We start from the raw sequence: 53,174 nt of genomic DNA, 5'->3' as shown, positions 1-53,174 counted from the left end.
GCCACCCACTAGCTCTCAGACCTGAAACAAGGGAAATCATCAGTGGCGGACTATTCCATCCAGTTCCGCACCCTGGCGGCCGCATGCCAGTGGAACGAGGCGGCGCAATGGGATGTTCAGAAAGAGATCTACCTCCTCGAGCTGCCCCCAACGCTCAATGGTCTAATCGACCTGGCCCTTCGGGTAGATGCTCAGATTAACCGCCTGAGTAGACAAGTCAGTCCTACACGTCATCCCATCTCTCCGGAAAGGGGCCACTCGAGTCAAGAGAACATGGTCGGTCCCGTCGACGATCACAAACCCATGCAGGTGGGTAGAGCTTGGCTTTCCTGGAGGGAGAGAGAGGTCCCAAGGACTATGCTTGTATTGCGGTGGCTCTGAGCATTCCATCCATTCCTGCCCAGTAAAAAGAGCCAGCCTGGTAGTAAGTTTGAGGCTACTATTGGGCGGGATCTCCGCTGGGAAGTCCTCAACCACATCATTGACTCTCCTTCCGATGAAACTGTGGTGGGAGAATCACACTCACGACTGTCACGCCCTTCTGGACTCTGGGGCCGAAGGTCATTTCATGGGCTCTCTCCTTGCACGTCACCTGAACTTTCCAGTCCTTCCTGTGTCTCATCCCATCCATGTCACTGCACTCAGTGGCCAGGAACTGCCACACATCACCCACTACACTGAACCCATCACTCTGCTCACCTCAGGCAACCACATTGAAACCATATCCTTTTACCTCATGGACTCCCCTGTAGCTCCCATTGTTTTAGGTCACCCCTGGTTTAACATAATCCATGAGTGTATTGGGGTTCCAACACTGTCACATTGTGGAGTGAAAGTTGTCATGAGTCTTGTCTGGTTTCTACTTGTCCTGTTGTGCCTGTTTCTGTCTTTCTGTCTATCAAACGTGCCCGCAGAGTACTTGGACCTAAAGGAGGTGTTCAGTAAATCCTGTGCTACTTCTCTTCCTCTGCATCGTCCCTACGACTGTGCGATAGATTTAGTGCCAGGTAAGTCTCCGCCTAAAGGCAATCTTTACTCTCTTTCTATTGCTGAGAGGGAGGCCATGGAGAAATAAATTTCTGATTCCTTGGCATCGAGGTTCATCCGCCCTTCCTCTTCTCCAGCGGGGGCGGGATTCTTTTTTGTGGGTAAGAAGGATGGTTCTTTGCGACCTTGTATTGACTACAGAGAGCTGAACAACATCACGATAAAAAACACCTAACCGTTACCGCTGATTTCTTCAGCTTTCGAGAGATTACAGGGAGCATCCGTATTCACAAAATTGGATTTACGTAACGCTTATCACTTTGGTCCGCATCAGGAAGAGGGATGAATGGAAAACCGCCTTTAACACCCCTAGAGGGCACTTTGAATACTTGGTGATGCCGTTCGGGCTCTCCAACTCGCCAGGGGTTTACCAAACACTCGTTAATGATGTGTTAAGAGACATTGTGAGGGACCAAGCAGTCAAGGGCAAAGAACACAGGATTTCCAAACAAAAAAGAATTTATTAAATGCCAAACAAAGTTACAAATTAAATAACTTGGAAAACTGAATGAAAATAAAGTCAGGTCTGGGCCCATAAAAAAAATGTAAACTAAAGAGAATCAAAACTGAACAATAATCAAACAAACAAACAAGACAAGGAAAAACATGGCCTTCCCAATGCCACACATCGGGAAACTTATATACACAAAGGACTAGTCCATTAAACACACCAAGAACAAACACCAATTAAGTCCAATTAGAATAAATACTATAATTCATTCACAAAAAATAAAGACATGGGTCATAAACAAATTAATTATAAACACAAACAATTAAAACAAAAACAAACAAATAAAACAAACAAATAAACAACCCTACATCCACCCAGCTAATCTGCACCATGGGCTCAACCACTGGAACAAAATGGCGGCCACTGGCGCCAGCCGGTCCTTTATTAGAATGGACCTCCACTGAAGTGCAGCGCTTTGCCCAGACAGTGTCAAACCTCCACCTTCCACACATAGGTAACTTAAACTCAAAAGAAATAACTGTTAACACAATATACCACTCATAACTAGAAAGTGTGCACCCAAACTAGTCATGTATGGTAGAAGTGTAAATTAGAAATAAAGTGGTGAAAATGAAATTTGTAATTATGAAATACACTAAAAGGACAACCAAAATAGCATGTAAACAAATGAAAGAAAAAGATGCATGTCTGTGTGTGTGTGTGGTTTAGTTACCGCCTTGCTGTGTGGCCACGTTGTCGGCCATCACAGACATGGTAGATCAGTTTATATATGTTTACCTGGATGACATACTGATTTTTTCTTCATCTGTCCAGGAACACGTTGAACACATCAGACGAGTGCTCCAGAGATTACTCGAGAATGGGTTTTTTGTCAAGGCGGAGAAATGTGTATTCCATGCACAGTCTGTTCCCTTCGTAGGGTATGTCGTCTCATCCAAGGGAATATGTATGGATCCTGACAAGGTTAAGGCTGTGATAGATTGGCCATCTCCAGATTCCCGTAAGGCCTTACAGCAGTTTCTGGGGTTCGCCAATTTTCTATCAACATTTCATTCGCAATTTCAGCCAACTAGTCTCACCTCTGATGGCCTTGACCTCCCCCAGTACTCTGTTCAGGTGGTCAGATGCAGCTGAAACTGCATTTACCAACCTCAAGAGCCGCTTTATTTCGGCTCCCATCCTTGTAGCCCCTGATCCCACATGGCAGTTCGTGGTGAAGGTCGATGCATCAGAGGTGAGGGTAGGAGCAGTTCTTTCCCAACGTGCTGCCTCGATCCCTGCGCGTTTTTCTCCCATCGGTTATCTCCTGCCGAACACAATTATGACATTGGTAACAAAGAATTATTGGCCATCAAATTAGCTTTAGAGGAGTGGCATCACTGGTTGGAAGGTTCAGGGGTACCTTTCATTGTTTGGACTGATAATAAGAATATAGAGTATATTAGAACTGCCAAAAGACTCAATTCCAGGCAGGCTCGGTGAGCACTTTTTATTTGGCCGTTTAGGTCATACCACCCGGGTTCAAAAAATGTCAAACCCGATTCTTTGTGACGTCTTTTTGATCCCTCCGCCCGCCCAGTGACTCCCGAATGTATTTTACCGGAGAAAATAGTCTTCTCAGCACTCGTATGGGAGGTCGAGTCGAAGGTCAAGATGGCCTTAGAAGGGGTAACGCCTCCGCCTGGTTGCCACCGAATCGTTTATTTGTCCCAGAAGAGTTACCGTCCGAAGTCATTCAGTGGGGTCACTGCTCTAATGTTGCTTGTCATCCAGGGATAAGCCGAACCAATGGGTTAGTTAAACAATGATTCTGGTGGCCACTTATGGCTCGTGACGCCAGTGGTAAGTCATCTAACCGGCCTCCTGATGGGCTCCTTCAAACGCTGTCTGTCCCTTCGAGACCCAGGTCACATATCGCACTAGATTTTGTTACTGCTCTCCCACCCTCTAATGGCATAATGGTCGTTTTTGACCCTAGTGGACCGGTTCTCGAAGACGGCACATTTCATTCCCTTGCCCAAATTACAGACAGCCAAGGAGACAGTGTTCACTGTCCTAGATCACGTCTTTCGGCTACATGGCCTCCCGGTAGATGTGGTTTCTGACAGGGGATCCCAATTCATATCCAAATTTTGGAAAGAATTTTGTAAGTTGCTAGGAATGTCAGCTAGCCTGTCTTCGGGTTATCATCCCCAGAGTAAACGGCAGTCTGAGCGAGCCAACCAGGATTTAGAGAGGATGTTGCGATGTTTGGTCTCCAAGAATCCTTCTTCCTGGAGCCAACAACTCTCTATGGTGGAGTACGCTCACAATTCATTACCAGTGTCAGCCACGGGCCTCTCTCCGTTTCAGTGCAGCTTAGGTTACCAGCCACCAGTTTTTCCTAGTCTGGAATCTGAAGTCGTGGTCCCCTCCGCTCACACATTTGTCCAGAGGTGCCACCGCACCTGGACCACAGCCCGCGAGACTCTGCTCCGGGTGAGGGAGCGCACTAAGGCCAAGGCCGATCGCCTCCGGTCAAAGCCTCCCGTTTATGTCGTGGATCAAGAAGTGTGGCTTTCTACTAACAATATTCCTCTCTGTTCCTTCTCTAACAAATTAGCTCCCAAATTCATTGGCCCATTTATTATCACCAAAATCATTAGTCCGGTGACAGTCCACCTCAAACTACCTCCAGCGTACAGGAGGATACATCCTGCTTTTCATGTGTCCAAAATTAAACCCGTGTTTTATTCACGTATTAATCCGCCTACCCCGGTTCCCCCGCCGCCGCGTCTCGTAGATGGGGAACCGACCTATTCAGAGGGGATGAGGATTCCAGTACCTGGTGGACTGGGAGGGTTATGGTCCGGAGGAGAGGAGTTGGGTACCTGCTAGGGACATACTGGATCACTCCCTTATTGATGAGATTCTGTTACGAACCCATTTAGCTAAATTTAAAGATGGGTACGCAACATAAGAAAGCCCAGGTGTCAGAGTTAAAAACAAAATGTAAACAGATTTATTTTCTGATTCGAACAACAGGTTTATACTACGATCAGCTTGACTTCAGTCAGTGATGACAAAACCAACAAAATATATATATATAGCCCTGTCAGATTACCTTCTCTTATAAATATATACAAAACTACCCTACCTCCTCGAAGAAAAGGAAAATACGTGAGTCTTCTGCAAGCTTCCTGCTGCACTGTTATATCCTGCTCTCAAGTGCAAAAACGAATGAAATCAAAGTCCAGCGTCTCTTTTCCAAAGGCTCTCAAAAATTTGCCAAATAAATTGGAAAAAGAGGAAAACAGAACAGCAAAGCTGTGTAAGTAGTTACCCGTATTTAGACAGTAAACATCTATGCCCAACGAAACAGCAATATCACGCGCCAAGGTCCCAGAGGGAATGAGCTGTTGTCCTGATGTAATGGGCGTCTTTTAATAGCAGGTCCAATCCGCTTCGTCAGCACACAATCAGGGACATCTGCACACAATTATAGACGGTGAAATGGCAGGGGAAAAACACAGCATCAGACAATCCCAGGGGAAACCTCAAGGCCACGTAACAGCCCCATCCTTAAGAAATAAAGTGGCGGGCAAAGACAAAGGATATTATATTATTCCACTTAAGAGATACAGAATTTGCAAAACTAAATGTGCGACTAAATTTAGTTATCCTGAATGGCAGAGACAGCAAGTTATCCAATAAGTCAAGAGACAAATACTAACAGAAATACCCGACACTTTATTCACAATTCAGTGACACTAACCTCGGGATAAAGCATCGGCAACCACATTTTCTCTTCCCCGAATATGTTTAATCTTTAATGTTGTAGCTTTGAAGAACAAGGCTCCAACGCATTAAACGTTGGTTGTTATTGCATTCTATTAAAAAATGTTAACGGATTGTGATCAGTAAATACTGTTACAGTAGCTGCGCCCCCCACATATACTTTAAAGTGTTGTAGCGCCAGCACCAGTGCAAGCGCTTCTTTTTCGATGGTTGAGTAAGCATGTTGATAATGGTTGAACTTGCGCGAAAAGAAAGCCACCGGATGATCTAAACCATCACTACCCTGCTGAGACAAAACCGCCCCAGCACCTACATCACTTGCATCCACAGTGACAGAGAAAGGCAGGCTGAAATTTGGAGCTAGCAACACCGGCGCAGTAGTAAAAAGTGCCTTATCAGAGTCAAACGCAGCCTGGCAGGTATCCGTCCATGTGAAGTTGCGCTTTGTGCTCAGCTGATCAGTAAGTGGGGCAGCTACTGTCGAAATTTTTTTGCAAAAGGACCTATAGTAGCCAACCATTCCTAAAAAACAAAGCAAATCCCTTCGGGAGGCTGGGGATGGAAAATTCAAAATAGCCTTGACCTTTGAATGGACAGGGCGAACCTGCCCACGTCCAACTACTTTTCCAAGGTAAATGATTGAGGCCTGGCCAAACATGCACTTCGCCAGATTGACCGTTAAGTTAGCACTTGCCAAGCGGTCGAAAACATCAGACAAATGTTTTAAGTGTTCCCGCCAGGTGGCGCTATACACAATTAAGTCATCTAAATAGGCCTCGCAATTGGAAAGTCCATCAAGAACATTGTTCACTCAGCGCTGGAACGTGGCGGCAGAGTTACGAAGGCCGAAGGGCATATGTGCATATTGTAAGAAGTGGTCTGGCGTAACGAAGGCAGAGATCTCTTTAGCCCGCTCCGTTAAAGGAACTTGCCAGTAGCCTTTCAACAGGTCTAGCTTACTAACATGATTGGCGAGACCAAGGCGATCAACACAATCATCCATGCGTGGTAAGGGGAAACTTTCAGGCTTAGTCACTGCATTAACTTGCCTGAAGTCAGTACAATACCTGAACGTACCGTCTGACTTAGGGACCAATAGGCACGGGGAACTCCATGGACTGGAGATGGGTTCAGCAATATTATTCTCCAGCATGTATTTGACCTCTAGCTAAAGAACCTGACGCTTCAGTGGATTTGCCCTACACGGGTGTTGTTTAATCGGCTTAGAACAGTCAACTTCAATATTGTGTACAATGGCAGTTGTACCATGGGAAACGTCAGTAAACAAGCTTTCATGTGATTTAATTAGTGCAACCAGCTCGGCACTTTCAGATTCAGAAAGGTGAGATAGAAACAAAGGCAAATCTTTAAGAATCACTGAATTTTTAAGTCTCCCTTCAATCACCTCCATAGAGGGGCCAGGAACATCCAAAGGGAAATCAGAAACAACGGAGACTAGGGGTTGAGGATGAGTGGCAACTCCAGTACTAGGCTGAATGGACAGCGCCAGTTTCATTTTGCCGCCTTGAGCAGCGTCACAGAGGCCATATTAGGAGTAGAATGCGGTTGTGGCTGTCGTATTCGGTAGGGTTTTAACATGTTAGCATGACACAGCTTGGACTTTTTCCTGTGATCAGGGGTGGCAATTATGTAGTTTAAATCGCCTACTGTACGTTCCACACAATATGGACTGGCATAGCGTGCTTGTAAAGCAGAACACAGCACAGGCAATAAAACCATTACCAGATCACCTGGTCTGAACAGACGAGAGAAGGCTTTTCGGTCGTACCTTTTTTTCATTCTCCTCTGAGACATCCCAAGATTCTCCTTAGCTAGTTGGCAAGCTCGTTGAAGCCTAAAACGAATTTTGGACACATAATCAGCTAGGTCGTGGTAATTCTTAGCTTCGGTCAACCAGGCCTCCTTTAACACCTTCAAAGGACCACGTACAGTGTGACTGAAAACAAGCTCCGCCGGGCTAAATCCTAAGCTCTCCTGGACCACTTCATGTATAGCAAAGAGAGCCAGCAGAACCCTCTCATCCCAGTTACGCACGAACTCAAGGCAGTAAGTTTGCAACATGGTTTTGAGGGTTTGGTGAAACCTTTCGAGCGCCCCTTGGGACTGAGGATGATAACAACTCGAGGTGACATGTATGATTGAGAGCTGTTGCATGACCTGCTTAAACACCTTAGATAGAAAATTTGTGCCTTGATCAGTCTGAACTACTTTTGGGAGGCCGAACGTGGAAAAGAAATTTAGCAGGGCCTTTATGATAACAAGAGCTGTTATTTTTCGCAACGGAACAGCCTCCGGAAAGCGCGTTAAGCTACACATTATGGTGAGCAGATACTGGTTCCCAGACTTCGTGCGAGGTAAGGGGCCCACGCAGTCCAGTATTACCCTTTCAAAAGGTTCTGAAGAGACTGGGATTGGCTGTAAGGGAGCCGGCGGGATAATTTTGATCGGCGGGATAAGTTTCCCCACAACTTGGCACAGATGGCACGTTTTACAGTATCTTGCAATGTCCCACTTTACTCCCGGCCAATAAAAATGCTGCATAACCCGGTCCGCGGTTTTATTGACACCCAAATGCCCGGCGAAATGATGATCATGTGCTTAATTCAATTCAATTCAAGTTTATTTGTATAGCGCTTTTTACAACACAAATCGTTACAAAGCAACTTTACAGAAAATTATGTTTCTACAATATTTAGTAGTAGCTAGTAGTTTGTGCACATTTGACAGGATTTTAGAAAAAATAAAAATAATAATACAAGACGTAGTCAGCTAGACGATGAACTATCAATATTATTAATTAAGTTATTATATGATTCAGTCACACATTTAGCAATAATTGTTAGTTCTGGTTGTTGATTCAGGGTTAGCATCATCTGAGGTCCTCTGAGGGTCAGCATCATCTCTTCTCAGGTGTTCTGGATCCAGACTGGAGCTTGTGTAAATCCTAGTTACGTGGCGAAACATAGAAACAAAATACAGACATCATTAGCATAGCTGCTGATCCAACAAAGTAAAATTAAGCCAAAACCTCTTCCCTATAAGCGGCTGGGACGACAATTTGACTGACAACATGCCAAACATCTTTCGCTGGAGCTGTTAAAGGCCACCACTTGCGCATTAAAACACCATCCTGCAAAAAATAACCATTTGGAGTAAATTGAATATCCTTTTCGGACATAACCTCCGAGAACAATGACGTAAGGGAAGGATCATTCTTTTGCTCCTGGATAAGTTGCTTGCGACTCAGAGATGATTTACTTACGGCTAAGGGAGAAATGCAAGCCAGCTTTATATGGCCGGGCGGCGAAGGATGGGCAATAAAAGTATCACCAAGGTCAACGTCCTCTTTTCCATTGTCGAGTTTCGCACGCTGTGCCATCGCGCGGGTAACTATACTAGATGAAAAAACTTCAGGATACTCTGTGGATAAACAATCAACACCTTAAGACACAGGTGACACCCCCGGGCATGGGAAACTTTTCCACCACCCAGGTCATTTCCAAGCAACATCGAGACCCCTTCCACTGGAAGAGGGGGCGAACGCCCATGATTACATTACCAGTAACTAAACTGGATGAAAGGGACAACTTTTGTAAATGTACGTTTACAAACCCCATTTCGAATCCTCTAACGAGAACAGTGTCTCCTGTATACGAACCGTCGCTGAAAGGCAAAATCTCTTCCAACAGAAAACTTTGAGAAGCACAAGTGTCGCGTAATATTTTAATATGCACCCGGTCGTTGGGCTCTCCAGGTAATGCGACCGTGCCATCCGTAATAAACGGTGCAAACGACGGGCTACTATTTACTTGGTCCCCAACCAATTTAGACTTATTAATATCCTTGGGGAAATCGTCAACGCACAGGGCAGACTCAGGCTTTATAGTACGAGCGGGAGAAGTTTGATTTCTTCGCTTTAACTTATAACAGTCAGCCAATACATGTCCACGTTTCTTGCAATAGACACAAGTCAGAGGACTGGATCTAAATGGTGACGCATGTTTATCGAAGCTTGGTAGCGGAAAATGGGCTGAGTTAAAAACAAAATGTAAACAGATTTATTTTCTGCTTTGAACAACAGGTTTATACAACGATCAGCTTGACTTCAGTCAGTGATGACAAAACCAACAAAATATATATATATATATATATATATATATATATATATATATATATATATATATATAACGAATGAGATCAAAGTCCAGTGTCTCTTTTCCCAAGTCTCTCAAAAATTTGCCAAAAAATTGGAAAAAGATGAAAACAGAACAGCAAAGCTGTGTAAGTAGTTGCCCCGTATTTAGACAGTAAACATCTATGCCCAACAAAACAGCAATGTCATGCGCCAAGGTCCCAGAGGGAATGAGCTGTTGTCCTGATGTAATGGGCGTCTTTTAATAGCAGGTCCAATCCGCTTCGTCAGCACACAATCAGGGAAACCTGCACACAATTATAGACGGTGAAATGGCAGGGGAAAAACACAGCATCAGACAATCACATGGGAAACCTCAAGGCCATGTAACAATTACAATCAGCAGGTAGGCCCTTCTGGGAACTCCAGGAGGCGTTCTTAGAGAGGGGTGGGGTGGTACTGGGGTTTTGCACTTTGTGGGTGAAGTCTTTGTGTTACTCGTCAGCACTGATTAGTTTGTGGGCGTCTCTGTTAATTGTCATCAGCAACAGCTGTCACTCATTACTCATCCCTATACAATGGCTTATCTAACGTCTTGTGTTCGTGAGAGCGTTTTTTCCTGTTTGTAACCCGTGCCTTGCTTTCTTATGTGTTTCTGCGTTGGATGTCCGTGTCTTCCCCCGGAACCCCGTCCACTCTTCGCAACCACCATCAAGCAACACTACTTACCTTCGGCTCACTTCCCCGCAGTTCCTGTGCCACCCTCTCCTACTGCCAGCTCACCTCCGCCTTCCCGTATTCATCACTTCCCTCCACCATCTTTGACAGTACCTTCATCCCAGTGTTATTTGTGTTCCAGTTTTGTATTGTCTGCCTTCTCTCATTAAACATTTTTAAACTCGCACTTGCTTCCAGCTCTTCCTTCACCCAGTCATCACACATTCCATGTCATATTAGGAGACATTGCGTAACATATTTGCAGTAAACAAGATTTTTTTTAACTTTGCAACAGGTATGGAATTTACACTGTTAAATTTATAGATGTACTTTTGAGTAGAATTTGCACAAACTGTTCATTGTCACATTTTAAGTGATTACCTGATGAAAATGAGTTTAAGTGTTGTGATATCATAAGCTGACTTGACTTCCTGTTCTGTCTCCCCCTCCTCCCTTTCTGTACTGAAACCTCATGGAAGAACAATAAGGGGGATCTCTATCAGAATAAATGTTGCTGGCTATACATTAAGTTAGGCTTCGGGTACCACGGGTTACATAATAACAATACGATTTAAATAATTAAGCCAGACCTATTAGACTGATGTTTACAGGTTCCTGTTGTTAATTATAAGATACATACACATACACACAAAACCGTTTTATCTCAAATTTTATTTTTAAAACCCAGAAGGCACAGAATTGTTGATCTCAGGTTCTCACATTTGGTTTTGATGGATTTTTACATCAATCAAAAGACAGACAGAAACAGAAAGATTTTGCAAGTAACAAACTTAAGGGTGACCGAGCGTAATCACACCCAGGTAGGTGACACAATTTTGGTTAGGCCACCAATCAATTTGTATGTTTATTTCAGTTGTTACAGGAAGTGTTATATTCACAGATAACAACACATGTACCTAATTTTAAATGTACAAAGGAAGACCACAACAGAGAATAACTGTTATATCTTTAGATTTTATTTCATGGGTCTTGAGGCCCATGGATACATTGTTTCTGTAAAGTGCTTTGAAAACACTTCTTAAAACACGTTTTTTTTGTGTGTTGCATAGCTAAGTTGAGCTTGTATCAAAACCTTATGAACTATATATGGCTATTAAACCAACCAAAAGCAACCCTAAATAATGGATCTGAATAACAGCACTGTTTTTAAGCTGCTAAAAGCTGAATTTTGTCTTATATTTGATCAAGTCTATTTACACATATTTCCATGATATATAATCTTCCTTATCAGTCAAAACAAACAGTGTCAGCAACTCTCTTATAAAGCCTGAAAATGAAATCTTCTATAAGTGATTCAGAATAAAAGAGATTGCATGTGAAAAGATGCAGATACATTTCATATCAATAGAAATATGTTGTAATACATAATATGAAATACATGTGAAACAAAAACAAAATAAACGAAAGCCAAAAAAAAAAAAAAAGAAAAAAAAAAAAAGCTCATCTCAACTGAAAAATACAAATCTGGATCAGAGACTGTTATTATAAAACTTCTTGCATCGAAATTATACAAAAAAAATCAAAATATTCTAGTTAAAAGTAAAGTTAGATTGGATACAGTACAATCCATCTCTAATGAAAAAGATGTAAATTATCAACAAGGGATGAGTAAGACACCAGATGAAGACTCCCTCAGGGAACCAGTATAAATAATATGATTTGGTTTGTGCTTATTCAGCTGGTTCTCCTGTGTCTCCTTTAGTTTTGGGTTCCTGCCACCATTCAGCCAGGAAAGACTCCTCGTAGTCGCCGATTCCCTCAAACTCTTCATCAGGAGGACTTGACAGAGCTGATGCTGCTTCTTCTGAACTAACAGTGTCCTGTTAAAAACACACGGTTCATAAGCACATGTTAATTTTATTATTCCAATGAATAGAACAATAGGACATGCTCAAAACATGTCTGCCTATTGACCATTTTAAAAGCTACTGTATTAGCCAGTTTAAGGACATTTCCAGCTAGTTGTCCCACCCATTCAAACCATTGGTGAGAGGCGTCACACAGTGATATTGTGGTAATTTATTTAATCATGCAATTAAAAAAATAAAAAAATAAATTCAGAACCATGTTGTTCAGTGGTTGGTTGCTCTTTCAGGCCCAGAACTAACCTGCTTTTAAAAATTGAAATGTTTAAAAAAACAGCTCAACCTGGAGATTGTTAAAGTTTGCAAACGTTTCCTGGTTGGTCTAATATTTCTTCCCAGTGACAGAACAATCACCAAATCATCTGGTGAAAATGCTGTCAAATGCAGAAATGTTAATCCATGCATTTTTGACCTCAAGGTTAGATTATTGTAATGCTTTATTGGGTGGTTGTTCTGCACGCTTAGTAAACAAACTACAGCTAGTCCAAAATGCAGCAGCTAGAGTTCTTACTAGAACCAGGATGTATGACCATATTAGCCCGGTCCTGTCTACACTGCACTGGCTCCCTATCAAACATCGTATAGATTTTAAAATATTGCTTATTACTTATAAAGCCCTGAATGGTTTAGCACCTCAGTATTTGAATGAGCTCCTGTTACATTATAATCCTCCACGTCCGCCACGTTCTCTAAACTCATTTTAATACCTAAAATATAAAATCAGCTGCGGGCAGCAGATCCTTTTCCTATTTGGCGCTAAACTCTGGAATAACCTACCTAACATTGTTCGGGAGGCAGACACACTCTTACAGTTTAAATCTAGATTAAAGACCCATCTCTTTAACCTGGCTTACACATAACACACTAAAACATTTCTAATATTCAAATCTGTTAAAGGATTTTTAGGCTGCATTAATTAGGTAAACCGGAACCGGGAACACTTCCCATAACACCCGATGTACTTACTACATCATTAGAAGAATGGCATCTACGCTAATATTAGTCTGTTTCTCTCTTGTTGTTGGGGGGTAAGTTGTCCTCTGACCAGACAAACCAGCTTTATTTTTTAATTTTTTTTGTGATTATCCTGTTTTTGTAAAAAAAAATTTAAATAAAATCAAGGCAAGACATATGTAATACTGCAGCCTCAAAGAGTCAATAGAACTGCATGTTTAACTCTGCGAAAAAAATAAAAAAAATAAGAGACCACTCTGCTAATCTGTATTAGTTGCTTTCTTATTTTGAACATAGAATATATTTTGAAGATTGGTGGTAATCAAACAGTTGGTGGTTGCCATTAACTTTCATAGTAGGAATAAAAACATACTATGAAAGTCAATGGCAACCACCAACTATTACCATCACTCTTCAAAATATTTTCTATGTTCAACATAAGAAAGCAACTAATACAGGTTTGGAACGACATGAGGGTAAGTAAATGATGACAGAACTTTCATTTTTGGATGAACTATCCCTTTAACTCAGCATTTCTACATGTATGGCAGCCTTTCCATTCCAGTGTCTGTTGAATTCTAACACAGGCACACCTTATTCTGCTTAATGAAATACAGATTGGCCAATTTTATAATTTTGTTCGGTGTATGTATAGTCTGCCCCATGTTTCCTTGTCGAGTCTTAAACGTTATTCCCCGTTGAGCTACTTGTGTGTTCCTACCTGCCTTGTACTCCTCGTTTCCTGGATCGTTAAAGACTGTGGTTGTGAAATTCTACGTCTTCTCAATCCTTTTTTTTTTTTTGACCAGTTGTCCTTATTTTGCAAATAAATGCTCTAAAAAACAATATGCTAATTTGGAATTTGGGAGAAATGTTGTCAGTAATTTATAGAATAATACAAAAATGTTAATTTTACTCAAACACATACCTATAAATACTAAGATCAGAAAAACTGATAATTTTACAGTGGTCTCTTTTTTCTCCAGAGAGCTGTAAGTGGGCCTTGGGCTACCAGGCTGACTGGCTTAACTCTAGTTAATGCACTGATGTTAACAAATGGATATGTGTTGCAAGCTCACAGAAATAAGGAAAAACACTATTAATTAGATATGCTCAATGTGAAAACTATAACTACTTCTTTTGACCTGCTCTGCCCTTAAAAGACAATTCAGGCCATGTGTGTGTGAGAGAGAGATAGAGAGAGAGAGAGAGAGAGAGAGAGAGAGAGAGAGAGAGAGAGAGAGAGAGAGAGAGAGAGAGAGAGAGAGTATATCATTGTTTGGCTGGCTTGGAAAAGTCAATCCAAGCTCAACCTAAAACACACAACTTAGTTTACCATTCAAGAAATATAGTTAACTTAGGGTTTTAGGGTTATTTTATAGGTTTACCTCGTCATCTGTCTGTAAATAATTCTGTGCGAACTCCAGAAGTTCCCTCAGTTTGGTGGTTTGATTGAAATATCTAAGAGCTTCCTGTGTGAATACAGACAGAAATGTTAAAACAGTAGGTGTAAAAAAAACAAACAAGCAAAGCCAGAACGTTTACAAATATATGTCCATTATCAGGCCACATCAGAGTGACTGAGCAATTCAGTGAAAACAAAGAAGAGACACCTTTATCAATAGTTTCTGTCGTGAGGAGGTGTGTGTGTGCATTTGTAGAGGATGGCATGTGTGGAGTTTGAGTTAAAAGAAGCCAAGCATGGAACCAAATCCATGCAACAAATAAACTCAGCCATTAAATAAAATAAAATCTCATAGCAAGAACTAACAAATCTGGGTCAGTCCATGAGGATGAGAAGCACTGTTGTACTTAAAGCACTTGGTAACCCGCACCAGATACTCTCTGCTACTTTTGATATTGACATAATAAAAGCAGTTGAATGTGAAAGGATGTTTTTATTTGCAAAACAGTAAAGTATAAAAAAATGGATTATGATTATGATAATTTGTAAACTACATAATATGCAAAATGTAAATGAATAACAAATGTTTTGTCTTTTATATTTCAAAACCATGTGTTTTATAAAGCTCATTTCTCATTTAGATATATTATACAATGCTTGCTGTTAATTAATCTAGATAATCCAAAATAATTATTTCTGCTAAAAATCAGTTAAAGAGATATAAAAAGGATTTTTAAGCTTAATTGACATCAGTCGCTGATTTTTGCAATTAATTATCACTTTTTTTCTCTATTTTATTTATATTTTGTGATTCTTTCTTTTTGTTTTTCTCAATGAATATATTGTTTGAATATATGTAACATGGGTTTGATTCCATTGTCAAGAGAAACAACTACAAAAAATGTATATGCCACTTCAGTACTGTTATGGGGCAATTGTTGAGCATTAGAAGCATTACCCTTACTACATGTTTGTCATTTTGGTACGTTCATGATATGCGTGTGTGTGTGTGTGTGTGTGTGTGTGTGTGTGTGTGTGTGTGTGTGTGCTTACTGGTCTTGGTTGGAAATGCTCGTCCTGCAGTCCCCACTGTTGTCTGTGGAATCTGTAGTAGGCCATGTTCTGCTGCATCACTTGATCATTTGCATCAAACAGCATATAGCTTGCTGCACACAATGCTGCATTCTGCACATCATTTACTAGAAGGACAAATTAATAAAAGTCATTTATAAAGCAACCTGTCCTCCAACCAATACACTCGTATAGGTCGTTTGTCCAAATCCCTGAAATACGACCCATCAGAGTGTAAACTAAAATTGCACCACTATGGGCAAAAGGTCGTTTTCATATTAATGTTTTGTACTCTTTTATCTGCACTCTGGTTTGCGTTTTGTGTAGCTCAGTTGGTAGATTATTGCGTTATACCTTGATATGTAATCATGCTATCATGGGTTTGAACCCAGAGAACGGACGTGCATTTAAAATGTACAGTATATGCTAAATCATAATTTAGCATGATTTCTGTGAGGGTTAGGATTAGGGGTGGGGTTAGGTGTGGTCAGTCGAACGAAAAAGCCACCTAATAAAATCTGTACGAATTACTGTGAGATTGGTGTAAAAAGTCCACATATTGCATTTAAATAAACATGCGTTTTGATTGGTTATGACGTTATATGACATTTCATTACGACAGACGCAACACGATACTGCCATTATTTTTACGCCCGCTAGAGGGCACTTAACTTTAAAATGTAAATATAGGTCGTAATAAGGTGCTTGCACAAACGATCTATATGGTCGTTTTTTGTTGGAGGACAGGCTCCTATGAATGGATTACATTTACACATATTATAACTATTTTAGAAGCAGTAAAATCTAAAGAGTACATGTCACTTTAACACCAAATTCACATGTGCCCGAGCCACATCTAAAATGGATCTCAGTTCACCACCTGAAATGGTTTAGTGATCAGTTTGCTGTTCAATCAGTGAAAATGCATGAAGTGGTCGAGATCAACAAGTCTGTTACACTGTAAATATCTTGCAAACATGTTATTCTATCAGTTTTGAATAATTCACAGTTCAACAGTGTATCATGCCAATACCTCTAGATGTTTATAAGAACTAGTGTTTAATAAAAGTGTTTACAAGAACTGCATACTGGGAGACTTGAGTATGTCTCCTACAATAATAATGTTTTACAATACACCATTCCCCATTATACCAACATTTACTAATTGATATGACACATGAGCAGATTGTAGTATTTCTGGTGTCTAATGCTGAAAGAAGACGATAAACATTTTTTGCTGTGTGTGTGTGTGTTTATGATACTTACATTTGTAATAAGCAAACTGCATGTAGTGGTACATGGTGGCAACAAATTTCTCCACAAAAAAACCACCAACATTTGGAATCAAATTTTCCTCACATTTTACTTTGCACTTAATTACTTCAAAATAGTAATCTGGGGGAGAAAAAAAGAAAGACGATATTGCATTTATATGTCAGATCATCGATGGACTTCCCATGTATACCAAGCAATCTGCTTTTGAACCAGGCTTATTTAAGTTAGGATGGATTTCTAATATTCAAAGCTATATTTGAAGCAAATCTGAGAATGCATCATGATATCACTGACCGGCTAAGGTGGGGTAGAAGTCTTTAAACTCCTGCACATCGTATGACCCCTCACAGGACATCAAACACGTGTTGAATGTTTTAAAATACTCAGCAGCCGCCAGCTCCATGTCTCGTGTACTGCTGCTAAAATCTCCCGAATTATACAGCTTTACAGCCTTCAGGAATAAAGCCTAAGAGACAGATTGATATGAATCCATAATAAGTTATTTCACACTCCGTTATAAACACAATGAGAGAGAATACATACCTCATAGGGCTTCTCCTCATGGTCTACGAGGTACTCCTCCGTGTCAAACAGGCTTTTATAGTAGTTGAGACTCCGTGTTAGAAGGGAGTCCTCAGGGTTTCGCTGTAGATACGTGTGTGCTGCCGAAACCGCTCTCTCCAACTCATTCATCTAGACGCACATAACATAAGATAACACAGTGTCTAGATTGTTTTGTTTAAATATGGTTTTGCAGTTTCTCATTTCACTGATTTTCTTATATCTCATGTAGGTATTAGCTTTGTATTCAGGTCTCTTCGAAAGTTTTGTATAATTACAAAATGTAAAAATTTTATTATTGTTGTAATTTCTGAAACTATCGTTTAAATAACATTATACATTTCAGAATATCAAGAATTAATGGATAACATTTTTCTTCAATGCCCAGCATTGTGTATGCAGAGCATTTTCTAAATACACTACAAAGGATTATATAAGTGTAACTTTTCTAGTATAAGATCAATACTCTCTTTTTAAATGTAACACTGGTGTACCATCTTTTAAGGTTGTTGCATGACCTTGTTTTCCTGCTTGAGTCTCCTGATTCACACACTTGTGTCATGATATCTCATTATCATCTTCACACACTCTGATCAGACCTTTCTCCAAAACTAAAGACTCCATGGTCTTACATTTGTCTCCTTCAAAGCTTTTGAAGAGATCTCAACAACATCACACAATGTGCTCAGATTCTTCTCCTTAGCTGGAGACTCTTTTACTGCCCCTAGTGTTCATTACACCTAGAAACTGCAGCAAATCATATTTTTTGAGTTTTGCAGACATGTAGACAAAGGCATTTGCAATGAGCCTGTGTAGCAGGTTTGTCTCTTCTAAAGTTCATCACACTCTGCTCCTAAAGAATCTGGGGGTTTATATTTGTCTCTTTTAAGGCTTTAGAACAGATCTAAACAACTTTACAAAGTACGCACCAAGTCAAGTACTTGAAAGGCACAAAACAAAGTAAAAAAAGAAGCCTTAAATTCAGAGTTTAAGCATATATTAAAATTTAATTTATGCAAAAATACGGTTAACTTTAATCTTATTGACACACTATATCATAATAGAACCGTACAGTTTATGTGCATAGGGCACATCATTTGTTGGAAATAGTAATCTACCCAGTGCCTTTATCAAAACCTGACTTACAGGAACAGTAACCCTGGAGCGTTCTTTGCTGAAAGGCAAAATAAATGGCTTATGACTCAATCCAATCCAAAACAAATTTGATTATCAATATATATTATTTGGTAGAAATGTTTGAGCTAATATAGATACAAGTTGTTGAAATCCCTTAAATTTATAGCGATCCAAAGCCTTTAGCTAAGGAGATAATCTGAGCTTAGTGTGTGATGTTGCTGAGATCTCTTCTGAAGTGAGAAAAAGTGAGATATTCACTATTTACAGAGAAAACCCTGTGTGTGATGCTGCTGACATGTCTTCTGAAATGTTTGAGCAGACCATGTTGAGAGTTTTGCAGGAGACAAGGCTAAGAAGCAGGAGAATCAAGCAAAAGTCTCAATATGATGTTAAAGTAAACTAGAAACAGGCATTTTTGAGATGTTAAAGAGATCAACATTTTCAGCTTTTTCTTTCCTCGGTGATGTTCTTGTTAGGTCTTTATCATCAGTCAAGAACCTGAATGTGCTACTTGATCGTTTCATTTGAAAAATGTAAAATTTTGTAACATTTGTAAAATTTTCCCCATTTAAAGATTATCTCTAAATTGCATGTTTTTAGTATAGAATGCAGACATGTTAATGCATTTATTATCTCTTTACACATTTGTTGATGACACATGTCCTTAGTATTTGCATCTGTGTAGTGACACCAAAGATCTCTTGCTGAAATCACCATGCATGGTGAAAAGCGACGTTTATGTTGCCCTTGTGTTTTGATTAGCTACACATTATTAGGCGCTGCATGCTGGTATTTAATATTTATTACTGCTTTATAACTTAATTTCTAAACCAATAAATGGTGTTCCATATTCAACTGAAATCTATTGCAAATCTGAAAAAAAAATATTTGGGTTTCTTATTTAATTATTTGCTTTTATTTTAAATTATTATAGCAATAATAATAATAATAATAATAATAATAATAATAATAATAAAAACTGCAAATATTGCCCACCGTTCTATAACCTTTAACCCGATTTGCCTCAGATTTCTGTCTTTTTAATTAGCATTATTTTTCTCGCCAGTGGTTGTGAATCCTCATCCAATCCATTCTAAATCTTATGAACGATCACTACATTCAGGACAGTGACCAACTGAATTTATTTATTATTATTATTATTGTTTGCGTTAAGCAGTTTTAGGACATTACACCTTTAAAGCGCGTGTCTTGTCATTATGAAGCGCATCATGCGTGGACGTGGCATGTGTGCCGCTGACTGGACCAATGAAACGCAACGCACCGATTGAGACACAATCAAAAATACATTATTGCTGATAGAGTTAATATAAACATGTTGCTAGGCTGTGGTTGTTACAAGTGATTAAGACAGTTGGGAAATTATGTACAGTAGTCCATTCGTCGTTTATTATCATTTTTCAGTGGACAGTTACTTTGTATGCATAGCCTAGTATACTGTGAAGCAACACCTAAACGCGTTCTGGCTCATTGCAAATACACAAACGGTATCTCTTACCTGGAAATAGATGTACTGAAGGTAACGGTACGGTATCCTCTGTTCGAAAGCACCCAAAGTCTCTCTCTTAGGATACGATTTAGAAAACACGGGAAAGTTTGTTTTGCACCTTTTGAGGCATGCCGCTCGCATTATGATGTGGCCCATGATCTGGAGGGTCGTTTCCGTGTTGTTCTCCTCGTAGTCCCGGCCCACGGAGCTGCAGTTGTGGCTGCAGTGCGCTTCGCTGTCCTTGAGCAGCCGATGCAGGCGCAGGCTCAGCTCCAGATATTCAGCGCTCTGCTTCCAGTCCTGAGCCGTGTACATCTCTAACGCGTAGCCGTACGCAGACTCCAGCGGCATGAGCTCGTTCGCTGGAAAGCTTTTGAAGCTGTACTTCTCATACTGAGCCTGAACAGTACAGAAGAGATATGCAGAACTGAAAAACACGACTAAACATATTCCTGCTTGGGCCATGCTTCTGTCCCTCACTGTAAACGCAGATCCCCGTGTGATAACGGAGAGTGAAGATTCATGTCAGACTGCACGTAGGAAATCTGTGGTCCTTCGGGGTTAAAGGAGTTTTGCGGTGATGGAAACTCTGCATGCCTCCCAAAATCTGATCTGGACTGCTTCTCTGGGTCTAAACGTCCGTCACTTTTAAGTAGGCCTAGTCTTTGCACTGAGAAATACCTAAAGTTGGAAACGTTTGACAGATTATTGTTGCTTTAAATATGAATAAAACACTTCATTTGGTCCCTTAATTACCCCCACAGTAATGCACTTAACTGATATTGGATCATTAACTTTTAAAAGGCTAATGGTCCGATTTGAGCTTTCAGTCGGTGACCTACAATTCATAAATGTTTTAGAGATGTTTTGTATGTCTTGAAATCGGAATAAGCCGTAGCCCTAAATCAACCAAACAACATAACCAGCTTTCTGAATAAATCATAGTTTATTTTATTATTATTTTTATTATTTAAACGCAGAATTCTGAAATATCGGGTTAAAGTTGTATAAAAAAACATGCAATTTAGTTATTATTCCTTATAATGACCGGAACATTTTGTTAAATATTTGTCTTGTTTTGTATTGTTGAATAGCCTACTGTTGAACTTGCGGAGTGCGTGGCGGATCGGACTTTAGGACCGCGCGGTGGATGCTGCTTCTTGACACGCAGTACAGTAGGCGAACAGAGCCTACGTGAACAGCAACAATTCTTTCAAGTTATGTTCCGCATGTTTGTACATAATTTCACGGATTTCAGGATAACAAATGCATAGTGATTATTTTATAACTAAGTATCGTTTTTCACGGCTTTTGTTTCTCTTGCAGAATACATGATATTTATCTTATTTTAAATGGCGATAACAGCAGCTCTCACTGTTCTCCTCACCCTCTTACACGTTGCATGTGGTCAGCTGGAAGATGTGATTATTGATCGATACTTCATACCAACACACTGCTCGAGAGAGGTTCAGATCGGAGATTATGTTCGGTATGAATATACCGGCAGATTCATGGACGGACGGAAGTTTGACTCCAGGTGAGGGAACTCATACTTTAATGTGCAGCGGACCTCTGAACATGTTATCTTCTTCTTTTTCTGCAAGGCATCAATTTCAACAACAGCCTACAAATTGCAGGATATCGATTTCAAGACACTGGACAGACTTTATGCTTTTACGGGTGGTCTAACTAAAATTGCAGTAGCCTACAATGCCATTGTGATATATATAGAGAGAAAAAAAAAGATAAAATAAAGTATTGTTGTGGAGGTTTTTTTTAGTTAAATCCCATAGAGAGACCAAATTAACTATGTTAAGGGAGAGCCACGCACTTCTCATCTGCAGCTGTTGATCCTCCTGCTCTGGCATGATCTTATTCCTAAACTACCCATGCAAATACACCATTAGATAAAACATTCACAAGTTAAATAGTTGACAACATTTATTGCAAAAAGAAAGAAGAAGGTGGGCTGGTTTTTACATCTGCTATGGTACACAACTAATTGCAGGGCAGGTTTTAGAGACACAATCTTATAGTTTTTCTCTGCTGCTTTGGTGTATTTCTCCGAACTCAAACTCAAACTCAAAACTACTCAAGCATCATGTTACCATTTTCAGTTGTTCGGATCTTAAAAGTGGTTTTCATTCATTTCATATAAAACAAATCATGTGAAACATTTTCTCAAAACACTGAGATTTGGTTTTGGGTGACTGGATTTCTCTAAGTCTGACCTGAGATCTTACGGGGAGAAGAATTTATTGAAGATAGCAGTTTTTCAGCAGCAATGTTGGCATGTTTGTCTTTAAAATATCTTTATCTTTATAAGAAGCTTCTCCCAAAGTTGTGTCTGTGAGACAGACCTTTATACCTGAAGACAAAAGGGCTAGAAACACTAGTTACGATCCTGCAATCTACAAGAAGTTCCTGAGAAATGCCATTCTTTTGTCATTTTAACTGAATGGACCATTTGCTTCACACCATTACAGACAGTTTCTGTATATTGTATCTGAGGCATGGTCACTTTGTACATGCATCTCACATTATCTTTCACTGTGCACAGAAATCCCAAATGTTTTCATTATAATTCAGCAAACAAAAATGTTTATATAGTGGGAAAAAAACAACAACAACAACAATTACAGATATTTTTTTTTTCTCTCCACAAATTATATCTACCAATGTCCCATTTGTCCCAACACAACAAACAGAACTATGTAAGTTGTCTTAGTATCAAATGAACATGGTATCCCAGATAGCAAGCATCCATTGAAATAATGTTTCAGTAATCAGTGGCATTTAATTAACACATTCAATAAATCAATGTTACAATGTGTTGTTGGTTCAACATCATGCTCACACTCTTAGAAAACGAAACACACCAACTACAACTGACTTAAAGGCACACAGCCTGAAATTAACACCAAATAAAAGACATTAAGGCCTGGTTTCACAGACAGGGCTTAGCTTAAGCCAGGACTAGGTCTTACTGAACAATGGCACTGACATAATTTAAGATATGTCAGAGCAAGATATTTTCAGTTGAGACAGCTCAAACATGCATTCTAGTCTGGGACTAGCCTTAAACCTTGTCTGTGAACCCGGAGGTACATCTAATAAGATCTCATCAGAGGAGGATTAAACAACTCCACAAACAGCATTACCAGCTTCATTCTTTACTAACCACATTGACTTTATTTCTCTCAGGCACCTACTAAAGCTTTAAGAATGAACAGAAGTTTAGGATGTTGATGATTTATTGAGTTTCATTTGAGGATGTGGATGAGGCAGTGTTTGCTTTAGTTGAAGATGTCTGTCTCAAAGAGATGTCTGTCTAAAAGGTGGTGGAGTGGGCGGATGAACAGGTAGAGATGAGCAGAGAGAAGGATGTGACAAAATGAGGAAAAGAGATGACTGCTTTAATAATGTATTTACCACAATGTATCTGAACTGAAGCAGTTCTGGAAGGAAGAGTGGGCCAATGCTCCACCACAGCTCTGTAAAATATCGCTAGTTATCAAAAGCTTTTGTTTGCAGTTTTTGATGCTAAAGGTGGCATAAGCAGATTTAAACCAAGTTTAACGGATCAGATTGTTTTACACATGGGTGATTGTGTTATGTGTGTTTACTCAGGTTTCATTTGTTTTATTTTGTAATTTGTTTAGATATACACAACAGCAGAAGAAATCAAGAATGGCACATTTTGACTGATTCATCTCGGAGCCACCCCCTGTGCATGTCCCATGCCCCAAATATGTATAAAATATATGCTTGTAATTTCTTAAAAAAAAAAAAAGATTAGAATAAAGTATATTTCTCTTTTTCTGTCTCCTCCCTTTCTCCCTCAGCCTGGATAAGGGGTTTCCTTTCGTAGGGCAGGTGGGTGTGGAGTCTAAGGTCATTCCAGGTTTGGATAAAGGAGTTCAGGGCATGTGTGTAAACGAGAGAAGAAAGATCACCATACCTCCTCATCTTGCATACGGAGTCTTGGGAGCTGGTAACACTGTCCTTTTCCCCTAATAAATATAAACGCATCTTCTAATATGAGACAGATGGCACAAAATGTAATATATCTTAATGCGTTCACAGTTGTCCTAATATGGATTTTTGTTCATTAACATTCATACCAAATGTACTGGGAACCCTCTCTGACACATAGGCATGTGGGAGATGTTTCACATCATTATATGTTGAGACAGAGTTAAACTGAAATTGAAATTAATTAACATATAGAACACATAAAAAATATGATTTTATGGTAAATAATTTAATGTCTTAAAATTAATAAATTCTTTAAAAATTCTGCCAGATTATAAAGCTAACACAGATCCAAATCTGCCTAAAATGCATTTTTCGAAGTTCAGTATTACCTCCGCAAACGTCTATAGCAATATATTAGAAATATTAGCAATAATGTCCGTCTAAAGGCATACACAAGAAAGATAATGTTGCAAATTGTAGTGTCATCTCCATGTCGTAGAGGAATGGTGTTTCGATTCACGAGCAAAATCTCTTTGTTTGGCCTTCCAAAACTTTATGAAATTAGGAATCAGAAGTTAAGATTTATTTATAACACTGATCATTAATAAATAAGTTACACCCATTAAACATTATACTGCAAACATTTGCTTATGTACAGCACATTGTGCCATTATACATTGTATTTGTAAAGTAAAAGAGTTACAGAATAAAAACTTACTACTGTGAAAAGGTTTCCTGCTAATTTTGCTCGCAAAGTTGCTTCCAAATATTCTGATTAATTGTCCACATTTACAGAATCTGACTCAGTCTAAAACTGATAAACCAATGGCATTATTAACTCTTTGTGTCTACAAGTGCTTTAGAAACTTTTTATTATGGTAAAGGGTGCTACATTTCCGAAGTCTTTTGAGGAACAGCTTATAGCTATAGTAAACTTGGTTCATAACTGATTACTTTTGTAACTGGACAGTTATTGTGCTGCACTGAAACAACATTAATCTAAACTAAACACTTACACTATTACAGTATCTTTTGTAGAGCTTCTCCACAGCTGAAATTAAATTAGTTCATACACTCTTAAGAAAAGAAAAGGTTACAAACAGCACCAGAAAAGGCTCTTCGGCTTGTAACAATAGCAGAACCCCTTTTTAGTGCTAAATAGAACCCTTTTTATAGGGTTCCATAAAGAACCATACATTTTTAATTATTCATTTCATTAATATTAGTATATTAACCTATTTATATCACTCTTAATATTATTTGTATATATTATTTATTAATATTGTTTTTTACTCTGTCTGCCTGGTATTACAATAATCTGCAGTGTCTGTTAGGGTTTTACATAAAAACAAAATTTTTATGACATGTATTTCTACCAAAAATGACAGTGCTCAACAACAGATATTAGCAGAATACATTAATAAATGACAATTAACATCGAACATATTAAATACGTAAGTTTTTTGTTTGATTGAGTGGCTGTTTCTCTCTGCAGATGATGAGGTTGTAGGATGTGACAGCATCGGAAATACACAATTGAGTTCAGTTACAATGTGTCTCCTTCCATTTGTTTTTGTAAAAAATTTATAAATAAATAAATAAATAAAAGAGGACCATAAATTTAATATTTTTGTTACTTCCTTAGTGCTGAAGTGGAGAAAGGTATCCTTAACTGAACAGTGCTGGTCACACTTACATGTTCTCTTAAACTGAAAAGAGAAAAAGACATGATTTGTAAGATACAATTTGAAAGTTAAAAATTATAATAATTTTAGGAAATAAATAATTTACCTGCTGAGAGTGTGTCGACAGTCTGTGTAGATTGTACAGACACTATTTAAACTGAGCTGAACTGAATGATGACATCACTGAATTCAATGATGAACTGCCTTTAACTATCATTTTGCATTAGTGACACTGTTTTCCAAATGAATGTTGTTCAGTTGCTTTGACACAATGTATTTTGTTTAAAGCGCTATATAAATAAAGGTGATTTGACTTGAATTGACTTGTAATTGGATAGCTGAACTTCAGAAAATCAATAGGCCTAATGAGCCATCTTTTTTTAGAGTGGAGCCTCTGTTAGTAATGAATACATAATTATTAATAAATTCTAACAGTATTGATTATAAATTCAATGGCTGTTACTTACTTAGTGAAGAAGATGAGTATCGTCAGCCAGAGCTGCTCACACTTACACTGATCAAAAAAGATGAAACTTTAAAGTTAAATTTGTATTTAAATTTAAGAAAGAAACAACTTCCGTGCAATGAATTGGGAAAATTATTTTAAGGCTGCAAAGTAATAAACTAAAAGTTATTATTATAGAACATTCTGTTAATTTACGTTGTTTAAAATTAACTACCCTGAAACATTATGGTAACGTTGTTTTATGGTTACAGAAAAATTCAACCTAAAAAGAATATTAAGAATAATCATTTTGTTTCACTGGGTGACTGTCTAAATTCTTAAATGTCTTGTTTTATGATTAATTATAATTGGTACATTGCATGGTTGAAATAATTATGAGTAAAAAAAATGCAGCAGTATTTCATTTATCTTATTCAAAGAAGTCAGTATACTTGCAAACATGAACAGAATCAAACAAGCAAAACACGACAGCAATGGACAATTCATTTAAAGAAACTGATTAAATTTCATATTCATAGGAAATGAATAAACTCAACGAAAAACATGGAAATGAACTGATAACAGATGGTGATCAGATGATGAACTGACTGTTTCTGTGTTAGAGTTTTGAACTGGGCATGATGGTGTGGCCATCCTCTTTAATAATGTTCTTATAATTTTTTCTTGATTCCACTAATTGATACACTTTAATGAGATTTTAAGAGATTGATATAGTTAGTAGGGTGTATTAACGTTTTTCACAGGAGAAAAGGGGATGTTGGTTTCTATCAGAAGTATCCCATCTGACTCTGCACTGTTGTTTCTCTCTAGGTTTAGTAATCCCACCGGATACAACGCTGGTGTTTGATGTGCTTTTGCTGGATTTGTGGAATAAAGAAGACAAGGTTCAAATCCGTATACTTCACAAACAGCAGAACTGCAAAAGGACAGTGATGCCCAGTGACTTTGTCCGTTATCATTACAATGGATCTTTGTTAGTGGGAAACCTATTTGATTCCAGGTAATCCTAAATAATAACAAAACTGATTTATCGATTTGTCTTTTATGTATTACGTAAAGATCACTTTCCATGGGTACATTTCCTACCATAAATATATCAAAACATATTTTTTGATTAATAATATGCATTCCTAAAAATTGTAACAACTTTAAAGATTATTTTCTCAATATTTAAATTATTTTGCACCCTCAGATTCTAGATATTCAAATAGTTGTATCTCAAACACATATTGTCTGATCCTAATAACCATACATCAATGGAAAGCTCATGTATTCAGCTTTCAGATTATATATACATCTCAATTAAAAAAAAACTGACACTTAAGAAGGTTTTGTGGTCCTGGGTCACTTATTAGATCCGTGCAGTGATGTAGGTCTTACTGTAATATATAGGCCATCTTTCTCATTAATGTTAATCTAACAATAAAAAAGGGAATCACTCACTGCTCTTGATTGAACTGCTTTTGGAGGAAAAGATTTAACATTTCTTGGTGATTTTGCTTTTAAACCCAGAAAACTTTGACTTGCTTGTTCTCAAAACTGAATTTGCTGAACTATTAAATTGGTTTAGCTCAGTAATGTTTTTGCTAAACTGATATCCCTGGCCTGAAGTTGAATCGACTGTGTTAAACTGTGATGATTAAGTGTTCCCTTCCTTTTCTGAGCAGTGCATTTATGGTTTCATAAAACCATGAAACCTTACAAACTTGATTGAAATATTTCTTTAAAGCCAGTGCCACTTGATATTTTGATAAATAATGCAAACACGTTATTACATTTTTAATTTTGGATCAAAATGTCAGGGTACTTTTGGGACTACTGTATATATGAAATTAGAGGTAAATCACATTTATTTCTTAACACATGCACTTTTATTTTCTATTTAAAAAACAACCAAAGTGCAGTACATAAATACTAGCAAATCCGATGCAAAAAAAGAAAATGTTTTAATTATTTTATTTTGCCTGTAAATTCGTATCACAGTTATCTTCGAGACTCAACGTACGACACATATGTGGGGCAGGGCAGTCTCATCAAAGGCATGGAGGAAGGCCTTCTGGGCATGTGTGTCGGGGAGAAGAGATTAATTATCATCCCACCATTTCTGGCTTATGATGACAAAGGATATGGTATAGTTATTAATTACCTTCATATTTATTTCATCTTTTATACAAACCTTATTATACATTTATATTTATTGTAAATTATTATACATTTAAAGCTATAAAACTCAAAGTGTAGTAAAAACGTAAAGTGTGACCAAGTTATGTTTTATGAGATCCTGGATTTCAGAAAATGTGATCAGTTTGAAGCACAGTCTAAAAGAACTTCACCCTTAGGTACTAAGGTCCCTCCATATGCAACTCTGATTTTTGATGTGTTACTGGTGGACGTGTTTAACGTGAAGGATGATGTGAATGTGGAGGTTCAAAAGATCCCGCAGCCGTGCCGGAGAAAGGCAGTGGTGGGAGATTTCATACGCTACCATTATAATGGATCCTTTCAAGATGGCACCGTCTTCGATTCCAGGTCAGTCTGTCATCAGTGTTTTGCAAATCGTTGCCATCATTTATATTTCACAAGACTGCAAACGCATCAAATTTTATATATTTAACTAAGCTCATATATTTTTATACATATCCTCAGTTATTCTCGAAACAGCACTTACAACACATTTATTGGCATGGGCTATGTGATTGCTGGCATGGACAAAGCCCTGCAGGGGGTCTGTGTGGGTGAGTGGAGACGGGTCACTGTGCCTCCTCATCTGGCCTACGGAGAGAGCGGATCAGGTGACTGTCAGAAGGAAATTAGAAGAAGAAAAAAATCACTGGAAGCTTTTAATTTAGATAATGCAACACAGGCATGCTAAAATGTTACTGAATGCATTATTGTGTTTACTTTCAGTTAACCTCTTCAATGATCTGATATAAAATCACAAAACTTTATCATAGTGGGCATAAATATATTTTAAGTGGTTCATGCAGTAGTTTACTGGGTTTAGTCTATTTAACATTATATATGAAAGAGGAACAAGAGGGATGCGGCTAGTTTTCTCATCAGCTCTGTGTTCTCAGGTGAGTTTATCCCAGGATCTGCCGTACTCATCTTTGACCTGCACATCATTGACTTTCACAACCCCAAAGACCAAGTGGACATCAAAGTGACCTACAAACCAGCTGAATGCAGCCTGATAAGTGCTGCAGATGACCTGATTATCTACCGCTACAACTGTTCTCTGCTGGACGGCACACTACTCTACTCTTCGTAAGTGCTTTCCATTTGCATTGTGTGGTTATTAGTTTAACAAGGTGACTACTGATGGTCGAACATGATGTAACTAAGATTCACAAATCGGCATGAAATCTTTTGGTATCACTATCAGTAAGATTATCAATGGATAGGTGTGCAGAACACACTTTAAACAAATAAAAATTGTGATGAAATTGTGGGGCATTGTTAGTATTCTAAGCATTAATAATGAATTATCTGCAGAGATGACTACCCAGAACCCCCACGTGTCACGTTAGGTCAAGGGAAGTTGATCGCCGGTCTGGATGAAGGTTTGCAGGGCATGTGTGTGTTAGAAAGGAGAGAGATCACTGTGCCGCCCCACCTTGCACACGGCACCAATGGAGGTCAGTGAACGCACTTTCAAAATCAACTTCAAAAGCTGCACACATTTTTTTGCAGAAAAATGTATGCTTTCTTTATGCGCTCTGAAAAATCCAGGGAAGCATCACATTTATATCCTACGCTTAGAATTTAAATCCCAGAATGCTTTGCGATGAGCTCAGTACGATGAGGCAAAAGTTAAGTGAAGGCTTTATAATATTCTTGTGCATGTATGTTATAAGTATGCCAACCTTCAAATGCGTGTTTCTTTTGCTATATTATTATTCCTCTGAAGTTTCAAGATGCTACAGTACACATTATGCACAGTTTTATTTCTACTTTTTCCACAGTATTATATAAGGTTCTAACACTTCCTTTAAAAAAAAGTAGCTAGGGTCAGGCAATCCTTAACCCTTATGCAATGTTTGTTTATGGTTTGTTTATGGTTTGTTATTCGACAGTGTTTTCTCTACTTCGTGTTGGCCTTCTGTAGCTAATCATAGCTCCATGTAGCTGTTTTTATTTTATATTTTTTCTCTATAATCTTTCTTACTATCACTGTCTGTTCGTTTGTTTTTTTAATTGTAAAATATAACTTAATTCACACCATATTTCTGATATTACCGATCAATCTTATCAGATTAACTTTGATCGTTCACTCTTCCGTGACTGCAGTACACCTGCAAAGCGTTAGCACTGGTTAGCTTGTCATTAGCGTTTTCTTTTCTCCTCTCCTCTCCTCTCTCACGCTGCAGTTTTCCACAAGTTCATCAAACAACCGCAGTAAGAATATTTCATCAAGCACGGTGAGTAATGGCTTCTCCTACAATTGTTATTTGCACCTCTTGCCACATGTACAGTTTATCTATCTCTGTCGCTGATGAGGGATTCACATGTGATAAATGCAGGGAAACAGTTAGGCTGACAGAGAAGATTTCAGAATTAGAGACACGCATCCAAACTTTAATTGAGGACAGTAAGAATGTTAGGGCTCTAGATACGGCTTTGGATGCGTCTAGCTCAGGGATTCCTGTACATTGTCCGGTTCCAGCAGAGCCCCTGCAGCAGGGCAACTGGGTGACGGTGAGGCAGCGTAGTCGTGGGTCAAAACACCGCTCTTCTGTTCCGATCAAAACATTAAACAGGTTCTCCCCACTCAGTGATGCACCCACTGAGAAACCTGATGAAAGTGCTCTAGTTATTGGTGACTCTATTGTACGGAACGTGAATATAGAGACACCAGCCACCATAGTCAAATGTTTACCGGGAGCCAGAGCGCCTGACATCTTGGCAAATTTAAAAGTGCTGGCTAATGCTAAACGTAAATACAGTAAGATTGTTATTCATGCCGGCGCTAATGATGTTCGACTTCGCCAGTCGGAGATCACTAAAAATAACTTTAAAGAGGTGTGTGAACTTGCAAGCACGATGTCAGACACTGTAATATGCTCTGGTCCCCTGCCTGCTTACCGTGGTGATGAGATGCATAGCAGATTGTCATCACTCAATGGCTGGATGTCTAAGTGGTGCCCACAGAATAACATAGGTTTCATAGACAATTGGACGAGCATTTGGGGCAGACCTGACCTGTTTAAAAGAGATGGTCTTCATCCCTCCTGGGGTGGCGCCACTCTTCTCTCTAGAAATATGGCAAATAGTCTTAGTGTTTATACTTGACTAACTGGGGCCCAGGTCAGGAAGCAGACAGACTGGCTAAACCGACCGTCTGCTAGCTGCCTCCCGTCACAGAGGTCAGTTAATTCTCAGCACATAGAGACTCTTTCACCTAGATATCACACTATAGAGACTGTGTCTGTTCCCCGAACTAGAAAATACAAAAAACGTCCAAACCAAGTTAAGATTAACAATTTAATTGAGGTTCAACAAATAAAAAACAAATGCAATATGGATAAACAAATGATAAAGATTGGCTTATTGAATATCAGATCCATTTCTACGAAAACACTTTTTGTAAATAATATGATAACTGATCATGATATAGATGTGCTCTGCTTGACAGAAACCTGGCTAAAACCTGATGATTACATTATTTTAAATGAGTCCACCCCCCAAGATTACTGTTATAAACACGAGCCGCGTCTAAAAGGCAAAGGGGGAGGAGTTGCTTCAATTTATAATAACGTTTTCAGGATTTCTCAGAGGGCAGGCTTCAAGTATAACTCGTTTGAAGTAATGGTGCTTCATATAACATTATCCAGAGAAACCAATATTAATGATAAATCCCCTGTTATGTTTGTACTGGCTACTGTATACAGGCCACCAGGGCACCATACAGACTTTATTAAAGAGTTTGGTGATTTTACATCCGAGTTAGTTCTGGCTGCAGATAAAGTCTTAATAGTTGGTGATTTTAATATCCATGTCGATAATGAAAAAGATGTATTGGGATCAGCATTTATAGACATTCTGAACTCTATTGGTGTTAGACAACACGTTTCAGGACCTACTCATTGTCGAAATCATACTCTAGATTTAATACTGTCACATGGAATTGATGTTGATAGTGTTGAAATTATTCAGCCAAGTGATGATATCTCAGATCATTATTTAGTTCTGTGTAAACTTCATATAGCCAAAATTGTAAATTCTACTTCTTGTTACAAGTATCGAAGAACCATCACTTATACCACAAAAGACTGCTTTTTAAGTTATCTTCCTGATGTATCCGAATTCCTTAGCATATCCAAAACCTCAGAACAACTTGATGTAACAGAAACTATGGACTCTCTCTTTTGTAGCACTTTAAATACAGTTGCTCCTTTACGCTTAAGAAAGGTTAAGGAAAACAGTTTGACACCATGGTATAATGAGCATACTTGCACCCTAAAGAGAGCAGCCCGAAAAATGGAGCGCAGCTGGAGGAAAACAAAACTAGAGGTATTTCGTATTGCTTGGCGGCAGGGCCGTGCACAGACCTTTTGAGGGGCATGTGCTGAACCTGAAAAAGGGCACCCTCCTCCCTTTTTTTATATCAAGATTATTTAGTAAGTTTTTTTGTCAGTATTATTTGTAGGGTCCTGTGTTTGTGAATTGCTCTTGTGTACTTAAATTGCATTTATAGAAAAAAAAAAAAAAAACTTGGCTCATACATAAACATGCAAATTAGCTTATAAAACCAAACAGAAACAAAAATATTTTTTATTGAACTTTATGCACTTTTTTTATTAACTTTGCAAAGAACAAAATTATATATATATATATATATATATATATATATATATATATATATATATATATATATATATATATATATATATATTTTAGCTATTCTGTTAGGTTTTATAAGCTAATTTGTATTATTTGGTTAACATGATTATGAATGACATTGAGAAGTTGCAGTGAAAAGCATTTCTGAAGGATCACGTGACACTGAAGAGTACTGAACTGGAGTAATGATGATGCTGAAAATTCAGCTTTGATCACAAAAATAAATTACATTTTAAAATATATTCAAATAGAAAACGGTTATTTAAAATTGTAAAAATATTACACAATATTACTTTTTTGCTGTATTTTGGATCAAATAAATGAAGCATTGGAATGAATCATGAGTTACATTCTGCATGATAAAATATAAAGATTTCAATGATCTTCTATTTTTAGGGCTCAAGCCCAAAGGGCGAGAGGCCTATTGTTTTCCTTAGGATTATTTTTTATTATTATTATTATTATTATTATTATTATTATTATTATTTTTTTCCAACGTCTCGGGGGCTTTTGGGGCCCTTAACATGCTTAAAAAGTCTTGAAAATTGGCACACAGATTGGAACCTGCGGCCATTAGGGCCGGGCAGAGACTGATACACGGGCGTGGCACAGGGGCTCTACAGCGCCCCCTGGAATATGGAGGGCCATATATCATACATTCTTGCTCGTAGACGTATGAAACTCGGTACACATATAAATCTCATCAATCCAAACAACTTTTGTATTGCATATCATAGGCTCCGCCCAACAGGAAGTTGGCTATTTAGGGTTTAGTATTCAAATTTTTCGTCAAAGTTGTGGGGGCTTTTGGGGTCCTTAATATACTCAAAAACTCTTGAAAATTTGCGCACACTTTGGAATCTGTGGCCTTTAGGAGCCTGCAGAAGCTGGGACCCGGGCGTGGCACAGTGGCTCTACGGCGCCCCCTGGAACACAGTCAGAAATGTTGATGTATAGCTCACACATACTTGCACATATTCATATGAAACTCAGTACACATATAGATCTCATCGTGCCGAACAACTTTCGTATTGCATGTCATAGGCTCCACCCAACAGGAAGTCAGCTATTTAGAGTTATGTAAAAAGCGCATGCTCTGGAATTTGAAATACTTGTCATAGGTTTTTTGCTCGATTGCCGCCAAACTCGGTCAACATGATCTCAAGACACTGGGGATGAAAAATTGCCAGGGGATTTTTGATATCTCGAACGGTTTGCTCGTGGCGAGGCGTTGAAATTATGGCGAGAAATGAGAAACAGGAAGTGTCTAATACCATCCACATACATTTCCTGATTTTAATCAAACTTCATCAGATTATTCGTTGTATGATGTCGATCGCATATATGTGACTATTAGGAGTCAAAGTTATAGCGCCACCAACTGGCAGAAGGAAGTGTGTCATTTTCAAAATGATTTGAATTCAGCATCTTATTATTACTCGATTTGCTTCAAACTTCATCAGAATAATGTTAAAACACAGCCGATATAAATCTGCAAGGGGGATATTGATATCTAAAAAATTGTTGGCGTGGCAACATGTCAAACTGGAATACTTCTCAGGTGATTTTGAGGCAAATAACATACTTAGAATTTCACAAAACTCTGAACACACATCAGTATTTCTGATAGGAACTTAAATTGTGAATGGATTTTGGATAGCTTGAATGGTTTTGCCGTGGTGATTTTTTGAAATGACCTTACAAAGGGAATCATTATTGTATTTTTAAATTGCAGCTTCCAAACACGTCAAAGAATTTTTTCATACAGATGAAAAAGTCATTCTGAGGAAATATGCATAGTTTAACGACTTTACAACACTGTATGGATAACAGAAAATTAAAAAACTGTCAGACATCTCATCTCACTCTGTCCCTCTGTTTGAGTGTATGTGCTTCAGACTTCCATTGTCTGAGAGAAATAGCGCCCCTACAGGTTCAATTCCCGAACTTTTACTTTCACTTTTAAATCGGTTAAAATTACAAACAAATACTTAGATTTAATTCACACTGACAAGCTAAACCAACATATCTGATTATTACCGGTTCAGGGCTCATGGATAAATTATTTCTGGCCAGAGATACGTGAGAAATAGGAGAGATGAATCACCGCTGTGACCACGAGCGTCTGGAGTAAAGAGCTCAGAGAAAACGAATTTATTCCTGTTTTAAAGCTTTTAAAAATAAATTATTACAGCGATATCACACAATCAACCAATTAGAACACACCAAGAGCTAAATTCAGATGTTTTTGAACTGTTTGTGTGAAAATGAAATATTTGTGGCTGCCTATCTGAAATCACGCCTCCGATCAGCGCGTACAGTGTCGAGCTCAAAACAAACGAATTTATTCTTGTTTAAGAGCTTTTTTAAATAAAATATTACCACAAATGCACACAATAAACCCATTGTAACACTACAAGAGCTAAATGCAGGTGTTTGTGACCTGTTTAAGTGTGCAAGACTATTTGAAAGCGCGACTGGCAGAATAACATATCTCTCGAGCTGCAGGTTTCTGTCTTTCGTCGTACGAACGAACACATAACGGACAAGATTATTTCAAAATACATAATAGCTTGGCGAATATAAACGAAAACAGCCACGTGAACATAAACTGGATCTACTGGATTTGAATATTAAAGTGAGCACATTTACCACTTGCTTCTGTCTTCAATTTTAATCTATATAAAAAAGGAAACTCATTCGACTTGGCTGCTTTTTTAATGTGTGCGTATTTATTTATTTACCTTTTTATACATTTTGTATAATTTCATAGTTTGTGTATTACAATTATGAAAACAAAAATAAATTTAGCCACTCACATAGAAATAGCTTAGGCCTTAACCTTTTTCTGTCAGTTTTAGGGATTTTTAAAAATCCTAAAAAAAAACTTATTTGTGCTGCAAATAATAATTTCAAACTCATTTGATACTGACCTATGACATCCTGTGACATTATATTTATTTGAATTTACATAATCTCATAGATGTAACAGTAGTAAATCTGTTCAGCTCACAGATCAATACTAAGCTGTAATGCAAGCAGAACTTTCACAAATGCTTATGAGTCATTTAAGGATTTGATAACACTGTAAAATAATGTCTAATTTGTTAACATTAGCAAATTCATTGATAACACTTTATAATAACTGCACTCATTAGTAAATAGTCAGTTCATGCTTTATAAAGCCTTGTCCCAATATTAATAGTCAGTAGTAAGCAGTTTATAAATACAGCTATAAATAGCTTGTCCTTGGTTTATAAGCACATTTATTAAAAAGGAGAGTAAAGGGTCAGTTATCTTCCTATGAAAAATAAAAGATAAAAATAAACAAACAACAACACAGATTGATACAGAACTCAGAAATTTTATTGTGGATTTATGATAAAATCAGCCTGTAAATGAATTCATACTCCTCCTCATACTACTCCATACTCCTTTTTCAACATGATGCCAATATACTGAGATGTTAAATTGTGAATGGGTTTAGGATAGCTTAAATGGTGTTGCCATAGAGATTTATTAAAGTAACATAAAAAATACAATAGTTATTTTACTATATCTTTAAAATTTTTCATTCTAACTCTTCATAATTTTTTATATAAGTAGAAGTCCTCATTTGAAGGAAGCACAGTAAGTTTCATAGCTTTATCATTTTCAAGAGCCAGCATAAAATTAAAACTATCATAACTTATAAATCAAGCTTGCAATTCTTAGTACCTATAATGGCCACCAGAGGGAGCTATAGGATTACTTTTAAATAATTATTGGAGAAACGAGTATGATTTAAATAATTTATAGAAATCTTTCAAATAAAATAATATGTATTTTAGGAATTTTACTGATAAAATGACCCTCACTTAATTAGAATAACAAGCTGAAGTATTGTGAACTGTATATTAAGAATAATTCTTTATAGGCTTTATGGACAGATACGTTTTAAGTGACTCTTGAAGGTTCAGCACCACATCCTCTTTTACCACTGTTTAAAGAATTAATCTTACAGAACAGGTGTGAATGAATTTTGGATAGCTTGAATGGTTTTGTCGTGGTGATTTTTTGAAATAATAGTAAAAAAGGAACCAGTAAAAAAAAGTGCAGCTTCTAAACACTTCAAAAAAATGTACACATAGAAGACAAGTCATTCTGAGGAAATATGCATAGTTTCATGACTATACAACATTATATGGATGACAGAAAATTAAAAAACATACATCTGATGTCACTCTGTCCCTCTGTCACTGTGTGTGTGTGTGTTTGTGTGTGTTTTAAGTGAATTAGGTGTGAAACTATCAGTGAGCATTTAGTCTCCAGCGCCAACATTTTACAGAACTGCCACTTTCCTGGAGTCTCAGAATTACAATGTGCCAGGTTCTGAGAGATCTAAGATTCCAAAAAATTATTTAATTAGAATACCATGAAGTATTGTGAAATACTATATATTAAGACTTTATATATAGGCTTAATGAACAGATTAGAGTGACTCGTGAAGGACCAGCACCACCACCTCTTGTCCGATGGTTTGAGGAATATATCTTCCAGAATCTGGGATTAAGATTTAGGAGCCATTTTTATTCCACCTCCTTTCCTGAAAGTCTGTCTTGCAGAATTGACTAAAAATTAATCTTCACATTAATTCCTAATTCTTTTGCAATTCTTTTGTCAGTTCTTCTTGACCTGTTTTTCTCTTCCAGCTTTCCTGGACTATTGTATAGCACTCATAAATGATTAAATAAAAAATAATGGTAGTTATTAAGATTGATATGGTTTGGAATTGGTAAAATGTGCTTGGAAAAAAATCACAATAAAACAATGTTTTAATGTTTAAGTTTGGAATATTAACTGACATGAATGAATGCTATATAAATATTGTTCATGTTAACATAATGTTTATAAATGAAATCTTATTGTAAAGTGTTACTAAAGTTATATATATATATATATATATATATATATATATATATATATATATATATATATATTGTTCTGTGAATGTGATTTTAAAGTCTAGATGATTCGGATTAACCCTTTAACTGCCATATCAAGTTCAAGTTCAAGTTCAATTTATTTGTATAGCGCATTTACAACAGCCTCCTGGCTGACCAAAGTGCTTTAACATAAGAGCAAGAATATTACACATACATAAAAATAGACCAGACAAAAAATTTAAAACCACCCATTTCAAAATGTAGCATAACACAGTAGTCAGTACACTAAGGAAAATAAAAAAGTTTTTAGCAAAGATTTAAAAATAGACAAGGAAGGGGCCAGTCTGATCTCTAAAGGCAGGGTATTCCAGAGTCGTGGCCCAGCCACTGCAAATGCACGCTCCCCTCTACGCTCCCCTCTATCCTTTAAAACCTCACTGCCAGAGGGATATTGTGAATGCATGTGCCCGCTGGGCACAGTTTACCTGATGCCACCGGGGTGGTGATGGCATTGGTGGCTTGAGCCCGCCATCGCTGCTTGCAGCTATATTTAGGGCCCGAGCACCGATGGTGTGAGGACCCTCTTGGAATTGCTCCGTTTATTAGGGCCCGAGCACCGATGGTGTGAGGACCCTCTTGGAATTGCTCCGTTTATTATTATTATTATTAGGGCTCAAGCCCAAAGGGCGAGAGGCCTATTGTTTTCCTTAGGATTATTTTTTATTATTATTATTATTATTATTATTATTATTTTTTTTTTTTCCAACGTCTCGGGGGCTTTTGGGGCCCTTAACGTGCTTAAAAAGTCTTGAAAATTGGCACACAGATTGGAACCTGCGGCCATTAGGGCCGGGCAGAGACTGATACACGGGCGTGGCACAGGGGCTCTACAGCGCCCCCTGGAATATGGAGGGCCATATATCATACATTCTTGCTCGTAGACGTATGAAACTCGGTACACATATAAATCTCATCAATCCAAACAACTTTTGTATTGCATATCATGGGCTCCGCCCAACAGGAAGTTGGCTATTTAGGGTTTAGTATTGAAATTTTTCGTCAAAGTTGTGGGGGCTTGTGGGGTCCTTAACATACTCAAAAACTCTTGAAAATTTGCGCACACTTTGGAATCTGTGGCCTTTAGGAGCCTGCAGAGGCTGGGACCCGGGCGTGGCACAGGGGCTCTACGGCGCCCCCTGGAACACAGTCATAAATGTTGATGTATAGCTCACACATACTTGCACATATTCATATGAAACTCAGTACACATATAGATCTCATCGTGCCGAACAACTTTCGTATTGCATGTCATAGGCTCCACCCAACAGGAAGTCAGCTATTTAGAGTTATGTAAAAAGCGCATGCTCTGGAATTTGAAATACTTGTCATAGGTTTTTTTCTCGATTGCCGCCAAACTCGGTCAACATGATCTCAAGACACTGGGGATGAAAAATTGCCAGGGGATTTTTGATATCTCGAACGGTTTGCTCGTGGCGAGGCGTTGAAATTATGGCGAGAAATGAGAAACAGGAAGTGTCTAATACCATCCACATACATTTCCTGATTTTAATCAAACTTCATCAGATTATTCGTTGTATGATGTCGATCGCATATATGTGACTATTAGGAGTCAAAGTTATAGCGCCACCAACTGGCAGAAGGAAGTGTGTCATTTTCAAAATGATTTGAATTCAGCATCTTATTATTACTCGATTTGCTTCAAACTTCATCAGAATAATGTTAAAACACAGCCGATATAAATCTGCAAGGGGGATATTGATATCTAAAAAATTGTTGCCGTGGCAACATGTCAAACTGGAATACTTCTCAGGTGATTTTGAGGCAAATAACATACTTAGAATTTCACAAAACTCTGAACACACATCAGTATTTCTGATAGGAACTTAAATTGTGAATGGATTTTGGATAGCTTGAATGGTTTTGCCGTGGTGATTTTTTTAAATGACCTTACAAAGGGAATCATTATTGTATTTTTAAATTGCAGCTTCCAAACACGTCAAATAATTTTTTCATACAGATGAAAAAGTCATTCTGAGGAAATATGCATAGTTTCACAACTTTACAACACTGTATGGATAACAGAAAATTAAAAAAACTGTCAGACATCTCATCTCACTCTGTCCCTCTGTTTGAGTATATGTGCTTCAGACTTCCATTGTCTGAGAGAAATAGCGCCCCTACAGGTTCAATTCCCGGACTTTTACTTTCACTTTTAAATCGGTTAAAAATACAAACAAATACTTAGATTTAATTCACACTGACAAGCTAAACCAACATATCTGATTATTACCGGTTCAGGGCTCATGGATAAATTATTTCTGGCCAGAGATACGTGAGAAATAGGAGAGATGAATCACCGCTGTGATCACGGGCGTCTGGAGTAAAGAGCTCAGAGAAAACGAATTTATTCCTGTTTTAAAGCTTTTAAAAATAAATTATTACAGCGATATCACACAATCAACCAATTAGAACACACCAAGAGCTAAATTAAGATGTTTTTGAACTGTTTGTGTGAAAATGAAATATTTGCAGCTGCCTATCTGAAATCACCGCCTCCGATCAGCGCGTACAGTGTCCAGCTCAAAACAAACGAATTTATTCTTGTTTAAGAGCTTTTTTAAATAAAATATTACCACAAATGCACACAATAAACCCATTGTAACACAACAAGAGCTAAATGCAGGTGTTTGTGACCTGTTTAAGTGTGCAAGACTATTTGAAAGCGCGACTGGCAGAATAACATATATCTCTTGAGCTGCAGGTTTCTGTCTTTCGTCGTACGAACGAACACATAACGGACAAGATTATTTCAAAACACATAATAGCTTGGCGACTATAAACGAAAACAGCCACGTGAACATAAACTGGACCTACTGGATTTGAATATTAAAGTGACCACATTTACCACTTGCTTCTGTCTTCAATTTTAATCTATATAAAAAAGGAAACTCATTCGACTTGGCTGCTTTTTTAATGTGTGCGTATTTATTTATTTATCTTTTTATACATTTTGTATAATTTCATAGTTTGTGTATTACAATTATAAAAACAAAAATAAAATTAGCCACTCACATAGAAATAGCTTAGGCCTTAACCTTTTTCTGACAGTTTTAGGGATTTTTAAAAATCCTAAAAAAACCTTATTTGTGCTGCAAATAATAATTTCAAACTCATTTGATACTGACCTATGACATCCTGTGACATTATATTTATTTTAATTTACATAATCTCATGGATGTAACAGTAAATCTGTTCAGCTCACAGATCAATACTAAGCTGTAATACAAGCAGAACTTTCACAAATGCTTATGAGTCATTTAAGGATTTGATAACACTGTAAAATAATGTCTAATTTGTTAACATTAGCAAATTCATTGATAACACTTTATAATAACTGCACTCATTATTAAATAGTCAGTTCATGCTTTATAAAGCCTTGTCCCAATATTAATAGTCAGTAGTAAGCAGTTTATAAATACAGCTATAAATAGCTTGTCCTTGGTTTATAAGCACATTTATTAAAAATGAGAGTAAGTTATCTTCCTATGAAAAATAAAAGATAAAAATAAACAAACAACAACACAGATTGATACAGAACTCAGAAATTTTATTGTGGATTTATGATAAAGCCTGCAAATGAATTCATACTCCTACTCATACTACTCCATACTCCTTTTTCAACATGATGCCAATATACTGAGATGTTAAATTGTGAATGGGTTTAGGATAGCTTAAATGGTGTTGCCATAGAGATTTATTAAAGTAACATAAAAAAAATACAATAGTTATTTTACTATATCTTTACAATTTTTCATTCTAAATCTTCATAATTTTTTATATAAGTAGAAGTCCTCATTTGAAGGAAGCACAGTAAGTTTCATAGCTTTATCACTTTCAAGAGCCAGCATAAAATTTAAACTATCATAACTTATAAATCAAGCTTGCAATTCTTAATACCTATAATGGCCACCAGAGGGAGCTATAGGATTACTTTTAAATAATTATTGTAGAAACGAGTATGATTTAAATCATTTATAGAAATCTTTCAAAAAAAATGAATTGTATATATTTTACTGATAAAATGACCCTCACTTAATTAGAATAACAAGCTGAAGTATTTTGAACTGTATATTAAGAATAATTCTTTATAGGCTTTATGGACAGATACGTTTTGAGTGACTCTTGAAGGATCAGCACCACATCCTCTTTTACCACTGTTTAAAGAATTAATCTTACAGAATAGGTGTGAATGAATTTTGGATAGCTTGAATGGTTTTGCCGTGATGTTTTTTGAAATAATAGTAAAAAAGGAACCAGTAAATGTCTTTTTATTTTTTTAAAGTGCAGCTTCTAAACACTTTAAAAAAAAAAAAAATGTACACATAGAAGACCAGTCATTCTGAGGCATATTTCCTCAGAATGACTGGTCTCATGACCATAGTTTCATGACTATACAACACTATATGGATGATAGAAAATTAAAAAAAAACTATCATACATCTGATGTCACTCAGTCCCACTGTCACTGTGGGTAATGTGTGTGTGTGTGTGTGTGTGTGTGTGTGTGTGTTAAGTGAATTAGGTGTGAAACTATCAGGGTGCATTTAGTCTCCAGCGCCAACATTTTACAGAACTGCCACTTTCCTGGAGTCTCCAGAATTACTCGGTGTCGGACTCTGAGAGACTTAAGATTCCAAAAAATGATTTAATTAGAATACCATGAAGTATTGTGAAATACTATATATTAAGTCTTTATATATAGGCTTTATGCACAGATTAGAGTGACTCGTGAAGGACCAGCACCACCTCCTCTTGTTCGATGGTTTGAGGAATATATCTTCCAGAATCCAGGATTAAGATTTAGGAGCTCATTTTTATTCCACCTCCTTTCCTGAAAAGTCTGTCTTGCAGAATTGACTAAAAATTAATCTTCACATTAATTACTAATTATTTTGCAATTCTTTTTGTCAGTTCTTCTTGACCTGCTTTTTTCTTCTTCTTTTCTGACCTCATGACCCAGTCAGTATTTTTTGTACAATGGTCAAGTCTTAACTTATCCATTTCTGTATTGCATTTGTGTTTGATATTTCTCATGGGTATTTCATAATTTTCGACCTTACAGTTTGAGTTAAAAGTCTATTTTAGCGCATTTCATCTGTAAAAGAAAACATGCCTAATAATTCTGCACACATGAATATAAGGAGTTTTTCTCTTCCAGCTTTCCTGGACTATTGTATAGCACTCATAAATGATTAAATAAAAAATAATGGTAGTTATTAAGATTTATATGGTTTGGAATTGGTAAAATGTACTTGGAAAAAAATCACAATAAAACAATGTTTTCATGTTTAAGTTTGGAATATTAACTGACATGAATGAATGCTATATAAATATTGTTCATGTTAACATAATGTTTATAAATGAAATCTTATTGTACAGTGTTACTAATATATATATTGTTCTGTGAATGTGATTTTAAAGTCTAGATGATTCGGATTAACCCTTTAACTGCCGTATCCTTTAAAACCTCACTGCCAGAGGGATATTGTGAATGCATGTGCCCGCTGGGCACAGTTTACCTGATGCCACCGGGGTGGCGATGGCATTGGTGGCTTGAGCCCGCCATCGCTGCTTGCAGCTATATTTTTTTTTAGTTACTACTACATTACTGTGGTAAAACCATGTTTTACAACATTTTATACACGTGAGGACGAACGGAGAGTATACCATAACATGATATACTAAATGTTAATAAATTAAGTGTATCAGCAATCATAAATCAAAGAAGAAATTTCTTAGAAATATGTTATCTAGGTGACGAGGATCCCTCGTCGCTTTGTGTAAGTTCCAGTATGAAACAGCGGGGGGCGCACCTGTTATGATTTTCCGATGGTACAAACAAATTATATGTTGTTGTATTACTTATCAATATATAGTTTTTGACCAGCAAATGTCTGCAAATGTGATTTTTTTTTTTTGTCCGCCATTAAAACGGCGACAGCGCCTGCCGCTGCCGGCATCACATTACGTTTTCATCTAACAGTTACAGGTTACAAACTAGTTTTTGTAGCTATATAGACGGAGCGCTCAGTTTTTCCTGTGTTAAATGCATTTTGCCAAAATCGCATTTTATAAAAGATGAAATGCTACTGTATGCACGGGCTATTTAATTGTTGGCTATGTATTGGCTATGACTAGATGGCAAATGCTAGCCCTCTCTCTCAGGCGACATCCCACATGTCAGTCAGACATCAAATAAATAAAATATGAGCCTTTATATACATAGTGTTTAGTAGTACTTATTCAAACAAGATATTTATTTACCCTTCGCAAAACTTTGTTCAGCTCAGCTGTTGTCTACTGTGCGGCTGCTGTGGAACTTCAGTTGGTTCAATGAATATAGGGGGGGGGGAGTTATCAGCTTACTGACAGCTTGAGGATCGAATAAGATTTACAGAAGCTCGTTTTAAGAACTTTAATTTGCTAAATATTTGTAAAACAGACAGACAGGCGTAAAGGGTAACCAATAGCATTGATAAAAAAAATAATAATAATAATAAAAAAAAAACACCACTAAAAAAAGGGCACTTCGCAGTGTAAGGGCATGTGCTCTGCACAGGTTGAGCCCTACCTGTGCACGTGCCTGCTTGGCGGGAAAGTAGCATATCCTACAGAAAAGCATTAAAAACTGCTAGATCTGATTACTTTTCTTCTCTTTTAGAAGAAAACAAACATAACCCCAGGTATTTATTCAATACAGTGGCTAAATTAACGAAAAATAAAGCCTCAACAAGTGTTGACATTTCCCAACACCACAGCAGTAATGACTTTATGAACTACTTTACTTCTAAAATCGATACTATTAGAGATAAAATTGCAACCATTCAGCCGTCAGCTACAGTTTAGCATCAGACAGTGCACTATAGACCCCCTGAGGAACAGTTCCACTCATTCTCTACTATAGGAGAGGAAGAATTGTATAAACTTGTTAAATCATCTAAACTTACAACATGTATGTTAGACCCTATACCATCTAAGCTCTTAAAAGAGGTGCTTCCAGAAGTCATAGGTCCTCTTCTGACTATTATTAATTCCTCATTGTCATTAGGATATGTCCCCAAAACCTTCAAACTGGCTGTTATTAAGCCTCTCATAAAAAAGCCACAACTTGACCCCAGAGAACTAGTTAATTATAGACCAATCTCGAATCTCCCTTTTCTGTCCAAGATACTAGAAAAGGTGGTATCCTCACAATTATATTCCTTCTTAGAGAAAAATGGTATATGTGAGGATTTCCAGTCAGGATTTAGACCGTATCATAGTACTGAGACTGCTCTCCTTAGAGTTACAAATGATCTGCTCTTATCATCTGATCGTGGGTGTATCTCTCTATTAGTTTTATTGGATCTTAGTGCTGCGTTTGACACAATTGACCACAACATTCTTTTGCATAGACTTGAACACTTTGTTGGCATCAGTGGAAGTGCATTAGCATGGTTTAAATCGTACTTATATGAACGCCATCAGTTCGTAGCAGTGAATGAAGATGTATCATATCGATCACAAGTGCAGTATGGAGTACCTCAAGGCTCAGTTCTAGGGCCGCTACTCTTCACGCTTTATATGTTACCCTTGGGAGATATCATCAGGAAACATGGTGTTAGCTTTCACTGTTATGCTGATGATACGCAGCTCTATATTTCCTCGCAGCCCGGTGAAACACACCAATTTGAAAAACTAATGGAATGCATAGTCGATATAAAAAATTGGATGACGAGTAATTTCTTACTGCTAAATTCAGAAAAAACAGAGGTGTTAATCATAGGGCCTAAAAACTCTACTTGTAATAACCTAGAACACTGTCTAAGACTTGATGGTTGCTCTGTCAATTCTTCGTCATCAGTTAGGAACCTAGGTGTGCTACTTGATCGCAATCTTTCCTTAGAAAGCCACGTTTCTAGCATTTGTAAAACTGCATTTTTCCATCTCAAAAATATATCTAAATTACGGCCTATGCTCTCAATGTCAAATGCAGAAATGTTAATCCATGCATTTATGACTTCAAGGTTAGACTACTGTAATGCTTTATTGGGTGGTTGTTCTGCACGCTTGGTAAACAAACTACAGCTAGTCCAAAATGCAGCAGCAAGAGTTCTTACTAGAACCAGGAAGTATGGCCATATTAGCCCGGTCCTGTCCACACTGCACTGGCTCCCTATCAAACATCGTATAGATTTTAAAATATTGCTTATTACTTATAAAGCCCTGAATGGTTTAGCACCTCAGTATTTGAATGAGCTCCTTTTACATTATACTCCTCTACTTCCGCTACGTTCTCAAAACTCAGGCAATTTGATAATACCTAGAATATCAAAATCAACTGCGGGCGGCAGATCCTTTTCCTATTTGGCGCCTAAACTCTGGAATAACCTACCTAACATTGTTCGGGAGGCAGACACACTCTTGCAGTTTAAATCTAGATTAAAGACCCATCTATTTAACCTGGCATACACATAACATACTAATATGCTTTTAATATCCAAATCCGTTAAAGGATTTTTAGGCTGCATTAATTAGGTAAACTGGAACCGGAACACTTCACATAACACCGTACTTTCTACATCATTAGAAGAATGGCATCTACGCTAATATTTGTCTGTTTCTCTCTTGTTCCGAGGTCACCGTGGCCACCAGATCCAGTCTGTGTCCAGATCAGAGGGTCACTGCAGTCGCCCGGATCCAGTACGTATCCAGACCAGATGGTGGATCAGCACCTAGAAAGGACCTCTACTGCCCTGAAAGAAAGCGGAGACCAGGACAACTAGAGCCCCAGATACAGATCCCCTGTAAAGACCTTGTCTCAGAGGACCACCAGGACAAGACCACAGGAAACAGATGATTCTTCTGCACAATCTGACTTTGCTGCAGCCTGGAATTGAACTACTGGTTTCGTCTGGTCAGAGGAGAACTGCCCCCCCAACTGAGCCTGGTTTCTCCCAAGGTTTTTTTCTCCATTCTGTCACCGATGGAGTTTCGGTTCCTTGCCGCTGTCGCCTCTGGCTTGCTTAGTTGGGGTCACTTCATCTACAGCGATATCATTGACTTGATTGCAAATTAAAACAGACACTATTTCAACTGAACAGAGATGACATAACTGAATTCAATGATGAACTGCCTTTAACTATCATTTTGCATTATTGAGACACTGTTTTCCAAATGAATGTTGTTCAGTGCTTTGGCGCAATGTATTTTGTTTAAAGCACTATATAAATAAAGGTGATTGATTGATTGATTGAGGTGTCATGCCCATTCGGACCGAGACGGCTCTGATTCCTCAGATTCTTGAGCCAAGTGGATTTTGAATGCAGCTTCCACAAGTCAAAAACTAGCTAAATTATATTTTTCTATTTGATACAATTACACCAGCATGATCAGATCGTTCAATGTGGCACATCAGTAGCTGCTACATTCAAATCGGTGAGCCAGAGACAGATGTTTTTTTCAGCGCTGCGCTTTATAACTAATTGCTAATGGCTTATTAGTGCAATGGCCAGTCAGAGTCGTTCAGATGATGCAAGTAAGATATTACACAGTGTAAACAGCTTCAGTGATTATAAGAGTTTTTGTTTGAAATGTTTTTTGAAAATGTAATTTGTTTTTGCTCTCTGTACAATGAAAGTGTTATAATTAGTAACTTAAATAATATTTTGTATTAAATTCACATTAAATACAAAATCAGAAAAATTAATAAAACAAAAGCCTATATCAGTTTATACAGCGTGTCACATGACAAGGCTGACCCCCACCATTGATCAACAGCAATCATTTTAAATCACCTTTGATGCTGTTAAATCTGACCACATAAGTGATGAACTTTATTAAAGTTCCTTTCCTAAAATTCACTGAAATAGCAATCATGCATTACATTGACAGCACCACAACAGAATACTATGCTACTTACACTTTAGACTATATTTAATGCTGCATTATCTGTTATCATGCTGATAATGTACACACTTGCTTTTACCCCAAAAAATACACTTTCTTGACTGACATAAGCACAGGACAATCACATGTGGCATAACTCACATGAGGCAGAATTAAGCTGTTTTACAACCAGTTATGTTAAAATAAACTAACTTCTGACATGAACATGTAAATATTTCTCTAACAGTGTAAACACTTGCAATGCAAGATACATAAAATAACAAAATATAAATTAACACCCATTTTTATAGAAATTCACCAAGGGTTACACTATTGACCCTCACATACTTCTTTAGCCAGAATCTATTATAAACACTCGCAGAGCATGGATTTTGATGTCTACACGAATATACAGAAATTTGTTAAAAAAATGATGTTATAGTGATCACTGTGTGAAAGCACACACATGGTTTGATTGCACATCGATAACATTAGACTCCTGCGTGCCCAATGTATGACTCCTGTGTACCACTGTAATCATCTTTACCTTGATTACAGTCCTCATCCTTCAGAACTTTCCTCAAACTGAAAACTTACCAGGAGTTTTCCCCATTTAAACTTATACAAACTGATTGCACAAACATGCTTCTTTTTTTCTTTTTAAAGTATTATATCCTCTAGCTTTTGATCTGTTAGATGTGCCAGGTTTCCCTGATCTCCTGTCTGTCTCTCTCTGTTTCTGCAGCGTCGGGTGTACCCAGTAATGCAGTGTTGCTGTTTGAGCTGGAATTACTACAGCTGCAAAAGGGTGTTCCTGAGGGATTTTTGTTCATCTGGCTGCAGGACAGTCCTGAACCGATGTTTCCTGCCATGGACATGAACCAGGACCGGGAGGTACCGCTGGAAGAGGTATGATCTCCGCTGTCTGGCTTATTACTGTCAATGAAGATATTTCCTTCTTACTATGTAAAAAGATGAATTAAGAACTGTGTGGTCCTTCAAATGATAACCCATATAGGCCTCATACAAAATATTATTGTTTTTAAAAGTATAAATCAGCATAAATAATAATAACAATAATAAAACATTTATTAATTATAAAGCACCTGGTTTTCTGAGAATTTGTGTAATATTAACATGCCAGATTTCAGGTTTCCCGATAATGATTGATGTTTAGAGCTTAAGAGCATTTTCTATGAGTCATTTTGTGATCGTTCGTTATTGTTTCACGTGCGTTTCCAAAAAATACATGAGACGTTATTTCTGGGTCCAATACATAGTTAGTTTTCATGCACTTCAGCGAGTCATTGACTTATTATTCCCCCAGTCTTTGTGGGGAAAGAATCTGTATGAAGCATTTCATACATTACTTTTATTTTCTTTTTTCGGCCATTTGATTTAAATGTGTATTTCTATTTTTCCCGCCCTTTTTAACTCCTTTATTTATAAATTAATAAAAAAAAGAAAGAAAACTAGTCATAAAGTGTGCAATAAAGCACAATCTAATCCTTATATTATAATCACATTGCTCTTGAATCAAGTTAAAGGTGTAATCTGCTGATTTTATATTCTGTATTCTCAATTAGACAACACAAAACAACTTAAGAATTGTGTAATTTAATTCAATGGTGAGATGGGTGTTGAATTATTTAGAAGCCTCTGCACATTTGCTTAGACTGTTTCTGTGTTTCATGAAGCCTCGCTCTGCCCACCACTAGGGAATACAGAGCACAGGTAACACCAGAGTTGACGTACAATCTCAGACAAAGACAGGCAGCACAGACTCAAAATTAAAAGCAAGGGATAATTATTATAATTAATTAATACACAATTTTCCTTCTGTCAAGGTCAGAGTACTGCAGCTATTTGAACATCTAACTGCAATAATAATAAAAGCGGTGTATTTGCAAGCACTGAATTCATCATAAACAACAGACATTCTGTGATTTTTTATTACAGGAGTTTTTGCAAGATTAAATTGACATTTTTAGTAGCCTAATGTTGAGTCCATTACTCGCTTTCTGTTCACAGTTTATTCCATGTTTTTATTATTATTATTTTAAAAAAGAGAACTTGCTTTACTACTAAAATGTGTAAAATAGAAGAAAATGTATAAACTGTTTTGTCTGTGTAGCCTATAAGAATAGGCCTATGTCCTGGAATAACATTTTAATATATTTTATTCAATAACATTGTTAACTTGTTATTTATAACATCTGCTGCTTTTATTCTGTGAAAATTAGTAGAGACATCTGCCTTAAACTTGGTTTTTGTCATTTACATCAATTAAATTTGTATAAAATAGCCTACATTAATGGTACATTTGAGCAGCATTAGTAAACTGTGTAAATATAAAGAAATGCCAAATCACATCCAGGTTTATATATATATATATATATGTATTTATTTATTTTATTATAATATGAAATCCAATTTTTTTCAAGAATATCGTGATACTAAACTTTTTATTAGTTAAAAAGACTGCTAGATGGCTTCCTTTTTATAAGATGACTGAACATTTTTCTTGAATTCAATGTTTATTCTTACTTTGTGAAACCTAATTGTTTTATTACTATTATCATTTCTGTTTCTAGAAGTAGTACTCTTGATCATAGTCAATAGAAAAAAATATAACCACATACACATTGTCTGTCCACAAAATATTTACACATTATTAAATAATAAGCATCCCCACATGGACCTCTGTCTCCTCCAGAAGGAACTGAATCATTAAAGTTTTTTTTGTGCTCATCATTCTCAAGAATAGAAATTTGGATACTGGTGCTTGCTCTTTTTGTCATTATTATTAATTAATCCACAAGAGAGAGAGAGAGAGGAATGATTCACTTTATTAACCCTAAATAGGATTAATCTAATTTTAATTTATATAAGTATGTCTGCTTATAAGAATGAAGGATGTTGTATTCAAGTTGTTATAAATGATACACATTATATAACCAGCATTTCATTTGGTGTTTTAAAAGAGGACCATGTTCTTGTTTCTTTATTAGAAGTGGTTTTATTTAATTTTGAGATAAAGACGTTACTGTATGTGTCAAATTAGTCTTTATTGCATGTTCAAATCATTCATATTACCAGATGTTTTCTCCAGGAATTCATAATGAGTTTAGAAATTTTAGTGAAATGCCTAATAAATACATTACACTGTAACTAAACCCATTAGGTTTTAGTTGACTTCATGTACTGTAAATTTAGTTGACTAAAACTAGACTAAGACTAAAACAATTCAGATGACTAGAACATGACAAAAAATACATTTGAATTTTATTCTACAGACTAAAACAAAATCTAAATCTGCTGTAAAAATGAACACTGTTTACAACTACAAACATGTCAATATGCAGGACTATTCGACCATTTTTCAATATTTACTCGCTATTAACTACAAATTCAAATTCCTAATTTGCAGCTTATTAATAATGTGTGAGTTGTTAAGTTATGTGAGGTAGGTATGTGATAATACTAAGGGATTTAAAACAGCTTCATGCAGAATAAGGCATTATATATGCTTTCAAAGTACTTATAAACAGCCAAATGCTAGAAGTATGCATGCTAATAAGCAACTAGTTAATAAGGGAATTTCTATTTTAAAGTCAAACTCAAATGAATAACAAAGAAACATGCATCAATGATAGGATAAAAAGTTGGATGTGATTTATGTTAAGTTATTTCGAAATAAGCAGTAACAAAACAAACAAACAAACAAACAAAAAAACTGATCGACACACACCTGAAGCACATCAGTCACCATCAGTTGAATTTTAAATTAAAAAAACAACTGACTGAAAGAAAGAAAAAAAAAAACTTATATATTCAATATACTCAGACTTTATTATAATGATTTCCTGTTTGCCACTTCATTTCGATCGCATTCATCCATACTGAGGGCAATGGATGCAATCAACAAAAGAGCAACACACCTACAGTATGTGATTTATACGACGTGACATGGTCGTACTGTTTGTTATGTTTGATCACCAATTGTTTTTATGTTGTTCTCTTCTGCAGTTTTCAGCATTCATTAAGCTGCAGGTGGCTGAAGGCAGGGGCCGCCTCCATCCAGGAGTAGACAGTGAAGTCATTCTAAAGGACATGTTCAAAAAGCAAGATCGCAATGCAGATGGAAAGATAACTGAAGACGAACTGAACATCATAGTAAATGAGGATGATAAAGTGCCTAAACATGAGGAGCTGTGAGGGCAACATCGTTGTTGGAGTAAGGTTTTTGTAATTCAAGTTGTAACTGGCTGACTATGTCAGCTTGATGTTGGGATACATGGGTTCAGTAATGGGTAATGTTCTGATGACATATGATGCACTACTAAACCAAATAAAAGAGTTTACATTGGAAGAGTTATAATATGTGACCTTTCTGTGTCTTTTTTTCTGTCCATTAATCAATATAACTCAACGATGGGTTTGCATGGATATAGCGGTTTTATGTAGCGTCTATGTCCCGATCCGGTTTTGCTGTGCCCCCGATTCAGTCCGAGGATTGAGTTGAGTTTCTGCTGATACAGAGTCCCAATCTAATACTTGTATTTTCCTAGTGTCTGGTGCCCAATGAACCCAATATGTGTGTGTGTGTGTGTGTGTGTGATCTGTATGAAGCCATTGGTAGATGTAAACATGTTACACTTATTGTACTGTTTGGTCACCATTATGAATATAATTTAAATAACCTGTATTTTATATGTACAATAAGCATAAGCATCTAGTCTGATGGCAAATAAAAGTAAATGGTGAATAAATTAAAATTCATTACAAAATTGTATCACTGAAAATAGCAGCCCTCTCCCACATATTTAGCTATTCTAACCTCACTTATTTCCGAAGGTGTGTAAGTAGCAATGGGTGGTGAAAGACAAGAGAAGCAGGTGCTGATAATGTTTCTTTAGTCATTCAGGGATCCTACAGCCTGAAGCACTGTAAGGAAACCACGCTTACACTATTCTCTAAGTCTAAGTTTATTTTTCTTTTATTTATTAACAAAACATTCTTCTATAGATTTTTGGATTTTTCATTCATTACATCAAATACTAGTAGTTCCCCTACCAGGACTGTGCTGCAACATTACAGTTAGGGATGCACCGGTTGATTGAATCGGCAATCGAAATGAGTCGTGTTTCAATCAGCAATTGGCCGGTTTTTCCCGGAAGTGCACCCATGTGCACAGACTACATTGTAATCATTTGCTATCATGTCGTTTGTGTGGAAGTATTTCGAAATTCTGTGCACAAGACACGGGCAGCCGTTCAGCACTGGAAGTGCAGAGCTACATGTCTGAGGCACAGATAGCAGGAAGCGAACAGCCGTTGGTGTACTGGTGCACAAATGATGGGCCTT

General features: G+C 37.3%; 2 protein-coding genes across 2 annotated transcripts; one reads left to right on the top strand and one right to left on the bottom strand.

The window, feature by feature from the left end:
- Nucleotides 1–10,823: 10,823 nt before the first annotated feature.
- p3h4 (prolyl 3-hydroxylase family member 4 (inactive)) lies at nt 10,824–20,427 on the bottom strand. Its single transcript, XM_052584526.1, has 7 exons — nt 19,972–20,427; nt 17,301–17,450; nt 17,052–17,223; nt 16,749–16,877; nt 15,465–15,610; nt 14,395–14,478; nt 10,824–12,007 (listed from the first exon to the last, which is right to left on the bottom strand). Exons 1-7 carry the CDS (start codon nt 20,425–20,427, stop codon nt 11,858–11,860), a joined length of 1,287 nt encoding a protein of 428 aa, XP_052440486.1. The 3' UTR covers nt 10,824–11,857.
- Nucleotides 20,428–20,476: 49 nt separating this feature from the next.
- Nucleotides 20,477–52,188, top strand: fkbp10a (FKBP prolyl isomerase 10a). The gene is made up of 11 exons (XM_052584474.1): nt 20,477–20,614; nt 21,057–21,499; nt 23,808–23,956; nt 26,902–27,091; nt 28,075–28,220; nt 28,431–28,620; nt 28,738–28,883; nt 29,169–29,358; nt 29,587–29,729; nt 48,553–48,716; nt 51,837–52,188. Exons 2-11 carry the CDS (start codon nt 21,315–21,317, stop codon nt 52,023–52,025), a joined length of 1,692 nt encoding a protein of 563 aa, XP_052440434.1. The 5' UTR covers nt 20,477–20,614; nt 21,057–21,314; the 3' UTR covers nt 52,026–52,188.
- The last annotated feature ends 986 nt before the right edge of the window (nt 52,189–53,174 follow it).

The sequence above is a fragment of the Carassius gibelio genome, chromosome B19 (genome assembly GCF_023724105.1).
Source record: "Carassius gibelio isolate Cgi1373 ecotype wild population from Czech Republic chromosome B19, carGib1.2-hapl.c, whole genome shotgun sequence".
In the NCBI taxonomy this organism is placed as follows: domain Eukaryota; kingdom Metazoa; phylum Chordata; class Actinopteri; order Cypriniformes; family Cyprinidae; genus Carassius; species Carassius gibelio.
This window is presented reverse-complemented; position numbering and strand designations above follow the sequence as displayed.

Excerpts from the sequence above, each read along its gene's own strand:
- p3h4 (XM_052584526.1), bottom strand. The coding sequence starts at position 20,427 with ATGGCCCAAGCAGGAATATGTTTAGTCGTGTTTTTCAGTTCTGCATAT. Across the intron at positions 17,451-19,971 it reads TTCAGTACATCTATTTCCAG|ATGAATGAGTTGGAGAGAGC; the intron begins GTAAGAGATACC and ends ATGTGCGTCTAG. Across the intron at positions 17,224-17,300 it reads ATGAGGAGAAGCCCTATGAG|GCTTTATTCCTGAAGGCTGT; the intron begins GTATGTATTCTC and ends TCTGTCTCTTAG.
- fkbp10a (XM_052584474.1), top strand. The coding sequence starts at position 21,315 with ATGGCGATAACAGCAGCTCTCACTGTTCTCCTCACCCTCTTACACGTT. Across the intron at positions 29,359-29,586 it reads GGCACACTACTCTACTCTTC|AGATGACTACCCAGAACCCC; the intron begins GTAAGTGCTTTC and ends AATTATCTGCAG. Across the intron at positions 48,717-51,836 it reads GGGAGGTACCGCTGGAAGAG|TTTTCAGCATTCATTAAGCT; the intron begins GTATGATCTCCG and ends TCTCTTCTGCAG.